The sequence below is a fragment of the Protomyctophum parallelum genome (genome assembly GCF_964188405.1).
Source record: "Protomyctophum parallelum genome assembly, chromosome: 1".
Lineage (NCBI taxonomy): Eukaryota > Metazoa > Chordata > Actinopteri > Myctophiformes > Myctophidae > Protomyctophum > Protomyctophum parallelum.
The window spans coordinates 5,592,405-5,653,352 of NC_139697.1; the positions used below are offsets into that span (position 1 = coordinate 5,592,405).

The 60,948-nt window shown below is 40.2% G+C and overlaps 1 protein-coding gene across 1 annotated transcript; it reads right to left on the reverse strand.

The window, feature by feature from the left end:
- Nucleotides 1-26,392: 26,392 nt before the first annotated feature.
- LOC310875081 (NACHT, LRR and PYD domains-containing protein 3-like) lies at nucleotides 26,393-49,511 on the reverse strand (the record flags this gene model as incomplete). The annotated part of the gene is made up of 11 exons (XM_083788134.1): nucleotides 26,393-27,097; nucleotides 28,499-28,548; nucleotides 28,856-29,014; nucleotides 30,605-30,778; nucleotides 42,715-44,587; nucleotides 44,741-44,797; nucleotides 44,918-45,016; nucleotides 45,621-45,944; nucleotides 48,058-48,246; nucleotides 48,525-48,632; nucleotides 49,265-49,511. 11 exons carry the CDS (start codon nucleotides 49,509-49,511, stop codon nucleotides 26,505-26,507), a joined length of 3,873 nt encoding a protein of 1,290 aa, XP_083644260.1. The 3' UTR covers nucleotides 26,393-26,504.
- Nucleotides 49,512-60,948: the final 11,437 nt, after the last annotated feature.

A 60,948-nucleotide genomic window follows, 5' to 3' on the forward strand; every position in this document is an offset into this window, starting at 1 on the left:
TCAATTCCTCAAAAACGATGAAAAACAGCGTGCTATAGTATGCCATACATTGTGGGCTATAGCCCATGGTCAAAAATGATGAAAAACGAGGATAAAAAATAAATTCAAAAATTCAAAAAACGATGGGCTATAACCCAACTTTTTGAAATTTAGATTTTTTTTCAATTCCTCAAAAATGATGAAAAACGGCGTGCTATAGTATGCCATACGATATGGGCTATAGCCCATGGTCAAAAATGATGAAAAACGAGGATAATTTTATTTTTCAAAAATTCAAAAAACGATGGGCTATAACCCAACTTTTTGAAATTTTGAATTTTTTCAAATCCTCAAAAATGATGAAAAACGGCGTGCTATAGTATGCCATACGATATGGGCTATAGCCCATGGTCAAAAATGATGAAAAACGAGGATAAAAAATAATTTAAATTTTTCAAAAAACGATGGGCTATAACCCAACTTTTTGAAATTTTGAATTTTTTTCAATTCCTCAAAAACGATGAAAAACAGCGTGCTATAGTATGCCATACGATATGGGCTATAGCCCATGGTCAAAAATGATGAAAAACAAGGATATTTTTTTTTTCAAAAATTCAAAAAACGATGGGCTATAACCCAACTTTTTGAAATTTTGAATTTTTTTTAAATCCTCAAAAATGATGAAAAACGGCGTGCTATAGTATGCCATACGATATGGGCTATAGCCCATGGTCAAAAATGATGAAAAACGAGGATAAAAAATAATTTAAATTTTTCAAAAAACGATGGGCTATAACCCATCTTTTTGAAATTTTGAATTTTTTTCAAATCCTCAAAAATGATGAAACACGGCGTGCTATAGTATGCCATACGATATGGGCTATAGCCCATGGTCAAAAATGATGAAAAACGAGGATAAAAAATAATTTAAATTTTTCAAAAAACGATGGGCTATAACCCAACTTTTTGAAATTTTGAATTTTTTTCAATTCCTCAAAAACGATGAAAAACAGCGTGCTATAGTATGCCATACGATATGGGCTATAGCCCATGGTCAAAAATGATGAAAAACGAGGATTTTTTTTTTTTCAAAAATTCAAAAAACGATGGGCTATAACCCAACTTTTTGAAATTTTGAATTTTTTTCAATTCCTCAAAAACGATGAAAAACAGCGTGCTATAGTATGCCATACGATATGGGCTATAGCCCATGGTCAAAAATGATGAAAAACGAGGATACTTTTTTTTTTTCAAAAATTCAAAAAACGATGGGCTATAACCCAACTTTTTGAATTTTTTTTTTTTTTTTCAATTCCTCAAAAACGATGAAAAACAGCGTGCTATAGTATGCCATACATTGTGGGCTATAGCCCATGGTCAAAAATGATGAAAAACGAGGATAAAAAATAAATTCAAAAATTCAAAAAACGATGGGCTATAACCCAACTTTTTGAAATTTAGATTTTTTTTCAATTCCTCAAAAATGATGAAAAACGGCGTGCTATAGTATGCCATACGATATGGGCTATAGCCCATGGTCAAAAATGATGAAAAACGAGGATAATTTTATTTTTCAAAAATTCAAAAAACGATGGGCTATAACCCAACTTTTTGAATTTTTGAATTTTTTCAAATCCTCAAAAATGATGAAAAACGGCGTGCTATAGTATGCCATACGATATGGGCTATAGCCCATGGTCAAAAATGATGAAAAACGAGGATAAAAAATAATTTAAATTTTTCAAAAAACGATGGGCTATAACCCAACTTTTTGAAATTTTGAATTTTTTTCAATTCCTCAAAAACGATGAAAAACAGCGTGCTATAGTATGCCATACGATATGGGCTATAGCCCATGGTCAAAAATGATGAAAAACAAGGATTTTTTTTTTTTCAAAAATTCAAAAAACGATGGGCTATAACCCAACTTTTTGAAATTTTGAATTTTTTTTAAATCCTCAAAAATGATGAAAAACGGCGTGCTATAGTATGCCATACGATATGGGCTATAGCCCATGGTAAAAATGATGAAAAACGAGGATAAAAAATAATTTCAAAATTTCAAAAAACGATGGGCTATAACCCATCTTTTTGAAATTTTGAATTTTTTTCAAATCCTCAAAAATGATGAAACACGGCGTGCTATAGTATGCCATACGATATGGGCTATAGCCCATGGTCAAAAATGATGAAAAACGAGGATAAAAAATAATTTAAATTTTTCAAAAAACGATGGGCTATAACCCAACTTTTTGAAATTTTGAATTTTTTTCAATTCCTCAAAAACGATGAAAAACAGCGTGCTATAGTATGCCATACGATATGGGCTATAGCCCATGGTCAAAAATGATGAAAAACGAGGATTTTTTTTTTTCCAAAAATTCAAAAAACGATGGGCTATAACCCAACTTTTTGAAATTTTGAATTTTTTTCAATTCCTCAAAAACGATGAAAAACAGCGTGCTATAGTATGCCATACGATATGGGCTATAGCCCATGGTCAAAAATGATGAAAAACGAGGATACTTTTTTTTTTTCAAAAATTCAAAAAACGATGGGCTATAACCCAACTTTTTGATTTTTTTTTTTTTTTTTCAAATCCTCAAAAATGATGAAAAACGGCGTGCTATAGTATGCCATACGATATGGGCTATAGCCCATGGTAAAAATGATGAAAAACGAGGATAAAAAATAATTTCAAAATTTCAAAAAACGATGGGCTATAACCCATCTTTTTGAAATTTTGAATTTTTTTCAAATCCTCAAAAATGATGAAACACGGCGTGCTATAGTATGCCATACGATATGGGCTATAGCCCATGGTCAAAAATGATGAAAAACAAGGATTTTTTTTTTTCAAAAATTCAAAAAACGATGGGCTATAACCCAACTTTTTGAAATTTTGAATTTTTTTTAAATCCTCAAAAATGATGAAAAACGGCGTGCTATAGTATGCCATACGATATGGGCTATAGCCCATGGTAAAAATGATGAAAAACGAGGATAAAAAATAATTTCAAAATTTCAAAAAACGATGGGCTATAACCCATCTTTTTGAAATTTTGAATTTTTTTCAAATCCTCAAAAATGATGAAACACGGCGTGCTATAGTATGCCATACGATATGGGCTATAGCCCATGGTCAAAAATGATGAAAAACGAGGATAAAAAATAATTTAAATTTTTCAAAAAACGATGGGCTATAACCCAACTTTTTGAAATTTTGAATTTTTTTCAATTCCTCAAAAACGATGAAAAACAGCGTGCTATAGTATGCCATACGATATGGGCTATAGCCCATGGTCAAAAATGATGAAAAACGAGGATTTTTTTTTCTTCAAAAATTCAAAAAACGATGGGCTATAACCCAACTTTTTGAAATTTTGAATTTTTTTCAATTCCTCAAAAACGATGAAAAACAGCGTGCTATAGTATGCCATACGATATGGGCTATAGCCCATGGTCAAAAATGATGAAAAACGAGGATTTTTTTTTTTCCAAAAATTCAAAAAACGATGGGCTATAACCCAACTTTTTTTTCAATTCCTCAAAAACGATGAAAAACAGCGTGCTATAGTATGCCATACGATATGGGCTATAGCCCATGGTCAAAAATGATGAAAAACGAGGATACTTTTTTTTTTTCAAAAATTCAAAAAACGATGGGCTATAACCCAACTTTTTGATTTTTTTTTTTTTTTTTCAAATCCTCAAAAATGATGAAAAACGGCGTGCTATAGTATGCCATACGATATGGGCTATAGCCCATGGTAAAAATGATGAAAAACGAGGATAAAAAATAATTTCAAAATTTCAAAAAACGATGGGCTATAACCCATCTTTTTGAAATTTTGAATTTTTTTCAAATCCTCAAAAATGATGAAACACGGCGTGCTATAGTATGCCATACGATATGGGCTATAGCCCATGGTCAAAAATGATGAAAAACAAGGATTTTTTTTTTTCAAAAATTCAAAAAACGATGGGCTATAACCCAACTTTTTGAAATTTTGAATTTTTTTTAAATCCTCAAAAATGATGAAAAACGGCGTGCTATAGTATGCCATACGATATGGGCTATAGCCCATGGTAAAAATGATGAAAAACGAGGATAAAAAATAATTTCAAAATTTCAAAAAACGATGGGCTATAACCCATCTTTTTGAAATTTTGAATTTTTTTCAAATCCTCAAAAATGATGAAACACGGCGTGCTATAGTATGCCATACGATATGGGCTATAGCCCATGGTCAAAAATGATGAAAAACGAGGATAAAAAATAATTTAAATTTTTCAAAAAACGATGGGCTATAACCCAACTTTTTGAAATTTTGAATTTTTTTCAATTCCTCAAAAACGATGAAAAACAGCGTGCTATAGTATGCCATACGATATGGGCTATAGCCCATGGTCAAAAATGATGAAAAACGAGGATTTTTTTTTTTTCAAAAATTCAAAAAACGATGGGCTATAACCCAACTTTTTGAAATTTTGAATTTTTTTCAATTCCTCAAAAACGATGAAAAACAGCGTGCTATAGTATGCCATACGATATGGGCTATAGCCCATGGTCAAAAATGATGAAAAACGAGGATACTTTTTTTTTTTCAAAAATTCAAAAAACGATGGGCTATAACCCAACTTTTTGAATTTTTTTTTTTTTTTCAAATCCTCAAAAATGATGAAAAACGGCGTGCTATAGTATGCCATACGATATGGGCTATAGCCCATGGTAAAAATGATGAAAAACGAGGATAAAAAATAATTTCAAAATTTCAAAAAACGATGGGCTATAACCCATCTTTTTGAATTTTTGAAATTTTTTCAAATCCTCAAAAATGATGAAACACGGCGTGCTATAGTATGCCATACGATATGGGCTATAGCCCATGGTCAAAAATGATGAAAAACGAGGATAAAAAATAAATTCAAAAATTCAAAAAACGATGGGCTATAACCCAACTTTTTGAAAATTTGAATTTTTTTCAATTCCTCAAAAACGATGAAAAACAGCGTGCTATAGTATGCCATACGATATGGGCTATAGCCCATGGTCAAAAAAGATGAAAAACGAGGATAATTCTTTTTTCAAAAATTCAAAAAACGATGGGCTATAACCCAACTTTTTTAAATTTTGATTTTTTTTCAAATCCTCAAAAATGATGAAAAACGGCGTGCTATAGTATGCCATACGATATGGGCTATAGCCCATGGTCAAAAATGATGAAAAACGAGGATAAAAAATAATTTCAAAATTTCAAAAAACGATGGGCTATAACCCAACTTTTTGATTTTTTTTTTTTTTTCAATTCCTCAAAAATGATGAAAAACTGCGTGCTATAGTATGCCATACGATATGGGCTATAGCCCATGGTCAAAAATGATGAAAAACGAGGATACTTTTTTTTTTTCAAAAATTAAAAAAACGATGGGCTATAACCCAACTTTTTGAAATTTTGATTTTTTTTTCAAATCCTCAAAAATGATGAAAAACGGCGTGCTATAGTATGCCATACGATATGGGCTATAGCCCATGGTCAAAAATGATGAAAAACGAGGATAAAAAATAAATTCAAAAATTCAAAAAACGATGGGCTATAACCCAACTTTTTGAAATTTTGAATTTTTTTCAATTCCTCAAAAACGATGAAAAACGGCGTGCTATAGTATGCCATACGATATGGGCTATAGCCTATGGTCAAAAAGTATGAAAAACGAGGATAAAAAATAAATTCAAAAATTCAAAAAACGATGGGCTATAACCCAACTTTTTGAAATTTTGAATTTTTTTCAAATCCTCAAAAATGATGAAAAACGGCGTGCTATAGTATGCCGTACGGTATGGGCCATAGCCCATGGTCAAAAATGATGAAAATCGAGGTTAAAAAAGAAATTCAAAAATTCAAAAAACGATGGGCTATAACACATTTTTTTCATTTTTTTTTCCTTTTTTTTCGAATCCTCAAAAATGATGAAAAATGGCGTGCTATTGTATGCCGTACGGTATGGGCTATAGCCCATGTTCAAAAATGATGAAAAACGAGGTTAATTTATTTTTTCAAAAATTCAAAAAACGATGGGCTATAACCCATGTTTTTTTTTTTTTTTAATCCTCAAAAATGATGAAAAACGGCGTGCTATAGTATGCCGTACGGTATGGGCCATAGCCCATGGTCAAAAATGATGAAAAACGAGGTTAATTTTTTTTCAAAAAATTCAAAAAACGATGGGCTATAAGCCATGTTTTTTTTTTCTTTTTTTCTTTTTTTTCAAATCCTCAAAAATGATGAAAAACGGCGTGCTATAGTATGCCGTACGGTATGGGCTATAGCCCATGTTCAAAAATGATGAAAATCGAGGTTAAAAAAAAAATCAAAAATTCAAAAAATTATGGGCTATAACCCATGTTTTTTTTTTGTTTGTTTTTTTTCAAATCCTCAGAAATGATGAAAAACGGCAGTCATTTATACTGGTCAAGGTCATTTATACTTGTCAAGGTCATTTATACTAGTCAAGGTCATTTACTAGTCTTATGAAGGTTATTTATACTGGTCAAGGTCATTTATACTGGTCAAGGTCATTTACTAGTCTTATGGTCATTTATACTGCTCAAGGTCATTGATATTGGTCAAGGTCATTGAGCGGTGCGCTATAGTGCGCAATTCTTCATCATTGTTGAGGATTTGAAAAAAGGTGGAAATCAAGGAAAAGCAAAAGTCTATAGTCCATGGTGTCGGAGGGCATACTGGTCAAGGTAATTTATATTGGTGAAGGGCATTTATACTCGTCAATGTCATTTATACTTGTCAAGGTCATTTATAGTGGTCAAGGTCATTGAGCGGCACGCTATAGTGTCCGATTCTTCATCATTGTGGAGTTGTTTTTTTTAAAGGTGAAAATCCCAGGAAAAGCAAAAGTATGTAATTTTTTATGATTTCGGAGGATTTGAAAAATACATGAAAACCATGGAAAAGCGAAAGGCTATATATAGTCCATGGTCTCGGAGTGAACATAAATCATAAGTAATAAATAGACTTGGTAACCAAACTGTAGGGAGTACAAACACAGTAGAGAACCTGGGGGTTATCATCTATGAAAAGGCAACACAATGAGCAGAACATTTAAATAAACAATGTAAATACAACAAATTGAGCAGAGCACTGCAGGGACTTGAACCCCGTTCTGGTAAACCAGGAGTACCACACCAGTGCCTTAGTTTGTTTTGTTGTAATTTTACAGGTCAATTCAATTCAATTTAAACTTTTTCCTCAAATCCTGCAAAATCATGAAAAACGGCATGCGGTCTGAAACCATGGGCTATCGTATGTGGTTTTTTCATGATTTTCATCTATTTTCAAAACCTCCAAAATCATTAGCTTGTGAGCTTGTAGATCTGATTTGTTTTGCTAATGTTCCTCAGAAAGTGATTCTAGGGTTGATGTTAATGTAATAAATAAATACATGAATGAAAATGGATGGATGGATTTATTTATTACATTAACGATATGAACGAATGAATACTAAATGAAAAAAGTTGCAATCACAAAGATTTGGAACTCCTCTGTAGTAACGCTGAGGAAACCCCACACTAGGGGTCCGAGAACCATGTGATCAGAACCATCACTGGCTCCTGGTTAAATACAGAACCATGTGATCAGAACCATCACTGGCTCCTGGTTAAATACAGAACCATGTGATCAGAACCATCACTGGCTCCTGGTTAAATACAGAACCATGTGATCAGAACCATCACTGGCTCCTGGTTAAATACAGAACCATGTGATCAGAAACATCACTGGCTCCTGGTTAAATACAGAACCATGTGATCAGAACCATCACTGGCTCCTGGTTAAATACAGAACCATGTGATCAGAACCATCACTGGCTCCTGGTTAAATAGAGTTCATAGTCCTCCTCACCTACAAAGCTAACAACGGCCAGGGCACCACAATATCTCAATATCTCTCATCTTCTGATGATGTTTGGAAGGAAGCACTGGATAGGATACACTCCTCTTCAATCTGTCTAAGGCATACCATTATTCAGTTTAAGGTTACACATCGCCTCCACTGGTCCAAAGTAAAACTATCTAAGTTCGTTCCTACCATGGATCCTATCAGTGTTGTTTTTTTCAGAATATTTTGATTTAGTCTTAGTCTTTTGAATAGACACATTTAGTCTTTAGTCCCATTTAGTCTTCTGAAATTCTTTTTTGTTTGATCTAGTCTTAGTCAACGAAATATCAAAATAATTTAGTCTTAGTCTAGTCTTAGTCTTTTAGTCTTAGTCTTGCTTTTTTAGTCTTTTACTAAGGGGGGGGGGCACTGTCTGGGGAGGCATTGGGGGGACACTATGGGGGCACTGTCTGGGGAGGCACTGGGGGACACTGGGGGGGAACTTAGGGGTGCACTGTCTGGGGAGGCACTGAGGGACTAACTTTTTTGTTAGTCTAGTCTTAGTCGACGAAGTGTCAAAAACCTTAGTCGACTTAGTCTTTAGTCTTAGTCGACAAAATCAACACTGGATCCTGGCTATATGTGATCGTTGCAATCAAGATCAAGCTACCCTTGCACATGCTTTTTGGTTTTGTCCAAAGCTAAATACATTTTGGCAATCAATATTTAAAACATTTTCAGATGTATTAGAAGTGCCCATAGAACCCTCTGCCACTATTGCAGTGTTTGGAGTTATTTCCCAAGATCTACATCTTAGCCGGCAAAACAAGAATATGACAGCCTTTGCATCTCTTTTGGCTTGGTGGCTAATACTATTTAAATGTTGTATGCCATTTATGTGAAAATTAATAAAGAAACTTTGATTTTAAAAAAAAACAACCTCTACGACAAAGCCTATAGCTAGCCATCAGTACTCTGTCACCCGACAAAGAAAAAGGGTGAGAACTGAGTAAGGGGACCCCTCCACCCAACCCCTCACCTTTGTTGTGTTTGTGTGGGTTTGTCTCCCAGTAGTGCTTGTAATTAACTGTATAGGCCCCGGCTGTAAGGCTGTAATTAACCCATATACTGCCACCTGCTGGACACACAGCAAAGCCATGTTTAATGCTACATATTGTCAATGCTAAAATGAAGCAATCCTTGCTCTAGAAAGCGCCAATGTTTCCATCTAAACCACCGGATAAATCAGCAAAGACCTCCGAACATTGCACAGTTATTCAGCTTTTTAGTCAGCCTGTATAATGGGAGGTGGACGGCAGCGCGGTTGCGCAACCCGGTCTGGGATCGCTAAAGGAGGAAAGGCCAAGCCAAAAATAAATAAAAACTAGAAAAAGTGCCCTTCTGGGCACAGGTCTCCACCAGGATAGGAATGTAGGACATTGCAGCTTGCCTTCATCTGGTGGTTGGATAAAAGGGCAACAAAAGTAAACTAGATAAAGTGCCAATCGGCACAGGTCTCCACCAGGATTCTTCCTCAGCCTAGTGGGAATATGTGTGCACAGTTTCATCGCAATCGGACGCTGCATTGAGGAGTTGTGGCCATTTGCTACTCCTGAAAACTGTAGGAGCCAATCGTGGCCAATCAGGATGGAATATGAGAAATCAAACAAACCTGTCTTGATCACATGACTATGGAGATCATGTGTACCGATTTGCGTGAAATTTGGATAAAATGTGAAGGAGTAATAATAGAAAATGTGTTTTACATATGTCGGCCTCCTGGTGGCGCTATAAAGAGCAGATGTGAAAAATTCCAGGCAAAGGTTTTTCCTTGGCCTCTAGGGAGTTGGCATACAAAGTTATCCACAGATCCGTGCAGTTAGAGGTAAAAACACTTTTGGGCCAGTTATAGGCTGAGTTGAAATTGTTCATGTGGCATTTCGTCCTCGGCCTAGTGGGAATGTGGGTGCCCAATTTCACGGAAATCACGCGATGTGTTCATGATTTGCAGCATTTTGTTTGAAACTGAGCACTCCTGTGAATTTTGGAAGCCAATCTTAACCAATCAGGATGGAGTCTGAGAAATCTGAAAGACCGGTTTGGTTGAATGGCTCTAGAGAGACTGTGTACCAATTTGCGTGATGTTTGGACACAATCTGTAGGTGTACTGTGCAAAAACTTGTTTTGCACAAAGCGGCCTCCTGGTGGCGCTATAACAGGCCGTTCTGGAAAGTTTGGGGCAGAGGTTCATGGTTGGCATCCAGGGAGTGTGTGTGCTAAATTTGGCATCGACCGGGTTAACGGTGGCCGAGATTAGCTGCTCACGGACGGACGGACGGACGGACACACGGACACACGGACGGACGGAGTGCAAAACATACTCTCCCCCATGCCTTCGGCTGGTGGAGACAACTAGTGGGAATGTGCGTGCACAATTTCACAGAAATCACGCGATGTGTTCATGATTTGCAGCATTTTGTTTGAAACTGAGCACTCCTGTGAACTTTGGAAGCCAATCTTAACCAATCAGGATGGAGTCTGAGAAATCTGAAAGACCCGTTTCGTTGAATGGCTCTAGAGAGACTGTGTACCAATTTGCACGATGTTTGGACAAAATCTGTAGGTGTATTGTGCAAAAACTTGTTTTGCACAAAGCGGCCTCCTGGTGGCGCTACAACAGGCCGTTCTGGAAATTTTGGGGCAGAGGTTCATCGTTGGCATCCAGGGAGTGTGTGCAAAATTTGGCATCGACCGGGTTAACAGTGCCGGAGATTAGCTGCTCACGGACACACACACACGGACGGACGGACACACGGACGGACGGAGTGCAAAACACTCTCCCCCCATGCCTTCGGCCTGGTGGAGACAATAAACACTGCAGGGGACACTCGGGGGGAGGGGGCACCCCCGGCAGCACTGGGGGAGACACTGGGGGGCAGACACCGGGCAGATTGTGAAAAAAAAGGCAGACTATAGTATGCGGTCCGAGACTATGGACTATAGCCTTTCGCTTTTCCGTGAATACAAAACCTTTTTGAAAGACATTTTCGAATGCAGTCCCATCAGTGTCCGAGTTTCCAGTGACTGTAGGTTGTGACCCCACTCTACCCTTAGAGCACTTTATGTACTTAGAGCATGTTACGTAGACAGCACTAGAATTGCATTTTATGTAGTCCTAGCACTTTATAGTTATATATATATATATATATATATATATATATATATATTAGTTTCATTATATAAATATTCCACCGTTCCGTTCTTAGCTTATGCATGTTTCATGAAGACTACTTTTTATGCATGTCATTTATTGCCATGCTTTCCTATTGCTTAAACCATTCTTTTTTTAAATATATTTTTTATCCCACGATTTTGTTACCCATTTTTCACCCCTGCGTCAATCATCTAATGTGATCCTGGGCTCTACACACCCTCCACCAACCTAGTCCCCATATATGGGGGACAAGGGGAGAGCAACGGACTTGAACTCATGCTTCCTTCATGCCTGAGTGTCCAAGTTGCTCCTTTACACCTGACAGGGGGGAGTTTCCCTGGTTGGACGTAGCGCGTGGAAGGAACACGTTATTCCAACCAGTTCCTTTCCCCTCCAACAGGCACCCATTAATGTAAATCACTGGATTAAGAGTCTGATAAATTCCTAAATTGTATCATTCACCAGCATAATAGTAAATAAAATAGCAGATCTACAAAAGGTAATTTTTGGGGCATCCAATGATAAGATAATCCTCATACTGATCCATTAGGTCAAGTTATGACATGAGCACAACCCACAGGCAACGCAACGGTAGTCGTCGCCTGACAACTATACAGCTGTCTCCATTATCCATTCTATAACGGTTACAATAATTAAATAAACCAATTATAGCAAAAATGAGGGAGGTGGTGGGTCAGTTCAGAATAGGAATCAGAATCACTACAGAAATCAGTAAATAAGCTTAACAGTGATTTATTAATTCAAAACAAAATAAAGTTCAACAATAGTCACTTAATTAAATCAAAATAAACTGCCTCAAAAGGGATGGGTGTGAAGCTCAAGTGTCCTGGCACTGTCCAAAGCTAAACTTAAATGTCCAAAAAGAAATCCAAAATGGAACCCAGTCAATGCTGTGTAGTGGTAAGTCTCCTCTTACCACCCTTCACACAGTTACGCAAAGTCGGTCCTCGATCGAAATCCAAACTCCAGAAATGGGTAGAAGGTCTCTTAATCCAAAGGTAGAATCCAAATTAAGGGAAAAATCCAAATGTTCCTCTTGCCTCCTCAGTAGACTGTCTGTCTCTCTGCACCTCCACTCCGGACTGACAGAGTCAATCTCTCCAGGTGGCTCAAACAATGTGATTGCCCCGCACCCCAGGGGGCAATCACATGAAATGTAATTAATTTGACAGTTTGTAAATGCCAAAACACAATGATTAGAGCGCAGCAGGGAATCGAACCCCATTCCAGTAAACCAGAAGCGCCATGCCTGTGCCTCGTTATGTGTTTTATTTATTATTATAATAAGTTCTTTATAAAAACTGGAAGACTCACTCCACAAATACCTTAACTCCTAGACTTAAACTAAGAAAATATATTAATTGTATTTGTTCATGCTCATAAAGTGCTGCAAAGTGCTAAAAGTGAAAAGTGCAGCAGAAAACGTTTGGGTCATAGGCCCATTGTCAGTGCCTCGCCTACTGACAGGCGTGAATGACGACGTTTTAACTGCAAATAGAAGCATAAATCACATCAATACACATCACATACCGGGCCTGTGTTCATATGGTATGTGTACAGACGCAACGACACTTCACTCGCACATTATAAAAGACATACATCAATCCACATCACATACCTAACCCTAACCTAACCCTGCGTTCATTATGTGATGTGGGGATGACATGATGAAGCTTTACTCACAAAGTGATCTGAAATCTGGTGATATAACAGACAATGGTCTTATGACCTAGATGTTTTCTGCTGCACTGTTGACTTTGAGCACTTAGAGCGCTTTATGAACATGAACAATAAAAATATATTTTCTTGGTCTCTGCCCAAGTAGCAGTATTTTTTCCAGCCAGTTGTCCCACGTTTCCTACATTTTTACAAATAAAAACATTCACAGAAATAAGTGAATGAGAAAAGGAGAGAAAGACTGTATAATTTATGCCATTTGTGGATGATTGACATAAATTATACAAGGTGAAAATTATGCAATGGCAGCAGCATTCTTATTTGCTCCATGTTCTTTGTGCCCCTGTATTTGTCAGCAATACAGCAACACTATGAACATTAGTACACAACATACAACAGCAATAAACTAAATTTGTATGGCGTGAACGATGCGCTTACATCACTTCCTGTTCCGAACGAAACTGTGTACCTCGCCTAAATAAAATGAGGCCGACCGACGTGAATGGCGAGCTATCCGCAATTGCTGTGAAATCACAAAAATAAATCACATAAATGCACATCACATACCGGGCTGTATTCATATGTGATGTGAACTGATGGGATAACGCTTTACCGGCAATTAAAATGACGAGACGTAAAACGATACAGTTCCAATCAATTGATGAGAAACTATGCGAAACACGACCCCGAATCACGCACCACATACACTAGTGAAGAACTAGTGTGATAGATAGGAAAGAAGAAATGAACAAAAAAAAATGCGATTAAAAACTCAGACCACAAAAACAAATAACTTTATTAAAGCAAAGAATAGAGAAGAGAAAAGATGAAGGTAGGGTAGAAACCTTGTACATCCAAAACAGTTACTATTGTCCAATGATATTATTTATTATTATTATAATAATCTGTTCAATGTAAATATTTAGTTACAAGCTCTTGTTGATACATCACCGGATCAATATTAAAAAATGCAACATACTGTATGTTATATTAAAAAAATCAATAATGTCCCAGGCCGTAGCGTAACGGTCTGGGCACCGGACTGGTAATCCAGTCGCAGTGTGCCGCGGGTTCGACTCCCGGACCCGACACGGCCTTTACTGCATGTCATCCCCCCCATCTCTCTCCCGTTTCCTGTCAGCCTACTGTCTGTCCCTTCAAAAATCAATAAAAGGCGTAAGCCGCAAAAAAAAAAATCAAAAAAAAAAAAAAATCAATAATGGATTATCTTTGCATCGTGAGCTTGTAGATCAGCTATTTTTGCTACTTTAGTGTGTGACACTGTAGCATGACCAAGTAAGGAAATTAATTTACAAAGGTTGAACTATGGATATACAAGGTTTCTTCCCAGCAGCCAAAGATAATAAACTACGCTCACTTACCTTCAATATAAGCCAGTAAACTCAACACACACTAACCAAGGAACAAAATGACACATCGGCTATCATTTTGTTCCTGTTAGTTTGCACAGATCTACAGCATAGAAGGCTGTAAACATGTTAATGTTTGTAATGTTCAGGGGTGTAACGATACGTATCAAGGTTAAATGGTTGATGATACAATGATTTGAAATTGATAAGTAACCATTTAAAATACATTGACATTTTAAATTTAAGTAAAGTAATTAAACCCCTTTCATTTTTCTTCAAAGAATTGCTAAATACCACACAAAAATGTAGTATTGATACAATCGATACATAGTCAATGTTACCGTTGTCATGTTTCGATTCTTGAAATTAAAATAGATTTTTTAATGCAGTTACTATATCGTTACACCCCTAGTAAACAGTGTTAAGCAGGCTACATGCTACCATAATGATACAGACATAAATCACATACCTCCAAATAACATTTGCACACACAAAGTCCACTAGTGAAGAACTAGGGCAATCGATAGGCAAGAAGAAAGAAATTACTAAAGAAAAAATAAATAAAGCGAAATGCGATAAAAACTCGAGACAAGAAAAATAAATAACTTTATTAAAAGCAAAGAATAGCAGAGAAAAGATGAAAGTGAAGACAAGAATCGGCCTGGCATTATACACACAGCGCGAATGACAACATACGGTATGGTAGCATGTAGCCCACTTACACATGCAGCAGGAATCAAAAGGTTAAATTACTAACCTTCACTGCTAACAGCAAGCAGCAGCAGCAGCAGATGAAGACATCGGTATTAGGTACAAACTCAGCTGTCAGCTTCACGTTCTGAAATGACAGGGGAAAAAATAAAAACTAATTTAGTTGTCGGGCTACAGGATGACATTTTGGAAGTCATAACAGTCACTGACAGGGCTGTGTCACCATTATTTTACTGTATAATAACAGTCACTGACAGGGCTGTGTCACCATTATTTGACTGTACAATAACAGTCACTGACAGGGCTGTGTCACTATTTTACTTTATTAAAATTGTCACAAATTGTGATTAACGATTCACCCCATTAAAGTTGCCTTTTGCAACCAGAGCTTATCTTAATGTTTAGGACACAAGGAACACTTTCCTGGGGGTTTTATGTGTGCAATAAGTTATTTATTTCTCTCCACAAGGAGAGGGGAGCAGCGTAGGAATTCAGCAATCAAGTCAAACACTGCGTGCAAATTTCAAATTGTGCTATGGTTATCTATTAAAAATACTAATCATTCACCGCTGGAAGAAACTGCAGTCTAACCCTTTGTACACCAAGTTACAATTTGGTTCAATTTGTATACTCCGAATTACAACCCTTTAAAAAAAATGGAAATAGCAGATCTACCAGCTCACGTTTTTAGCTTGTACATCCAAACATAAGTCCTATATCCAATTGTATTAAACAATGTCTAAAGACCCTCAAAATAAATTTATGTAACAATGTCAAACTCACCAACATTGCAGCTGTGCTGCAAAGTGTTAGTTTCATAAAAATCCACCATAGACATGGTACGAGCGTCTTCCTGTCAGAGAATAATCATCTGCAAGGAATTCCTTAAGTATCAGAGTTTGGAAGCACTCGTTATCAGTAAAGCAACCTCCTGCTGCCTCCTGTCATTATATGCCAAGTCAAAACAGGTGGTACACATAAGCCGTCAAGTGATAATCAACGAGCACTTCCAAACTCCAACACTTGGGAGAAAAATTCTCTTGACAGGAAAGTGGCTCATAACATGGCTCATAACATGTCTATGGTGGTGATTTTTATGAAACAAAGCACCCAGTTATCACCTTGCTGGTAAGATGGCTGCGGTCTGAATAAAGTAAATTGGGACACTTCACGCCTTTTGCAACAAGATCTTATTTTAATGGTGTTTGAGAGACAAGGAACGCTTTCCTGGGGGTTTTTATGTGGGTAATATATGTTTAGATATTTCAAAGTGTCCATGGAGTCATGGACACTGGGCTCACTTCCTTCCTGGACTATTAAAAGTGGACAGGGAGCAAAGACCGTGCAGTGGACTCCATGTTGCTCCCTGGAAGGGATGTCCATGACATCATGGACACTTAAAATATCTAAAAACACATAAAAACCCCAATAAAGTGTTTGTCTCCCAAACATAATTAAAATAAGATCTGGTTGTATTTTTGGCAAAGTATAAATGTAGGCTAATGAATGCATACTGCCTCATACAACTTTTCTTATGAAGCCTAAAATCCATAAAGAAATTTAAACTTTGTATTGATATGTTCAACGTCAACCACAAAATTGTTAATCCCAATCATATGTATGACAATGAAAGGGTCAATTTAACATGTAATGGTGACACAGCCCTAGTTTCTACTACAGCCACATGTAATCCAGGTACGTACCGTGGGGGGCCTTCCACCGCTCAGGGTGAAGATAGCTGGTATTAATAGAGCCGTGTAGGTTGTACTGCACAAGCGTCCCAAGCAACGTACACCTCGTAATCTCAGGAAGAGCATTCGTTGACACCGTTATTCGTTTCAGCTCAGCCGAGTAGACTCTATTACCAGCTATCTCCTGATGACTGCAGCCAAAGTCACCGCATGACACCATGAAGGTCACATGATTAACCTGTAAGACACATACATGAACCAACATTAGTCTTTTTCCCCAGATTTCACACATTGTAGAAGTCATATAATCTTAAAATGTTAAGATTTATACAACTTCAGTCAAATTAAAAAAGGTATTGGCATCAAAATGTACTTCAAAATGACCAAAAGTATGCAGAATGTCCCATTTGAAATGTTTAATGTTGACATGACCCTAAGATACTTTTTTTTATATCTTTGCATCTGCCACTTGAATTAAAATTATTTGATTGACATTAAAAAAGGGCCTTTCAGCTCAAACCCACAATGCAAACTTAGTTTCAATATTGTTGCTGTGCACTTAAACATGTTATGTAGCATTACAAATTAAATACAAAAAAACAGCAATGGTAGCCTACTCTGTGGGTAGAGCTTGCTGAGCTGGTTATTTTTAAAGTAGCTCTCAAAGTAAAAAAAAAAAGCGTGGGCACCCTTGGTTTAGAACAATGTTTAGTGTGTTTGCTTCATTCTCAAGAAGGACATAGTATTGTCCATTTCTCCCACTATAAACAACCAACAGTCCCATAAAACACACCTGTTTAAACAATAACAGTGTTAATAGTAGATAAAAGCGTGCTCAGCTCAAACAAACATACCTTGAACAGCAAGTTGCCCCAAACACAGACAGCAGCTGCGCGCGCACGCTACTTAAATCTAAAGCCCCGCCCACTAGATTTGGCCTGTTCAACCACGTCACATCCAAGTGATTGGTTATTTGGTTCGTCGCACACACACACACACACACACACACACACACACACACACACACATACACACACACACACACACACACACACACGGGGGGGGGTTTTATTGATTCAAGATTGATTGATTGATTGATTGAAATATTTATTAACAGTTTGTAGAATTTACAGTACATTTTAAGCACAAACTCAATACAAAGACTGTTAACTGTGAGTGGACGACCCAATTAAGCATTACACTTGTTTACAACAGGGTCCACATTGTTCAATTCATCAAAAAACCAAGAAACCAAGAAACCAAAAAGAACAGATACAGCCTATATTATACTAGACATGTGATTCTTCTTATAGCAATTTTATGTTTCATGCATTTTTGTAGGTTATAATTATTTGAATAAATATTATTACACTTAGTAAAAACAATGGACACATGATGGAGTCGCTATGAAGCAGCTAGGGGTCCTTGGGGAGGTTCCAGGGGTCCTTTAGAAATATAGTGCTTTAGTGGACATGTTTGCCTAAAAAGAAATCTTTGAAATGTTTCATAGTTTTAGAAATATAAGGCTTTCAAATTTGAGACATTTATAATGGGGCTCAATGGCAGCTCTATATGGCACAAAAAGTAACTTTCACCTATTAGCTCCATTCACACTTTTTATAATTCAGCTTACTACGTGGGCACACATGCTGGAACTTTTTACTTTGAAATGTTTTGTAGTTTCTCAGTTATTTAACTTAAACGCCCAATGCATTCTCAATGACAATAGCACAAACTTTGGCACGCTACTAGTCCTACATTCTTACACCTAGAAACCCCATTCAAAACTATTTAGATTCATCTTAAGGTGGACATGTTTGCCTAAAAAGGAATCTTTGAAATGTTTCATAATTTTAGAAATATAGTGATTTCAAATTTGAGACATTTATAATGGGGCTCAATGGCAGCTCTATATGGCACGTCAAAAAGTCACTTTCACATAGAAACTCCATTCACACTTTTTATAATTCAGCTTACTACGTGGGCACACATGCTGGAACTTTTTACTTTGAAATGTTTTGTAGTTTCTGAGTTATTTAACATAAACGCCCAATGCATTCTCAATGGCAATAGCACAAACTTTGGCATGCTACAAGTAAGACGCGAGAACGCGGGAAGCGAACGCAGTGTGTGTTACTGTGAAATTAGTGAAAACAGGGCCGCCACGAGAAGGCTCAGCACCGCTAACCCCATAATAAATATAAATATATATATATATATATATATATTTATATATATATATATATATATTTTTTTCTTTTTTTTTAAAGTTTCTTTTTATGTTTTTTTTTTTTTTTTTTTTATGTTTTTTTTTTGTCTTTTTTTATACAGGTTTTTTGTGATCCAGCTTGTGTGGTAGTGAGAGGGTCTATGGAAAACGTAGTTATACTTGTTCGTTGGCATGTTCCAGCTTGTTGTCCATTCGAAGCAGGGCCTTGTCCACGTTCCTGCGTTCATCATTTGTTGATTTTTTCCACGGCTCATACAATGTATAGCATAGTAGTATAGATATATAGTTTATATGTATAGTCTTAAAATATAGATATTCCACTGTTACTAGCCCTGGAACATGACTCTCGTATTCATACGAGAGTCATGACGTAACTTCACCCTGGTTTTTGCGAACGCTACATTTACAAATAATTAAAATATATAAACATTCGCATTTCAAATATAAAGTACTCACAAAGTGTCCCACGGGTGTTAGTTAGTAGCAGCGCCAGCGATTAGAATTTCTGCATCCCGCGTTGTTTAATAAAAAGCATTTTTATCCGAGCTGTTCTTTTGCCATTGGCTTTCAACTACGCGCCCCTATCGGTCGGGAGGAGGGTGGCACTCGGTGTGTTCGATATAGGTAGGCTGACCGCCCTGCCAATACAGACTAATAGGCGAGTGCGCTCCCGGTGTGCAACTGTGGATTTCCCAAACGAACCCCGTTTGAAAAAAGTAGCCGGAGAGCTCGGACAAAAATGCTTTTTATTAAACAACGCGGGACGTAGCAATTCTAATCGCTGGCGCTGCTACTAACTAACACCCGTGGGACACTTTGTGAGTACTTTATATTTGAAATCTGAATGTTTATATATACGGAAATCTTGTAAATGCAGCGAGCGCAAAAAACAGGGCAAAGTTACTGCATGACTGTCATGATAATCATCATGGCAGTCATGTTCCAGGGCTACACTGTTACTTTCTTAGTTTACGCATGTTTCATGATAAATGTTTTTATGTGATGTATTCCCATGCTTAATTTGTTCTTGCTTAATGTAAGTCGCTCTGGATTAAGAGCGTCTGATAAATGCCTACATTGTAAATTGTAAAATTATAATAGGTCAAATGTGGAGAACAAATTCCACTGCGATAAACGTGTGTAACTATAATCTCATTCTCAAGTGTCTACTCTTCTCTTCTCTTTGACTCTCAAAGGGCCCCTACGGACAGTAAACTGGCCCCCGTAAAATCTGAATCCCCCCCACCCACCCCACCCCTTTTCCCCCTCACTGTAGGCTATTATGTTTCTGTCCCGTTTTGCTATATAGAAGTGTATGTACGTCTCTAAATGTTTTGATGAATTGAACATGGTGGACCCTGTTGTAAACAAGTGTAATGCTGTATGGTGTCGTCCACTCACAGTTAACAGTCTTTGTATTGAGTTTGTGCTTGAAATGTACTGTAATTCTGCAAACTGTTAATAAATAGCCTACTTCAATCAATCAATCAATCAAAACTCAAATCACTTATCAGACCCTGCAGTGTTACATTTTTAATACATAAAGGTTTAATGTTTGTCCATTGGTTTGTTTTACATCATCATTAGATCACCTAATCATACCAAGATATACCGAATTCCCTCCTCGATGTTGTAAGATCATAAGAGCGCCCCTCACTTCACATGGGTGTGATTTCTTTCAGCAGATTTTTGTTCAGATTTAGTTTTCGTCTTTTTTAATAACAAACCATTGAGTCTTCTTAGGCGGGCCTATAGTCCTATATGTCGTCTTCTGAAAATGTTTAGTCTTAGTCTAGTCTAAGACGACTACATCGTCAAAAACCTTTATATCTTTAGTCTTGTAGTAGTCAACAAAAATAACGTTTAATTGATATTGTTGTAGTTCAGATGTTTGGTCTAAATGAAGCCTCCTGAACCACGGGACAATATTATAACTATGTTCCCAACTCACTGACACCATCTGCTGGACACAACGAGAAGTGCATCCAAATACTAGCACTGTACATTTGTATGGCAATGTAACCTGACGCTGCCAGATGAGGGCGGTATTGGGTAACCATGTTCCCCCTGTGAAACAAATTTGTGTAGCAAGCTTCTTGGATCTGGCAGCGTCAGGTTAATTAAAATGTTCTGTTGAATTGAATATTATGATGATGTACCACAATGGGAACAACAAGCCATAGTGCCTTATTTATAAATCCTCTTAACAGACCTTGTATTGAACTGGACTTTACTGTGCTTTTCTTTTCTCTGCAAAGTGTTAATAAAGTATTCCATCAATCTGATTAAATTACTGCTATTTTTCCGTTCCATATATGGTTACTAGGGCCGGGACTAATTGCGATTAATTTAGATTAATTAACTACAGAAAAATTAATCGCGATGAACTACAAATAAATTAATCGCACCTTTTTGTTTCCCCCATCATAAAGTTGTTTTTATTTGTTTTCTCATGCCCAGCCATGTAAAGCACATTTGAGTATTCATATACACACTGAAGGCACTTGCTGCCTATATATATCAGCTGCCTATATATCACTGTTGGGATAAAACACATTTTTCTATGGAGTTGTGTGCACTGGAAATAATAAAAAGTCCCCCCATTCTGTGTTGCCTATACAGAACTGGAGGTCTGAAAGAAACAGTAACATTATGAAGTACATTTTTGTGATGTCACTGAGATGTACTTCATAATGTTACTGATTTTACTGACAGTAAAATGTTGAAAATGAGTGGAATCCCGTAGTCACTATTCACTGGGATACCAAAAACATTTGAAAAAAAGGTTCTCACTGTTCTCGGGTTAAATATTGATATGCGATTAAAATGCGATTAATCGAGATAAATTAACTACAAAGCCTCTGATTAATTAGATTATTTTTTTTAATCGAGTCCCAGCTCTAATGGTTACACTTGGTCTATAAATACATATTCTCTCTGTGTGTTCATGTCAAGGTTTCTTCTATCATGTGTTCAAATATAATGTCTGTGTTTACCATGCAGAGAAACACCGTGTTTAGCCTGTAAATGAACCCAAATAGTGTCTGAAACACAGAATCAGCCTTCTATAAACAGTGGTTCACAAAGTGGGGTCCGGGGACCCCCAGGGGTCCTTGAGGCAGTTCCAGGGGGTCCCCAGCTAAATTGACTTTTTTACCGGGCCAGTTTTGAACTGCAGCCACCTGTAAGGGCTCTTTGAGAGCGGCTTTGAAGGAGTCTAGGGATTCACATTTCTTTAACAACTGTTGGTAGCGCCCCACCAACAGTCGTAAAGGAATGTGAATTTCCGTGGCATGGGAGAACGAACTCAACCCCTTGTTGTTTGAGCCAAATCTGGGCTGCGATATTTAATAATAATAATAATAACTTTATTTATATAGCACTTGTCTGGACAAAGTCACAAAGTGCTTAAATAGATGCGGCATAGGAAATCAACAACTTACAGCCAGCTGGCCAACAGTAGAAAGCATATTTAAGGATGCAATATAAAAATAACAACAATGTAATAGATAAAAAATACCGACAGAGTTCAGTGAACAAACATTCAACGGGGCTGAAGGGGGGGGGGGGGGGGGTGCTTTTCTGAACAAGTAGGTTTTGAGAAGAGATTTAAAGGATGCAACGGTGTCTGCTTGTCGGATGGTTTTGGGACAGAGAAGGCTCTTTCTCCCTTGTTTATGAAGGGTGTTCAGACAGAGAAGGCTCTTTCTCCCTTGTTTATGAAGGGTGTTCGGACAGAGAAGGCTCCTTCTCCCTTGTTTATGAAGGGTGTTCAGACAGAGAAGGCTCTTTCTCCCTTGTTTATGAAGGGTGTTCGGACAGAGAAGGCTCTTTCTCCCTTGTTTATGAAGGGTGTTCGGACAGAGAAGGCTCCTTCTCCCTTGTTTATGAAGGGTGTTCAGACAGAGAAGGCTCTTTCTCCCTTGTTTATGAAGGGTGTTCGGACAGAGAAGGCTCTTTCTCCCTTGTTTATGAAGGGTGTTCGGACAGAGAAGGCTCTTTCTCCCTTGTTTATGAAGGGTGTTCGGACAGAGAAGGCTCCTTCTCCCTTGTTTATGAAGGGTGTTCGGACAGAGAAGGCTCTTTCTCCCTTGTTTATGAAGGGTGTTCGGACAGAGAAGGCTCCTTCTCCCTTGTTTATGCGATGGAATTTCTCGCGAACCTTTAAGGTTGTTTCGTCATTTCATAGTTTCACATCTTAACCCTTTGACTGCTGCCATTTATTGAGAAATTAGGACCTAATTCATGCCAGCATTTTTTTAATTTGAGCTCTTATTTTGAAAAGCCACATTTTGCCTCAACCGGAAGTGAGCTTATCCCTGCCAGCTTTACGTTGCCAAGACAACCTTTGTTTACATGATCGAATCAATGCCGGTACATTTTAGCACTCTACAACGTCGGCTCGTGCCGTCAAAGAAACGCTGTTTTGACCAAAAATGCCATCTGGGACAAGGAATAGGAGATACAGGCGATTGAAAGAAACGGATAGAATGGATTCTTATGGCGACGGTGAATTAATATGAACGATCCAGTGCAGTGCTAACAACACTGCTAGCTAACCGGCTAACGTGAGTAGCATTATGGCTTGATCAATCATATGCACTATAAAAGCGCAATTGCCGAAGGGCTTCGGCAATGGCGGCAAGCGTTAATATCAAATGAATGCTTCAATTGCCGAAGGGCTTCGGCAATGGCAGGAAGACGGTTAATGTCAAACCCTGACCAATGAGCTGTGGCCAAACTGTCATGTGACAACACTATGAATAATTAATACACAACAACAGAACCACAACAGACTTTTCAACAATACGTTTATTAAATGAAAACAATTACAGTTTATCATTTAGGCACTTAGCAATGTATCCACAGAGCCATTTACAGTAACATGTTTTATCATTTAGGGCACTGAGCCATTTACAGTAACATGTTTTATCATTTAGGCACTTAGCAATGTATCCACAGAGCCATTTACAGTAACATGTTTTATCATTTAGGCACTGAGCCATTTACAGTAACATGTTTTATCATTTAGGCACTGAGCCATTTACAGTAACATGTTTTATCATTTAGGCACTGAGCCATTTACAGTAACATGTTTTATCATTTAGGCACCGAGCCATTTACACTAACATGTTTTATCATTTAGGCACTGAGCTATTTACAGTAACATGTTTTCAGAACACCACAAAGTTGGTACGGTGACTTTAAATTAAAATACACCATGAAATAAAATACGCCATAGAATAAAATCCACCATTGGGCCAGCCTGTAACCGGAACATCTGTTACACATGTCATCAAAAAGAGAACATGAAAAAAATCAAATACAAGAATCAAATATCAGTAAAACAAAACAAAAAACACCATCATCAGTCTTGAAGGAAAGTCATTCATGAAACGTAAATGTGTGGAGATCTGATCTACTCTAACCTAACCTAATCTAATCTGTAAAGCTCCCTGTGGTGATGACTGGTTCAAACACAGAGGGTCTAGTTAACTAGTGTTAACCCATTCTGACCTGAGATCAGATTCTAAAAATGTCAGTCGTTCTTCGATTTTTCAAAAATAGCAGACCTACAAGCTGCTATGAGCTTGTAGATCTGCTATTTTTCAATAGCTAAAGCATAACATGATGCTAACACCAAAATGGGTTCCCGTTCAAAATGGGTTAACTAGTGATAACTAGTGATAACTAGTGATAACTAGGAGCAGTAACCAGGCAGGCTGCATGCTACTAGATTGGTTGAGACGGTTGTGAGTTTGTTGATCTGCTATTTTGAAACACATTTGAAGGAGATGAAGAAAAACAAAGACCCAAAAAATCTTAAAATTCACAAATAAACCTGAGATGAGGTATAAATCTACATATTCATACGTCAATGAGGTATGAATCTACATATTCATACATTAACCTGAGATGAGGTATAAATCTCTATATTCGTACATTAATGAGGTATGAATCTACATATTCATACATTAACCTGAGATGAGGTAGAAATCTCCATATTCGTACATTAATGAGGTATACATCTACATATCCGTACATTAATGAGGTATATCTACATATTCATGAACCTGAGGTCAGACATGAAGTAGCAGCAGGTGTACGCTGTGCATTATATCAGTTAAAACTCTTTCACTGCCACCTGCTCTCTCCTTGCCACGGTCTTTGTTTTAACCCATTCTGAACGGGAACCCATTTTGGTGTTGGCATCATGTTATGCTTTAGCTATTGAAAAATAGCAGATCTACAAGCTCATAGCGCGCCACCGAGTGGCGCGCTATGAGCTTGTAGGTCTGCTATTTTGGAAAAATCGAAGAACGACTGACATTTTTAGAATCTGATCTCAGGTCAGAATGGGTTAATCAGACCAGTGTGTGTCCAGTGGAAACCTCATATGAATCTGATCTCAGGTCAGAACGGGTTAAAGGTGAAAATTACCCCGGGTCGTCACCAGGAAGTCAGCAAACGGCTAATGGATTCACCCGTGATGAAAGCCTGAGGCATTGTAACGCTGTCCAATGAGACGTGGGTAAAGCCTGAGGCATTGTAACGCTGTCCAATGAGACGTGGGTAAAGCCTGAGGCATTGTAACGCTGTCCAATGAGACGTGGGTAAAGCCTGAGGCATTGTAACGCTGTCCAATGAGACGTGGGTAAAGCCTGAGGCATTGTAACGCTGTCCAATGAGACGTGGGTAAAGCCTGAGACATTGTAACGGCGTCCAATGAGACGTGGGTAAAGCCTGAGACATTGTAACGGCGTCCAATGAGACGTGGGTAAAGCTTCCATTCTAAACGTGCCGTCGGCCACCGGCCGACTTGGGAACGATGCAAGTTGGGAACCTAGCATGGACACTGTGGAACGCCTGTGTCACCACTAGAAGTCAGTGGGGCGAAGAGTTCTCGAGTTACGTGGATGTGCGTACACACGTGCACACAGACACAGACGTAGACGTGCGTACACACGTGCACACACACAGAGACGTAGGCGTGTGTACACACGTGCACACACAGAGACGTAGGCGTGTGTACACACGTGCACACACACAGAGAGACGTAGGCGTGCGTACACACGTGCACACACACAGAGACGTAGGCGTGCGTACACACGTGCACACACACAGAGACGTAGGCGTGCGTACACACGTGCACACACACAGAGACGTAGGCGTGCGTACACACGTGCACACACACAGAGACGTAGGCGTGCGTACACATGTGCACACACACAGAGACGTAGGCGTGCGTACACATGTGCACACACACAGAGACGTAGGCGTGCGTACTGGAATTCTACTGGAAACACAATATGTTCAGCTGGAGGTCAGGGGTCAAACCCTATCAATGTGAGGTCAGGGGTCAAACCCTATCAACCTGGAGGTCGGAGGTCAAACCCTATCAATCTGGAGGTCAGGGGTCAAACCCTATCAATCTGGGGTCAGGGGTCAAACCCTATCAACCTGGAGGTCGGAGGTCAAACCCTATCTTGGGGTCTTTAGCACATCAAGGTTTGATTGACAGATTGTCACTGTGCTTCTTACTGTATATACATCGTCAGTGTGATGTCACCATGTCATGATGAGTCACTCATGACCAAATATGGAGTCCATGATGTCAGGCGTACTGGCGGCGGTGGTAACCATGACAACCTGGACTCATTCAGACATGTGGAGTAACCATGGCGACCTGATGTGACCCTCGCTCACATGGAGACTCTATCTCTGCTCACACAGAAACACTGAGGAGCCAGACCCCCACAACCCGAACCCAACGCAGAGGGGTTCAGTGGACGTGGTCTGGAAGGTGTGCAGGTGGGTCAGAGTGTCCTCTGAGGACACCTCATAGAAGGACAGAATCCCAGTGGGACGGTCCACATACACTGCTACTCTGTAGACCCCGTCCTCCCAGTCCTCACGGTCAGCATCCACTGCTGCTCTGATGGAGCGTCTAGAGGGACCGACAGGGAGGACAGTCAGCTCCCTATTGTGTGCGACATAGTAACTGACACGAGCACACTTCAGACTCCATGACATGCCATTCCATCCAAGCCCACAGTCAGGACCATCTCCTTTCCTGCCGATTGCTCTGTCAGTCCCTGCTATATGAACCCCTCCACTGCACTCTACCTCAGAGTAGCAGCGTTCGCTCACACTCTCTGCACTCAGAACCTGATGACATCCATCGAACCTCTCTGTATGGTCAGGATACCGATGACGTTGTCCCTCCACCAGTGTGACCTTCCTGTTGTCCTCAGACAGAGTGAGGTCACGGTGTGCTGTGTTTGTGTCCAGTGAGAGACGCTGGGAATCTGATGAGAAAACACACAGTAACCATTAAGTACATCATTCACTGACACACACACACACACGCACGCACGTGCGCACACACACACACACACATGTGCGCACAAGCACACACGCGCACACACACACACCCGCATGCACCCACACACACCCGCATGCGTGCGCACACACGCGCGTGAGCAAACACACAAACACATTTGCGTTTGCGTTTTTTAGACCCCAGTCTCTTACACGCACGCACACACACTGGTGCACACACTGGCGCACACACAGGCGCACACACACACACACACACACACACACACACACACACACACACACACACACACACACACACACACACACACACACACACACACACACACACACACACACACACACACACACACACACACACACACACACACACACACACACACACACACACACACACACACACACACACACACACACACACACACGTCATAAACAAATGTGATGAGGTCAGCACATTTTGGGCAAGTGGCTATTTGACATGTCACATGCTACTTCATGGCTCCACCCCCCCCCCCCCCCATCTGAAAATATGTTGTTCCAGTGAACCCCCCCCCTCAAAGATTTGAGGCACATTTTCACGATTTTTCTAAAATAGCAGATCTACAAGCTCATAGCGCTATGAGCTTGTAGATCTGCTATTTTTCAATAGCTAAAGTATAACAATGCTTTAAAACACCAAAAGGGGTTCCCGCCCAGAATGGGTTAAAACATAATGGAAGTTTGACATCTTTGACATCTTTGCCTGCCATAGGATGTTAACGGTCACAAGAAACCCCTATAAAAAAGCCCAATACTTTCAGCCGGTCAGCAAGTGGATTCATGAATGTATGAATATAGACAATATTTTAGGCCAATAAAAAAGACTATATTCCCACCCGTCAACCTCGACTGCCGGACTACTAGACAAGGAGGTTAAATGGGAGGCTATTGTGCAGTCAAAGTTACCAATACAAGCTAGTTAATTCAGCATTATTTTATTGAGCGGTCAGGCCGGTATGGTAGGCCTCAGGCCTAGCAATATAGGCCTCAGGCCTACCATATCTGGCCCACGTTCAAATATGTGAGTGAGAACATGTGAGTGAGTGTTTCTGTCATTCTGATCTCCAACATATTTCTATTGACTGGCTTTATCTCTCAGCCAAGGCTGTAGTTGTCTGCAACGTGTCACTAAGGAGTATGAAATCCTTGTTTGACCAACACGCACACGCCTGAAGATGCACTGTGTGCGCGCCAGACTGCGTGCTTGACAAACTACAATGTGAAAGCAAACCCAGCCAACAATGTTACAACTGCAGCCCTGAAGTCTACCAAACTATACAGTAGGTGTTAAAAAAACTCTGTATAAGATGTCAATAGTGAGAGATACTCACGTCCTTGAATGAGATGAGGATTGAACCGATCTTCTCCACCATGTTTCACTCTGTAGGAAGTAGAACAACAATGCATCAATGTCTGACTGTCTAACACAACGTCTCCACTAGCTGACAGACACTACAGTGTTTCACTCTGTAGGAAGTAGAACAACAATGCATCAATGTCTGACTGTCTAACACAACGTCTCCACTATAGCTGACACTACAGTGTTTCACTCTGTAGGAAGTAGAACAACAATGCATCAATCATCACATGTCTGAAACTAGTAAAATTGTGGTGATGCCCCACAAACATTACCCACACATAGTAAAGGGTTCTGCTGTAAACCGGGCCCCACAACAGGGTCTACTCACTTGAGATTCTCCAGCCCAGCAGAGAGCAGCATCTTCATTCCTGACTCATTCACCATGTTGAGACTCACGTCCAATTCTCTCAGATGGAGGGAGGGATTAGAAGTTAGAGCTGAGGCCAGAACTTCACAGCATCTCTCTGTCAAGAAGCAGTTCTCCAGTCTAAATGAAGAATACATGTTGAATTATTGCATGTGAATCATATTGAATGTGGATAACAATGGCATGTTGTAAGCGACCACTTGAATTTTTGGAAAAGGGGGGCATGAAGGAAAATAGGGGAGGGTGATGCCTTTCTAATTGTAGTCAGAGGGAGGGTGAGCTAATAGTATTTAGAGTCTAAGGGAGGGTGAGCTAATAGTATTTAGAGTCTAAGGGAGGGTGAGCTAATAGTATTTAGAGTCTAAGGGATGGTGAGCTAATAGTATTTAGAGTCTAAGGGAGGGTGAGCTAATAGTATTTAGAGTCTAAGGGAGGGTGAGCTAATAGTATTTAGAGTCTAAGGGAGGGTGAGCTAATAGTATTTAGAGTCCAAAGGACGGTGATCCAATTCTGATAATAAAATAGTCTGGGTTTTTATATATACATGTTTTACTGCAGCTTTTTAAAATTCAGTCGAACTTTGTCTAATAATACCCCTCTGTTGCTTTCACTTGCAGAACACACACACACACACACACACACACACACACACACACACACACACACACACACACACACACACACACACACACACACACACACACACACACACACACACACACACACACACACACACACACACACACACACACACACACAGTCGAGTCTACAAGTCCGTCCGTCTTTCTCTCTCTACTCTGCCGATGTGAACGTAAATAAAAGCCTGTCTACTGAAGGATAGTCTGTCTCAGTCCCTCATATCTCTGGACACTTTCTTCATACTGAGCAAGCACAGAAACGCTATTGGCCCATTTTGGACTGAGGTCGATTAAAAAAAGGCTTCTAAATCCTAACATTATTCTGAAAAACCCATGTTTCTATGTCAGTGGTGCTCAACCTTTTTCATGTCAAGGACCCCCAGAATTATCTCTATTGGGCCACGGACCCCCATCTGAAAATATGTAGTTCCAGGGACCCCCCCAGAAGCAAATATTTTAGTTAAAAATGTTTGCTCTGAAATATATATTCAATGATTTGCGCCACATTTTAACGATTTTTCAAAAATAGCAGACCTACAAGCTCATAACGCGCCACTCGGTGGCGCGCTATGAGCTTGTAGATCTGCTATTTTTCAATAGCTAAAGTATGACATAATGCTTAGTTAAAACACCAAAAGCGGTACCCGCCCAAAATGTGTTAATTATAAAGTAAGCTGTGCTACTACGCTTTCATATTTATGGAGTATACGGTTGTCTACGCACATACTGTATGTGTAGTTAGCACCATTAGGTACCGTTAGCCTCGCTACTTTTATAAACGTAGATAGCAGCGAAAAAGTTAATATAAATATTCAAAACTCGTGGATGACACTGACAACATAACACATTGAACCACTCAGAGGTGTTTAGGTTTTAAATGTGGTATCTCAGCATAAAGACTACATACATTAGTCACTGTATCTTATCAATATTATGGTCAGTGTGAGTTACCATGATATTAACCTCATCCACACTCTTCAAATACTACCACCATCATAACTACATCATAATCACTTACTATAACAGAACTTTACTTAACCAAATACAAATAAAAATGTTAAATTAATCTGACCTGAGAGTCTCCAGACAACAGTTTGGGCTCTTCAGTGCAGCACAGATGAGATCCAGTCCAGAATCCTTCAAGACGTTTCCACTCAGGTCCAGTTCTCTCAAATGGGACGGATTGGAGCTGAGAGCTGAAGCCACAACTTCAACGTCTTCCTCTCTGAGGTCACAGTCAACAAGTCTGTAATTACAGATTAAATGTAAAATCAGAGATGATCAAAACAGAACAGACCATGTTCACTGTCAAGGAGGTTCCCTGTGGTGCTGACTAAAATGTGTGTGTGTTTGGATACTTTTCCAACTAAGCAAATAGCGGCAGTGAGTAACACATATTTAATTTAAATGTGCTCACAACTTTCCACTGTTGTGCGAACGTAAATAAAAGCCTGTCTACTGAAGGATAGTCTGTCTCAGTCCCTCATATCTCTGGACACTTTCTTCATACTGAGCAAGCACAGAAACGCTATTTGCCCATTTTGGACTGAGGTCGATTAAAAAAGGCTTCTAAATCCTAACATTATTCTGAAAAACCCATGTTTCCATGTCAGTGGTGCTCAACCTTTTTCATGTCAAGGACCCCCAGAATTCTCTCTATTGGGCCACGGACCCCCATCTGAAAATATGTAGTTCCAGGGACCCCCCAGAAGCAAATATTTTAGTTAAAAATGTTTGCTCTGAAATATATATTCAATGATTTGCGCCACATTTTAACGATTTTTCAAAAATAGCAGACCTACAGTACAAGCTTGTAGCACGCCACTCGGTGGCGCGCTATGAGCTTGTAGATCTGCTATTTTTCAATAGCTAAATTATAACATAATGTTTAACCCATTTAGGCCTGACGTCGAAATAATAAAAAAGTATTCTGAAAAAATATATATTTAAAGATCTGTGTTGCATTTTCATGATTTTTCAAAAATAGCAGACCTACAAGCTCGTAGCGCTTGTAGTGTGAGTTACCATGATATTAACCTCATCCACACTCTTCAAATACTACCACCATCTCTACATTATAATCACTTACTATAACAGAACTTTACTTAACCAAATCAAAATAAAAATGTTAAATGAATCTGACCTGAGAGTCTCCAGACAACAGTTTGGGCTCTTCAGTGCAGCACAGATGAGATCCAGTCCAGAATCCTTCAAGACGTTTCCACTCAGGTCCAGTTCTCTCAAATGGGACGGATTGGAGCTGAGAGCTGAAGCCACAACTTCAACGTCTTCCTCTCTGAGGTCACAGTCAACAAGTCTGTAATTACAGATTAAATGTAAAATCAGAGATGATCAAAACAGAACAGACCATGTTCACTGTCAAGGAGGTTCAATGTGGTGCTGTCTGAAATGTGTGTGTGTTTGGATACTTTTCTAACTAAGCAAATAGCGGCAGTGAGTAACACATATTTAATTTAAATGTGCTCACAACTTTCCACTGTTGTCATTTGATTGTAAAACAAACATTAAATAATGAAAACGATCCCAACTCGCTGCTGTTGTTCCACTCTATGGCAGTGAAGTAAAGAAATGTTCTGTCAACAGATGAACAGTCTGTACGACCGCATGCCATGGCAAAATCACCCTGATGTCACTAAATCATACTATCATCATATCATACTATAATTCAGTCAATGTCTGAATGTGTGTCTATGTGTCACTGTGACTGCCGTATCTCCTCACCGCCTGCACCAATCGCTCCCACTTTTCACACAGGCATTGACCATAATATGTTTTTCCAATTTAACAAATTATGAATTAATAATTAATTTATTAGTGCACTCTGTCGAGTGCATACTTGCTTGTTGCACACTAGTAGGCCATAAATGGCCAACTAGTGCGCAAGCAGAGCGCGCAAGTACTTTCGACCACTGTAAACTGTCAAATCTCAGTATATATGTGAAGGAACGTTTGAAATGTATAATTATTAGGTGTAACTATTTGCTACCTACCTACTTTATGCATATACACACCTAGTATTATTAACTCTTTGAGGGTTTCAAGTCAAATCCCATTTGTTGTTAGACTTATCTATGGGAGAAATGCGTTTTTGAATGATTTATTGAAAATTCTCTGTTGTGACTGTGCGACAATAAAAGACCTTCAGAGAAAGCTTGACTTGTCTGCTTCCAGGAAAAAAATGAACTGAGTTGATACAATGTTTAGTTTTTGTGGAAGCCATTTAAAAGAGCCTGCATTTCCCCCCGTTTAGTGTTTCTAGCACAACAAAAAAAGATATGGCTGTTTTAAGTTTTATTTTCCTAACAACTTTTTTTCTACAGGGAGTACATACCTATGACATATCTCATTTTAAAGGGTGAGTTGTCTAGTTCAATAATAAAAAAATAAAAAGTTTCCCACATGTACCACTGTAGATATTTTGCCATCTATCTATCTAAATAGCATGGTCAGTCATGACCAAACTGGCCATTCCAGCTAAAACTGCCTACTGCCCCCTACTGGAACAAGATAGAAACTCAAAGTTCTCTTTTCATGAAACTAGACATTCTAACGAACATTTTGATATATACCATGTTTACATAGTCTTACCAGTACCCTAGTCTATTCATTCATGCATCTCAAAAACCTGTTATGAAGAAACACAGTTTTGATAAAAAACACATCCAATGACATTGTTTTGATGACTTGGTGCCTATGATATGTATAAAATATAGACTTGAATGTATACTGTATTATATTAAAAATATTAACCTCATCCACACTCTTCAAATACTACCACCATCATAACTACATTATAATCACTTACTATAACAGAACTTTACTTAACCAAATACAAATAAAAATGTTAAATGAATCTGACCTGAGAGTCTCCAGACAACAGTTTGGGCTCTTCAGTGCAGCACAGATGAGATCCAGTCCAGAATCCTTCAAGCCGTTTCCACTCAGGTCCAGTTCTCTCAAATGGGACGGATTGGAGCTGAGAGCTGAAGCCACAACTTTAGAGCGTCTCATTGACAAGGAGCAGTTCTCCAGTCTAAATGAAGAATACAACCAGATGGAGAGAGACAGAGAGAGAGAGAGAGAGAGAGAGAGAGAGAGAGAGAGAGAGAGAGAGAGAGAGAGAGAGAGAGAGAGAGAGAGAGAGAGAGACAGAGAGACAGAGAGACAGAGAGACAGAGACAGAGACAGAGAGAGAGAGAGAGACAGAGAGAGAGAGACAGAGAGAGACAGAGACAGAGACAGAGAGAGAGAGAGAGAGAGAGAGACAGAGAGACAGAGAGACAGAGAGACAGAGAGAGAGAAGGGGGGGGAGGGGGTGATTAAAACCAATAAAATACATATTACTCGATAGATAATAATACCCCTCTGTTGCTTTCACTTGTAGAACGAACACACACACACACACACACACACACACACACACACACAAGTCCGTCCGTCTTTCTCTCTCTACTCTGCCGATGCGAACGTAAATAAAAGTCGGTCTACTGAAGGATAGTCTGTCTCAGTCCCTCATATCTCTGGACACTTTCTTCATACTGAGCAAGCACAGAAACGCTATTGGCCCATTTTGGACTGAGGTCGATTAAAAAAGGCTTCTAAATCCTAACATTATTCTGAAAAACCCATGTTTCTATGTCAGTGGTGCTCAACCTTTTTCATGTCAAGGACCCCCAGAATTATCTCTATTGGGCCACGGACCTAGCCTGGTTAATAAACCAGACCGAATCAGCCGTTGGCAAAAATAAATTGCCTGCCGGCGGATTACGGTCTGGAGAGGCTCAATTGTACGCCCATTTCCTACACCAGAGAAATGGGGCGGCCAATCGGGACACGGTATGGAATATGGGCAGGCTTTGGTACAGTGACTTTCAATGCTTGAGACCTTTGACTGACAGTAGCTCTGACCAATTGCGTCAAAGAGAAAATGTTTCAACCCGCTCCCCTGGAAATGAAATCCAAACTGAGCCTCCCCAGACTAATATCCCGCGGTCCGTGCGATATTAGTCTGGTTTATTAACCAGGCTACCACGGACCCCCATCTGAAAATATGTAGTTCCAGGGACCCCCCAGAAGAAATATGTAGTTCCAGGGACCCCCCAGAAGCAAATATTTTAGTTAAAAATGTTCGCTCTGAAATATATATTCAATGATTTGCGCCACATTTTAACGATTTTTCAAAAATAGCAGACCTACAAGCTCGTAGCGCGCCACTCGGTGGCAAGCTATGAGCTTGTAGATCTGCTATTTTTCAATAGCTAAAGTATAACATAATGCTTAGTTAAAACACCAAAAGCAGTTCCCGCCCAAAATGGGTTAAAACACCAAAAGAGGTTCCTGCCCAAAATGGGTTAAAACACCAAAAGAGGTTCTCGCCCAAAATGTGTTAATTATAAAGTAAGCTGTGCTACTACGCTTTCATATTTATGGAGTATACGGTTGTCTACGCACATACTGTACGTGTAGTTAGCACCATTAGGCACCGTTAGCCTCGCTACTTTTATAAACGTAGATAGCAGCAGAATAGTTAATATAAATATAATTCAAATTAGGGGATGACACATTGAACCACTCAGAGGTGTTTATGTTTTAAATGTGGTATCTCAGCATAAAGACTACATACATTAGTCACTGTATCTTATCAATATTATGGTCAGTGTGAGTTACCATGATATTAACCTCATCCACACTCTTCAAATACTACCACCATCATAACTACATTATAATCACTTACTATAACAGAACTTTACTTAACCAAATCAAAATAAAAATGTTAAATGAATCTGACCTGAGAGTCTCCAGACAACAGTTTGGGCTCTTCAGTGCAGCACAGATGAGATCCAGTGCAGAATCCTTCAAGACGTTTCCACTCAGGTCCAGTTCTCTCAAATGGGACGGATTGGAGCTGAGAGCTGAAGCCACAACTTCAACGTCTTCCTCTCTGAGGTCACAGTCAACAAGTCTGTAATTACAGATTAAATGTAAAATCAGAGATGATCAAAACAGAACAGACCATGTTCACTGTCAAGGAGGTTCCCTGTGGTGCTGACTAAAATGTGTGTGTGTTTGGATACTTTTCTAACTAAGCAAATAGCGGCAGTGAGTAACACATATTTAATTTAAATGTGCTCACAACTTTCCACTGTTGTCATTTGATTGTAAAACAAACATTAAATAATGAAAACGATCCCAACTCGCTGCTGTTGTTCCACTCTATGGCAGTGAAGTAAAGAAATGTTCTGTCAACAGATGAACAGTCTGTACGACCGCATGCCATGGCAAAATCACCCTGATGTCACTAAATCATACTATCATCATATCATACTATAATTGTCAATGTCTGAATGTGTGTCTCTGTGTCACTGTGACTGCCGTATCTCCTCACCGCCTGCACCAATCGCTCCCACTTTTCACACAGGCATTGACCATAATATGTTTTTCCAATTTAACAAATTATGAATTAATAATGAATTTATTAGTGCACTCTGTCGAGTGCATACTTGCTTGTATACAGTGCATACACTAGTAGGCCATAAATGGCCAACTAGTGCGCAAGCAGAGCGCGCAAGTACTTTCGACCGCTGTAAACGGTCAAATCTCAGTATATCTGTGAAGGAACGTTTGAAATGTATAATTATTAGGGGTAACTATTTGCTACCTACCTACTTTATGCATATAAACACCTAGTATTATTAAGTATGGTTCAAGTTTCTATCTATATAAGAAATACAGTTTTATCGATGTAGATGTATTCTAGATCCCTTTTTAGTTTTTCAAAGAAAAATAAATCATTGATATGTGATGAAAAAAGGTATATAAACTGAATTTAAATATATTATACAGTATAATTATTTTATTATTTATTGTAAATTGTCAATTGTTTTAAATGTATTTCATCTTGGATTATAGTGATATTAATACTAAATCATGATCAGAGTAATATGTGTCTCTAACTTCAATTTCTGTAATAATACTTTCACATTTGTTAAAATGTACATGATCTACAATACTTCCGTAATCTGTAGTTGGATTTGCATTTAATTGTTTAAAGCCTAATCTTGACATGAAGGTCTTTATACTTCTATCTTTCTCAGTATAATGGTCTTCATTGAAATCTCTTATTATCATAATTGCAGACGTTGGTGATGATGGATACTTTACCATGTTTTCGAGAAATGTGTTTAACTTCAAAAGGTCTGTTTTAGGTGATCTGTACATAAGAATGATATATAGATCTTTACCTTTTACATGTATACATACGTGTTCTACTCTTTCTAATATCCTAATTTTATTTTGAATTATTTCAATGGAAATATCTTCTTTTATAGCAAACATAACTCCCCCACCTATATCATATTCTCTGTCATTCCTGATTGTATTGTAATTCGTGTTCATTGTAATGTAAAGTAATGTTATTATTTTTCTTTAAGTGTGTTTCAGTAAAAGCTATTAGATTCAACATTTCGAGTTGGGAATCTGAGTTTATATCTTCTAAATGTGTTAGATAAACTCTGACGTTCAACAATCCAATTTTTAATGAATGTTTTATTGGTAATTGAATTATCTTCCGTATATTTGGATTTTCTAGAGGTGATTGTCGTAATCGTATCATTTCTCTCTCTACATTTTTATCCACTTTGATCTTTTTAGGATTAAAGTCAAGTATATATAGATCTCTTATCCTTTTCACTCTACTGAATGCTACATAGGCTTGTCCCGGGTTAAAATGTGAGCCCTTCATAGATACGACAATCTCTTGTATAGTTAAACCTTGAACCTTATGAATAGTTAATCCCCAAGCTAATGTCAACGGGAATTGAAACCTATTTGTTGATCCTGTTCTTCTGCCTCCATGGAAAATGATAGCTTCATGTCTGTAGATTGGAACTGCTTCTGGGTAATCTTTATAGTTACTATTAGACTTTGCATTAAGACCAACATCTTTGTCTTGGAATCTAACGAGTATTACTGTAACATAGGTGCCGTTTTTCTTAAAGTCAATATACTCAACAAATCCTCTGATACCGTTGACTAATCCATCAGATACCATTACATTAGTAGTCAACATCACTTGTGAAACAATTGCTATACTGAGAGTAGTTGGTAAACCTCCTGTTTGTGATAGTTTCCTTTTTGTGCAATGCAGATCAAATAGTCGTGTATCTTTATCTTTTCTACTATCTTCTGCCTTTATATGACAAATAGTAATATTCAATTTATCAAGTTTGTACTTATTGTGTTCATCGACAGATGTATTCTCTGCAAAGACATGAAGTGCATCTTCTGGGTAATTATCATCATTAGGATTTATTTCTCTTGATTGTAACTGTTGGATATTCTCATTTGTTATTTCTCCTTCTCATTTGTTATTTCTCCTTCTCTGACTAGATTCAACATTACAGCAAAGTTCATATCATCTTTCTGTCGCATTACTTCATTAAGTTCCAACAATTTAAATGAATCCCATCCATTACCACATATATTAGCCATTGCATTACTTGTACCTTGAAAGATGTATTTTTGCATTACTGGTGGTAATTGGAATAGATCTCCAACGGCTAAAATAGATACATTGCCAAACGGTTCTTGTACCTTTGAGCCATTTTCAATAACATTTGTGCCTTTAATTTGACTCAATCGTTTGTGTACTTGGAGAAAAATGTCTGCACCAATCATAGAAATTTCATCTATAATTAATAATTGCAGATTTTGTAAGGAATTTTCTAGTAATGCTTCCTTTTCTTGATTCAGTGGTAAGAAAGTATTTCCAAATCTGGATGATTTTAAAGATAAAGCTGAATGGAGTGTCACACCTCTAATATTAAAAGCTGCTATTCCCGTCGATGCCGTAATCATAGAAATAGTTTCATCAGGTTTTATGTAGTTAACTGATTTGAATAATCTCATGCAGTCGTAATGGATCAGTTTAATAAGATGACTCTTTCCTACCCCACCTGATCCACTAAGGAAGATATGATATGGGACAGATTTCTTTCCTTCCTTTAAATCAAGAACTGTATTTTTACACCATTGACGATGGAAATCCATTAGTTGTTTTTGTTTCTGGTTCTGGTTCAATATTCTTGATGAGATAATATATCTCTCTTAACTTCTTGTTTGTAAAGATCCCCTGTGTAGTTTATTTGATTCTGTATTAGCATCCAGGTCCTCTTGACTTATTTCTCGTTCCGTCTCTTCATCCTCCTTTCGTATAAGTATTTCTTGATTTCTTCGTGTTCCATACAAGGAGCAATATTTTCCCAAGCATGTTCCGGTGGACCATTAGTTTCAAGGTTCCTTATAGCTGCATCTATTGCTTCTGGATTTATACTGTATTTCTTCTAATTTTTGAAAATGACATCAATCTTGGCATTATAATGGTTTTCATAATTAATGTATACACTTATTAGATCATCTTCTTCGTTTCGCCAGGGTAAATACAACATTAACTCAGCACGGAAGTGTTTTTCCTTCTCTGTTTCTTTATTGTATTTATGAAACCGAATGACAGCTTCTTTACATCGTTTGTACATAATACCGAGTCCATGTTTTAGAATTATGAAATAATTCCTTTGAGTTTCTTCCTTTTTTTCAATTTCTATTTTCTACATCTTCTATTATGTCATTGTTATTCGTTTTTCTATTGTAATTAGCAACACATTCGATGATAGAACTATATACTTATACTTAGATATATACTTAGTTTTTGCACACTGTCAATACTAACGTTAAGCTTTATGGTCAACTCTTTGACAGTATCGTTACTTTTATACACCCCAGAAACATAATGTTGTATTACTTACGTCATCATTGAGAGCAGTTATACATATACTATATAGAGTATGTAGTTGTAAGTTGATTAGCGGTATACTGTGGTTACTTTGCGCCAAAAACCGTGACAGCCAACCCGCCATTTGATGCGTATGCAAATAAAACAGCAGATTTGTGCCTGATTTGCTGGGACCAGATTACACAAATGACCATATTTCTTACATCATCATTGAGAGCTAGTCATACATATACACACCACGTACTCTGGTCCCAGCAGATCAGGCACAATTTGCTATTTTATTTTACTGATTATGTATATAGTATACGTATGACTGGCTCTAAATGATGACGTAAGACATACGTATACATATACATATACTATATAGAGTATGTAGTTGTAAGTTGATTAGCGGTATACTGTGGTTACTTTGTGCCAAAAACCGCGACAGCCACCCGCCATTTTATGCGTATGCCAATAAAACAGCAAATCTGTGCCTGGTGTTACGTGCCACGTAGGTAGGGTTCTCTGTAGGGTCTCTGTATTCCTCCCCTGTCCCTCCTTCCCTCTCCCCTCTGCCTCTCATTCTCTACAGATCCATAACCACCAATGTGAATCCAGCAGCCCTCATTGGCCAGCCGTTGATTCCCTGGCTCCGCCTTCGACCAATCACACACACCTGTGCCCTATTCACACTTTTCCCCGCCAACGCACTGGGGACAGAGTCGTGTGTGCGGCCCATCCGGTGGGATGCTACCACGGATGTAGCGTCACACTGTTTACACTTTACACGCTTGCATGGCCAGACTGTCGCCTCCCACTGTCCCACCCACATTCACAATAACAAATAGTAAACAACACTGACATTCATTGATTGATTGATTTAGGTACATTTCACATGAAACCTAGGGTGGCCAGACACTCAGCACATAACGATAAGACGTACAGGTCTGACCACCTCTTAAATGCAAAAAGCACTGTTTGATTTTACACTTGAGCGGCTCTGAGAGGCTGCTGTAGTGTTGCCATGTCTGTTTATTATAAGCGGCTTCTTTTTCTGTAAAGTTGCTTGTAAATATTGGTAGTTGTACTAGTTGCTTTTTTTGTTTCTAAAATGGTTATTTGGGCTTTTCTCCCAATGTTGTTTAAACCAGTGATCCTCACACAGCACATTCCCATGTCAAGGATCCCCAGATGAATGCATTTGCCCAACTAAGGACGGCTAATCCAAAAATGTAATTATTTTTTTCCAAGATTACTTTTGAAAATAGCAGATCTATACCAGCTCACAATGCATCACATTCATTCATTAAAACTATGAACTCTGACTGCAGGGGGATATATAATGATCATTATAACAATGTGCAAGAAAATATTTAAAAATAAGGAGGAACTTATAACCACTATATTTGTATTTGACAATCAAATTGACAATCAAAATATGTTTTTTATTTTATTGTGGTGTCATTAAAATTAATCTGGATATGGCAGACTCACTATCTAGAAAATAAAAACATGGCACTTTATTTAAAATAGGTTACAGACCCCTGTTATATGCGCTTCTTTTGGGATTATTTTTATATACCTATTTACTTGTTTCTATGAGACATGGCAACAGCGCTCTTCACTTTTGCTTTCTTAATAAAATGTTGAGATTAGAAACGGCCATAATTCTTTCATTTCTCAACCTTTCAAAAAAATAAAAACATCTCCATAATCCTTGGGAAGTTTGCTTTCATACGCTGTATCACACCAGATTCAAGTCTTCTTCAATAAAATGCTACGAGCGAAGACTATATACCATCGGGGCCACAGCATTACAGCACGCATTCAACTCATTGACTCATGACTCATGACTCATGACTCATGAATAAAATATAATAAACGTTATTTTCCCATGTGCTTGTGCAGAGATAGATTAAAAAAACAAATATGCCGAAAAGAAAGACTTCATTTAATGAGGAATGGATCAATGAACTAGAGTTCATAAAGAAAAGTCGGATTGACAGTTTCCATGCATTTTGCACTTTGTGTAGAACGGATATTGACATCAGCAGCAAAGGTAAAGGCTCCATTGAACGGCATGCACTGACAGATAAACACAAGGCAAATGTGAAGAGTGCAGGAGCATCAAGCCTTTCAGTATTTTACCACCCTAACACCTATTGAGAACAGACTAACAGCAGCCGGGAATGTGGGATGGGGTGGGAGGGAAGCCTCTCCCCCGTGGGGGCGAGGCTTCCCTCCTCGTCACCTCCCGCGACCCCTCCCCGTGTGCAACCGGAACTGCCGCACACACAATCGCAATGCATTATGGGCTGTATGAAAAGTGTGAATAAAAGGGCTGTGTTGGGCTCATTGCAGGAGCTCTCCCTTCAACAACAGCAGTCTTTGTTTGTAGACCACAGACCTGTTCTTATTGTTCTGCTACCAATGTCTAGCGCATATGCCCTGCCTTGGGATAGGTAAGATGGGGGCCTCTTTACATAGACCACACGTAGGCAGAACCTATGTTAAACCACACTAGGTAAGGGATGGTTGCCACTTTTGTATTTATCCTCATTGGACAGTGTAGTTAGGCAGGCTTTTGTTTTCTTGTCAGTCAGTTAGACAGCATTGTGTTCACCTTAGCTGCTTAGTTTATTATTTTGGCAACATCCGTGTCCCCTGGCAGTGGCATACTTTTGTTTTGAACTCTCTGAACTATTTGTAAAACTTGTACATATTCACTTGCTTTAACAACACTAAAATGCCATAAGGTAATTTTTGCCTCGAACCTTGTGTTTGTCTCCATTTATTTGCACCTTTTAAATGCTTGGTATCCCATACAAATTATGTTGTGTTACTCTAGCCTCTAGACTCCGCTAACATAAGGGTTTCGTAACACTGGTTTGCTGGGACCAGATTACACAAATGACCATATTTCTTACATCATCATTGAGAGCTAGTCATACATATACACACCACGTACTCTGGTCCCAGCAGATCAGGCACAATTTGCTATTTTATTTTACTGATTATGTATATAGTATACGTATGACTAGCTCTAAATGATGACGTAAGACATATGGTCATTTATGTGATCTGGTCCCAGCAAACCAAGCACAGATTTGCTGTTTTATTGGCATACGCATACAATGGCGGGTGGCTGTCGCGATGAACGACGACCGGGCGAAATTATTACTTGCGCGCTCTGCTTTTGCAAGTAATTAAAAATGCAAAAACGCACCCAGGGAGCAGTACCCCCCGCGGCCACAAGGGGGGGGGGATATCTCACAACGGGTAAGGGCTAGTATATATATAAAGGGGGGGGGGGTCTCTCTCTCTCTCTCTCTCTCTCTCTCTGAATGAAGTATATAGTGATCTAACATGTTAACATCCACACTACTAACCTGGCTGATTTGCAGTTATTCACAGCTGGGATCAGTCTCTGTCGCCCCTCCTTTGATGTGTTGTATTTCTGCAGGTCCAACTCCTCCAGAACCTCCTCTGACATCATCAGCATGGAGGACAGAGCTGAACACTGGGGCACAGAGAGTTCTTTCCCTGAGCTGTTCTCTGACTCCAGGTACTGTTGGATCCCCCGACTGACTGACGGGTCGTTCATCTCCATCAGACAGTGGAAGATGTTGATACATCTGTCAGGAGAGGCATGGCGATCATTCATCTCCTTCAGGTTGTCGATGACTCTCTGGATCTCCTCTGGACTGTTCTCTGTCTTACCCAGCAGACCTCCTAACAGACTCTGGTTGGACTGCAGTGAGAGACCATGAAGGAAGCGGACAAAGAGGTCCAGGCGACCACTCTCACTCTGCAGGGTTTTCTTCATAGCAGCCTTCAGGAAGTCAGACAGGGAACTGTCACTGTTGAAACGGCTGTCTATCAGGAATGCTTTCAGGACCTCAATGTTCTTGTTTCTCTTTGTGAACATTTGCCTCTTGTTCCTCTGTGTGAAACAGTGGGACAGGTAGACTGCAGCCAGAAACTCCTGGAAGCTCAGATGAATGAAGCAGTAGACCGTTTTGTGGAAGAACACATCGTCTTCTTTGAAGAAGGTTGTGCAAAAGCCCAGGTTTTTCAAGTCCTTGTTCACATCAAGACCACACGCCTTCAGGTCCTCCTTATAGAAAATGATGTTGCCTTTGACCAGTTGGTGAAACGCCAGCTTGCCCAGCTTCAGAAGAACTTTCCCTGCATACTTTATGAGCTTCTCTTGGTCTTCATCGTTTAGTGAAGGATCCTTCATCTTCTCCCGCAGTGTCTCACCCATCAGGAAGTGGCAGAACAGCTCAACCAGGGTTTTGGGCAGCCTGAATGTCGTCCCCATGTTCTTCACCATGTTCTTCACAACGGTAGCAAGGATCCAACAGAAGACTGGGATTTCACACATGGTGAGGAGCATCTTTGATTCTTTGATCTGTGAGAGGATTGAGCTGGCCTGGGTCTCATCACTGAACGTCTTCTCGAAGAAATCCTTCTTCTGGTCATCTCTGATGAACCCTCGTACTTCTGTCATCCTGTTTACAAACTTCTTAGGGATCTGATTGGCTGCTACAGGTCGCGAGGTTATCCAGATGCGAGCAGAGGGGAGGAGCTCTCCCTTGATGAGGTTTAGAAGGAGATCTTCCACTGGGTAAGAGTTGTTGACATTCATGAGGCCAATTTCTTTGCTGAAATCAAACTTGAAATTATTTTCATCATAACCATCCAGAACAAACATGACTTTGAAGGGGCTGTTGCTGTAGTCTCCTGACTTCTGCAATTTAGTGAAGATAAGATTAAGAACGTCTTCCTCAATAAATCTGGTTTCCTTGATGCAGCGGTGAATTAGCTGTGCCAAAGTAAAGTTCTGTCCCTTGAGCATATTTAACTGGCGGAACTTGAGCGGGAACACGAGGTGTGGGTCTTGGGGGAAACATTTCTTGGCCCAGTCGAACATAAATTTGTGTACGAGGATCGTTTTCCCAATTCCTGCACAGCCAACGGTCAGCACTGTTCTTATGATTCGTCCAGAAAGGTCTTTGAACATCTGAACCAGTTGGATTTCCTCTCTTGCCTTCTTCATCTCCATCTGTCTGGCCTCATGATGGCTGTGGATGTCTGTTCGTTCGATGTCTACATTGTAGAGCGGAGCGAAGACGTTTTCAAACACGACCTCAGTCTGTGTGCCCAAATCTACACTCAGATAGGTGCTGTTCATGTTGCGTTGAAGCTGCTCTTCATAGTCAGTGATGTGACGATATCCAGGTGTTCTCTTCAACAGACCTGTAGCGAACAAAGCAATTCTATGTTTAACAGCCTTGTCTCCACACACACACACACACACACACACACACACACACACACACACACACACACACACACACACACACACACACACACACACACACACGGTGGGTGAAGAGACCATTTCCTTACCTCTCAGTTTGGCGGCCCTCTTCCTCCCTCGTCTTTCCTTCTCTTCTCCTGTCAAAGCTGAGATGTGAGACAGTGATTGGTCAGTGAGATGTGAGGCAGTGATTGGTCAGTGAGATGTGAGACAGTGATTGGTCACTGTTGTAAATAAATCTAGTTAAAAATAAATTAAAGACTCACGAGGTTTCTTGTTCCAGATTAAAGTTGCCAGTGCTACTGCGTACATGGAGAGAGTAATAATAAGCCCACGTCTTAACCTGCCTGGTGGTCCTTTAGGAGCTGAAAGACAGAAATATAAAACATAAATAGAAAAGAAAATCTCTGAACATTTTTTAATTCCCCTGCGAATGCTTCCTAGTAAAACAGGAAGTGAACAGATCCACGTCCTGGTTCCACCATCTAGCTCCACCCCCCTCATAGAGTTGTGGGAGGAGTTTCAAGTCAATCAGACAAACCGGAAGTAGGAATTATAGTTTCATGAAAGTGGAAGTCCGTAAGGCTTTCCACTTTAAAAAACAATAATTCCTACTAACCCACCCACCAGGTTTGGGACCTTTAGCATGCTGCAAACTGGAGTTATGGCTGTTTGAAGCCCAGCCAATAGGATTCAATAATGATAGTCCCCCTAGCAACCCCTCAAGGACCCCTTGGGGGTCCCCGAACCGCACTTTGATAACCACTGGCATGGCTGGCAAATGGAAGGAGAGATGGACAGAACCCCTGGGCAATGGGATTACATACATCCAGGCTATGGGATATAAAGTAAAAGCCAAAAATCTGAACTAACGCTTGCACACACACACACACACACACACACACACACACACACACACACACACACACACACACACACACACACACACACACACTAAACTATACGTACCTCTGTAAAGCGGGTTGTCTACAGCGTCGCTCTGCTCCACACTGAACCGGTTCTTTATCGCACAGGATATTCTTTTAGCTTTTCTCCCTTCCTCGTCGTCGCTGATCGTCACCGTCCGGGAGTCAGGCCCGATCCATTCCTCATCGTTGTAGATCCTGGTCTCGTTGGGTTTAGGTCGAGTCCATTTCTTACCGTGGAACCTCCATCGATAGACGACCACGCCCCACTCTGTGACGTCTCCCAATACGCTGCACTGCAGCGTGCAGCTGCTGGAGTTGGAGTCACATGGTGCCACGATGGATAGCTCTGGATGTGGGACTCTCTCTGTTGAGGAGACAGAATGAAGACATGAAGAATTAACCCATTCTGGGCCCTTTTGGTGTTTTAAACATTATGTTATAATTTAGCAATTGATAAATAGCAGGTCTACGAGCTTGTAGATCTGCTATTTTTGAAAAATCGAAGAACGACCGACATAGAAACATAGCTTTTTCAGAAAACTGTCAGGATGTAGAAGACATTTTTAGAATCTGATCTCAGGTCAGAATGGGTTAATGCAACACACATCTATTATGAGCACAAGCACATGCACATGCGCACATGCACACATGCACACTCGCACACGCACACACAAGCCGGGGCAACTGACTGAAGACGAGATGTTAACATGCCTCCTGCTGACCCTGAACTGACCTCATGCTTCCTTCTATGCATGAGGAGTCCAAAGCCCCTTCTTTTCACCCGACAGGAGAGGGAGTTTCCCCAGTTGGAAACGCAGCGCGTGGAAGGAACGCAAACACGTTATTCCTTTTTTCTTTTACTTACATTTTTATCCCACGATTTTGTAACCCAGTTTTTTCTTTTCACCCAGTGCCAATTATCTAATGTAATCCTGGGCGCTACACTTCCTCTGCCAACCTGGGGGGGCAGCGGACTGACCTCATGCCTCCTTCTATGCATGAGGAGTCCAAGCTGCTTCTTTTCACCTGACAGAGGGGAATTTCCCCGGCCGGACGTAGCGCGTGGAAGGGACTCGAACCCAGGACCTTCTAGCTGTGAGGCGACAACACTACCAACTGTGCCACCGTGCCCCCTCGAACACGTTATTCCAAGCAGTTATTCCTTTCCCCTCCATCAGGCGCCCCGGCTGGCCAGAGGGAGGCGGTATAGAGACCAGTTCCTTTCCCCTCCATCAGGCGCCCCGGCTGGCCAGAGGGAGGCAGTATAGAGACCAGTTCCTTTCCCCTCCATCAGGCGCCCAGCTGGCCAGAGGGAGGCGGTATAGAGACCAGTTCCTTTCCCCTCCATCAGGCGCTCCGGCTGGCCAGGGGGAGGCAGTATAGAGACCAGTTACTTTCCCCTCCATCAGGCCCCCCGGCTGGCCAGAGGGAGGCAGTATAGAGACCAGTTACTTTCCCCTCCATCAGGCGCCCCGGCTGGCCAGAGGGAGGCGGTATGAGCCGGATCTCGATGACATCTTTAGCCCAGCCCGATACTGCACCACATCAACATATCTACAGTTTCCGTTACAATTGAAATAAAGTATCCCCTCGCACTACCCCCCTCCCCCCCTGGAGGGAATCGACGCCCCTTTATTTCGTTGTTGTAGTTGGTAGCGTTTTTGGGGGCTTCTTTCTAAAGTGTAGGCCCCTAGTTGCTTATTTGGGCTTGTTTCTAAAGTGTAGTTGTTTATTTGGTCTTGTTTCTAAAGTGTAGTTGTTTATTTGGGCTTGTTCAGGCCGAGTACTTTACTGTACTGAGTAAGACTGTCCCATTCAGACACAGAAGTAGGCCTACAGGCCTGTGTCTGCATAAAAAAGGAAAAAACAAATACCTCATGCCACACAGTTGTTTCAGTTCATTTTAAGCTCTGTATAGGGAATCTAAATGTTTCTGTTGTTGTAGTTGCAGTGTCTGTTGTTGTAGTTGTAGTGTCTGTTGTTGTAGTTGTAGTGTCTGTTGTTGTAGTTGTAGTGTCTGTTGTATCAACATGTATAGGGAATCTAAATGTTCTGTTGTTGTAGTTGTAGTGTCTGTTGTAGTTTGGTAAAGACGTTGGGAAGCGACCGCGTCATCAACTAATCCATGCCCAGCTGTGCGTATGGGACGTAAAATACTGCCGTAACGCTTGTTTTGCGACACGACGATATAAACGACAGAACATTTTTCACGACAGACATTTTCTATCGTCTATACGATATATATCGTCATATCGCCCAGCCCCAACTGAATCTGGAGGAGTGATCTCCAAAAATGTGTTTTTCCAGTCGGCCTCCTGGTAGCGCTATAACAGGCGGTTCTGGATTTGGCATGGACCGGGTTAACTGACGGAGATTAGCTGGTAACAGACGGACGGACACACGGACGGAGTGCAAAACATAGTCTGGTCTCTCCCCATGCCTTCGGCCTGGTGGAGACAATGACGAGTCATACTTACTCATCTCTTTAAGCACGTAGACCTTGTGGTGAGGTCTTTCGTTGATCTCCACAGAATACAGCCCCATGTCTTCTACGGTCATGTTGTCGATGACCAGCCGTCCAGTGTGTGTGTCCAGTGTTGTGCGGTTTTGAAACGTCCCGTACAAATCCACACCAAAACCCAGTTCCCAGTCTGCTGCTAGGTTGGCTGTTAAATGACCACAAATCAAAGGTTATTGATACCTGCCTACAGTTTCTATCTGGTCATCGTAGCTTAGTAAAACATATAAAGTAAAACACTCTATGGCTCCGAGACATGGACACTTTCAAAGAAACTAGAGAAACGGTTGGATGGCACCTTTACACCCGCCTTCTAATGAGAGCACAAAATCTGTCTTGGAAGAGAAGAGCCACCCATCGACTGATCTAATATACGGTAACCTTCCCTGTGTTTCTCCCTCCCTCCCTCTCTCTCTCTCTACCTACCTCCGTGCTTCCACAGGATGAAGGTGACGTTCGGAACAGAGCGGATGTCTGGTTGCATTTCCACTCGGATGCCTCTGCCTCGTGGTGGAAGGTACGTCACCTCTTGGTCTGTGGAGAGACACGTAGGTCAGCCAAGTTGAAAAGTTAGTTATATTCAGTGGTTCCACTTTCACATTCAAATATCACTTATTTCTTTGAGGTTTAATGTTTGTCTTTAGTTCCATGTTTGTTTAGTAAACGCCGTTGACAATGAAGGGAAAATGTACGTCATAATGTAACTCATTACGTCGTATTGTCTCTTTATTGTTAATGTTTGCACCGTTTGTTTTACATCACCATTACATCACCTAATCAACATGAGTTAGACTTTAATATATTAGCGCCCCCCCCCCCCCCCCAGAAGCAAAAATGAGAGTTAAAAACGTTCGCTCTGAAAGAATATATATATTCAAACATTTGGGCCAAATTTTCACGATTTTTTTAAAATACCAGACATACAAGATCTGCTATTTTTCAATAGCTAAAGCATAACATAATGCCTAAAACACCGAAAGGGGTTCCCGCCCCAAAATGGGTTAAAACAAGCCCAACACTGGTGATGATTATGAACATTCAATCTTACCAACAAGGAGCTGGATCATACTGTAGTCTTACTGTACTGTAGTCATACTGTAATCTTACCAACAAGGAGCTGGATCATACTGTAGTCTTACTGTACTGTAGTCATACTGTAATCTTACCAACACGGAGCTGGATCGTACTGTTGCCCATGTATGGAACGAAACAGCGGTAGGTCCCTTCGTCCGAGAAGCTCACCCTGGTCAGCCTCATTGAGACGTCACCACGAGACAGCTTGTCATGGAGCAGGGACGTCCTCTGTTTGTACCACGGGTGCAGGTATCCACTCCTGGTACGTCCGTCTTGGAGAGTGCAAACGTCTTTTGGATCCAGGTCAGCTCTGGTCCAAAACACTGACCGTGTCTCCATGTCGACCGGAGGGTGAACGTGACACGGAAGGATCGCCTCGCCTCCCAGTCTGGCCAGCACAGGTTGAGAGGACCCGTTGACCTGGTGTTGTCCTAAAAACACAACACAGGTTGAGAGGACCCGTTGACCTGGTGTTGTCCTAAAAACACAACACAGGTTGAGAGGACCCGTTGACCTGCTGGAGTCCTAAAAACACAACACAGGTTGAGAGGACCCGTTGACCTGGGGCCTATTTCACGAAACTTGGATTAACTAATCCAGGATTTAGGCCAAAGCCAGGCTTTTTAAATCCTGATCTTTACAGCCTGGTTTATTCCGTTCCACTAAAGCCAAGCGAGGCTCAGAATTGGTGGATTTGGCGAGCCGGGATCAGCAAGCCTGGCTTAATAGACAGTCTGGCTTTTTGTCTCTAGACCCCTTATGTGGATCATAGATTTACTGATCCTTCTTCTTCATGCGGTATTATGGCAGTTTGCATCCTTAATAGTTGCATTACAGCCCCCTTCTGTATATCTCATTATCTTTACTAATCTATTCAAGACTTACTGATACAAGGACTTAAGCTTCTAAAATAAATACTGCTGCTGTAATTAAAGAGAGAACATACTCTCAATAGTGGATAGACTGAATGATTAACTACCCCAAAAATATAGTTTACATTTTACCACTACTATTAACTTAAAACAGAATTCTTAATATTGTAAGCATAATGATATTGTCGCATTGTGATATTTGGCCATAACTCCCTCCTCTGAGGGAGCTACCTTTGGGGAAGGGGGTCCGGGTCATGGTCCGGGTCATGGGTTCATGTAGCATGCCAAAGTTTGTGCTATTGCCATTGAGAATGCATTGGGCGTTTAAGTTAAATAACTCAGAAACTACAAAACATTTCAAAGTAAAAAGTTCCAGCATGTGTCTCCACAGTAAGCTGAAATTTACAAAGTGTGAATGGAGTTTCTAGGTGAAAGTGATTTTTTGAAGTGCCACTATCTGCCTATAAATGTCTCAAATTTGAAAGCACTATATTTCTAAAACTATGAAACATTTCAAAGATTCCTTTTCAGGCACACATGTCCACCGTAGGATGAACCTAAATAGGTTTGAATGGGGTTTCTAGGTGTAAGTAGTGGGTGAAACGTTACAATGGTAATATGTTGTAAAACAATGAGTAATGGTAATATTTAGTGGTTTTCACTTTTACAAATAATATAATATATATATATAATATATAATTCTTCTTAACCGTGCACTTGCACGACAGCAAACCTATTCATGGGGAACATTCACCAAAAGCAGCTGATCTACAAGCTCACAAGCTGTCATGATGTTGTGCAGCCTATATATTTTGGTGATTTGATTTTATATAGTGCTTAAATTAGTCCTTTAATGCAGACCGATACAAATAAGGCAACATAAACCCATAATAATTGAATAAATCTGGAAAACATCATTGGTTTGTGATCAGTTTGACTGCGTAATGAACAGTAAAGACATCAGGATTAGGTTAAACCTGGCTGTTAGCCTGGTCCGGAGCAGGCTAAATCCAAAGCATTAGTTTCCATGGTAACTAATGTAGCATCACTTTCATGAAACCGAATCAAGACTCAACATATCCAGGTTAACTGGTTAAATTAATCTGGCAAGATCAACCAGCTTTCATGAAACCAGTTAATCACTGATCCAGGATATATTAACCCTTGGACTACCAATCCCAATTTTTTTGTTTGGGTAACAAATTGGCATATTTTTAATTAATCATTTTCACATTAATAGAAAGATCTGGTGGTTTGAACAGATGTTTTTTTTCATTGCTAGTGTATTCTCTCGAATTGCCACCAGATGGCGGGAACGCACCATTATGCTGATTTTGGCCAAAATAGACGAATCTTCCTAAGTCACTTCCGGTTCAACGATCGACAACATCCGGTAGTATTTTGACCCTAGTCACTAGCTTGGCTGGTCGGGATTGCTAAGCTAATACTATATTTTTCATAACTAAGTCAAATTAACCTCAAATCAACCCCAAAACATAGCAAAATATCACATTTTTTACAGCGACGCACATAGAGACGGCGCACGTGCACGATATAGCAACGATCACGCGGATTTCGGCCGTTTTTTGGTCAATTACATCCAACATTAGGCATATTAGCGAAAAATACAAATTTTTGCTCCGTTGAACCCTAGATAACTGACATTTATTGACATTCCGTTAATTCCGTGAACGGGAGGTTTGTATTTTGAGCAATAATCTGTTTTTTCCGTTAATTGTAGCCCAGGGGTTAAGCCAGGATACGTGTTAAAGCCCGGCTTAATCTCTAATCCAAGTTTCGTGGAACGGGCCCCTGGGTCCTAAAAATACAACACAGGTTGAGAGGACCCGTTGACCTGCTGGAGTCCTAAAAACACAACACAGGTTGAGAGGACCCGTTGACCTGCTGGAGTCCTAAAAACACAACAAAAAAAGGCCCAACACTGGTTATGGTTATGAATATGAACATTCAATCTTACCAACACGGAGCTGGATCGTACTGCTGCCCATGTGTGGAACGAGACAGCGGTAGGTCCCTTCGTCCGAGAACCTCACCTCGGTCAGCCTCAGGGAGATGTTACCGTGTTGCAGCTCTTCCGAAAACAGGAACGTCCTCCATTTGTACAAGAGGTTCACGGCGTTGGCAATGGGACGTCCATCTAGGAAAACGTAAACGTTTGGTTCGTCCAGGTCAGCTCTGGTCCAAAACACTGACCGTTTCTCCATGTTGAGCGGAGGGTCAACGAGACACGGAAGGATCGCCTCGCCTCCCAGTCTGGCCAGCACAGGTTGAGAGGACCCGTTGACCTGGTGTTGTCCTAAAAACACAACACATGTTGAGAGGACCCGTTGACCTGGGGCCTGTTTCACGAAACTTGGATTAACTAATCCAGGATTTAGGCCAAAGCCAGGCTTTTTAAATCCTGATCTTTACAGCCTGGTTTATTCCGTTCCACTAAAGCCAAGCGAGGCTCAGAATTGGTGGATTTGGCGAGCCGGGATCAGCAAGCCTGGCTTAATAGACAGTCTGGCTTTTTGTCTCTAGACCCCTTATGTGGATCACAGATTTACTGATCCTTCTTCTTCATGGGGTATTAAATAGTTGCATTACAGCCCCCTTCTGTATATCTCATTATCTTTACTAATCTATTCAAGACTTACTGATACAAGGACTTAAGCTTCTAAAATAAATACTGCTGCTGTAATTAAAGAGAGAACATACTCTCAATAGTGGATAGACTGAATGATTAACTACCCCAAAAATATAGTTTACATTTTACCACTACTATTAACTTAAAACAGAATTCTTAATATTGTAAGCATAATGATATTTGGCCATAACTCCCTCCTCTGAGGGAGCTACCTTTGGGGAAGGGGGTTGTTGTCCAGACAGGGCCGGGTCATGGGTTCATGTAGCATGCCAAAGTTTGTGCTATTGCCATTGAGAATGCATTGGGCGTTTAAGTTAAATAACTCAGAAACTATAAAACATTTCAAAGTAAAAAGTTCCAGCATGTGTCTCCACAGTAAGCTGAATTTTACAAAAGTAAAAAGTTCCAGCATGTGTCTCCACAGTAAGCTGAATTTTACAAAGTGTGAATGGAGTTTCTAGGTGAAAGTGATTTTTTTAAGTGCCACTATCTGCCTATAAATGTCTCAAATTTGAAAGCACTATATTTCTAAAACTATGAAACATTTCAAAGATTCCTTTTCAGGCACACATGTCCACCGTAGGATGAACCTAAATAGGTTTGAATGGGGTTTCTAGGTGTAAGTATGTATAGGACTAGTAGTGGGTGAAACGTTACAATGGTAATATGTTGTAAAACAATGAGTAATGGTAATATTTAGTGGTTTTCACTTTTACAAAAATATATATATATATATATAATATAATATAATAATTCTTCTTAACCGTGCACTTGTACGACAGCAAACCTATTCATGGGGAACATTCACCAAAAGCAGCTGATCTACAAGCTCACAAGCTGTCATGATGTTGTGCAGCCTATATATTTTGGTTATTTGATTTTATATAGTGCTTAAATTAGTCCTTTAATGCAGACCGATACAAATAAGGCAACATAAACCCATAATAATTGAATAAATCTGGAAAACATCATTGGTTTGTGATCAGTTTGACTGCTTAATGAACAGTAAAGACATCAGGATTAGGTTAAACCTGGCTGTTAGCCTGGTCCGGAGCAGGCTAAGTCCAAAGCATTAGTTTCCATGGTAACTTATGTAGCATCACTTTCATGAAACCGAATCAAGCCTCAACATATCCAGGTTAACTGGTTAAATTAATCTGGCAAGATCAACCAGCTTTCATGAAACCGGTTAAGCACTGATCCAGGATATATTAAGCCAGGATATGTGTTAAAGCCCGGCTTAATCTCTAATCCAAGTTTCGTGAAATAGGCCCCTGGTGTTGTCCTAAAAACACAACACAGGTTGAGAGGACCCGTTGACCTGGTGTTGTCCTAAAAACACAACACAGGTTGAGAGGACCCGTTGACCTGGTGTTGTCCTAAAAACACAACACAGGTTGAGAGGACCCGTTGACCTGGTGTTGTCCTAAAAACACAACACAGGTTGAGAGGACCCGTTGACCTGCTGGAGTCCTAAAAACACAACACAGGTTGAGAGGGCCCGTTGACCTGGTGGAGTCCTAAAAACACAACACAGGTTGAGAGGACCCGTTGACCTGCTGGAGTCCTAAAAACACAACACAGGTTGAGAGGGCCCGTTGACCTGGTGGAGTCCTAAAAACACAACACAGGTTGAGAGGACCCGTTGACCTTTGACCTGGTGGAGTCCTAAAAACACAATGCTGTCACGTGAGCTAGAGCAGTGGTTCCCAAAGTGGGGTCCGGGGACCCCCTGGGGTCCTTGAGGGAGTTCCAGGGGGTCCCCATCAGCTAAATGATAGTTTGGAACCAAATGGACCCTTATGGGTCTGTAACTCTGAGTGTACAAATGGAACCAAATGGACCCTTATGGTTCTGTAACTCAGAGTGTACAAATGGACCCTTATGGGTCTGTAACTCAGAGAGTGTACAAATGGAACCAAATGGACCCTCATGGGTCTGTAACTCTGAGTGTACAAATGGACCCTTATGGGTCTGTAACTCAGAGAGTGTACAAATGGAACCAAATGGACCCTTATGGGTCTGTAACTCAGAGTGTACAAATGGAACCAAATGGACCCTTATGGGTCTGTAACTCAGAGTGTACAAATGGAACCAAATGGACCCTTATGGGTCTGTAACTCAGAGAGTGTACAAATGGAACCAAATGGACCCTTATGGGTCTGTAACTCAGAGAGTGTACAAATGGAACCAAATGGACCCTTATGGGTCTGTAACTCAGAGAGTGTACAAATGGAACCAAATGGACCCTCATGGGTCTAACTCAGAGAGTGTACAAATGGAACCAAATGGACCCTTATGGGTCTGTAACTCAGAGAGTGTACAAATGGAACCAAATGGACCCTTATGGGTCTGTAACTCAGAGAGTGTAAAAATGGAACCAAATGGACCCTTATGGGTCTGTAACTCAGAGTGTACAAATGGAACCAAATGGACCCTTATGGGTCTGTAACTCAGAGTGTACAAATGGAACCAAATGGACCCTTATGGGGTCTGTAACTCAGAGAGTGTACAAATGGAACCAAATGGACCCTTATGGGTCTGTAACTCAGAGAGTGTACAAATGGACCCTTATGGGTCTGTAACTCTGAGAGTGTACAAATGGACCCTAATGGGTCTGTAACTCAGAGAGTGTACAAATGGAACCAAATGGACCCTTATGGGTCTGTAACTCAGAGAGTGTACAAATGGAACCAAATGGACCCTTATGGGTCTGTGACCATGATAGTGTACAAATGGAACCAAATGGACCCTTATGGGTCTGTAACTCTGAGAGTGTACAAATGGACCCTAACGGGTCAGTTAAATTAACATTGATTTTACAATATAAATTGGGGGTCCCAGAGATAGAAATGCCATTCAATGGGGGTCCGTAGACTAATGCATGTCAAACTGGGGGTCCTTGACAACCAAATGGACCCTTAAGGATCTGTAACTCTGAGAGTTGGAACCATCCATTTGTACACTCTCAGTTAAATTAACATTGATTTGACAATATAAATTGGGGGTCCCAGAGATAGAAATGTGTTTAAAGGAGAATTCCATACTTAAAAGGCTTTATACCTTTCTTTGTAGTCGTTACGTCCCCACCAAAGAGGTCCAGGTGTTATTTTATGCAAAAGCTCCTTATTGGCCATTTCCCCTACCATAAGCCCTAAATGAATTGCATTGAATTGAATGGGATGTATGGGGTGTTGTGCTAATTCGCTTATTTCCATCGAAATAAGTAGTAAAGTGTGCCGCTTGGGATATTATTTACATTATGAAGAGAGGATATATACAAACAAATATATAATTTTGAGCGATGGAAATAAGCGAATTAGCACAACACCCCATAGCCCCATTCAATTCAATACAATTCATTGAGGGCTTATGGTAGGGGAAATAGCCAATAAGGAGCTTTTGCACAAAATAACACCTGGACCTCTTTGGTGGGGATAGCTTTAATCTTCTCTTATGGGGGTCCCTGGCATAGCTTTAATCTTCTCTTATGGGGGTCCCTGGCATAGCTTTAATCTTCTCTTATGGGGGTCCCTGGCATAGCTTTAGTCTTCTCTTATGGGGGTCCCTGGCATAGCTTTAATCTTCTCTTATGGGGGTCCCTGGCATAGCTTTAATCTTCTCTTATGGGGGTCCCTGGCATAGCTTTAATCTTCTCTTATGGGGGTCCCTGGCATAGCTTTAATCTTCTCTTATGGGGGTCCCTGGCATAGCTTTAATCTTCTCTTATGGGGGTCCCTGGCATAGCTTTAATCTTCTCTTATGGGGGTCCCTGGCATAGCTTTAATCTTCTCTTATGGGGGTCCCTGGCATAGCTTTAATCTTCTCTTATGGGGGTCCCTGGCATAGCTTTAATCTTCTCTTATGGGGGTCCCTGGCATAGCTTTAATCTTCTCTTATGGGGGTCCCTGGCATAGCTTTAATCTTCTCTTATGGGGGTCCCTGGCATAGCTTTAATCTTCTCTTATGGGGGTCCCTGGCATAGCTTTAATCTTCTCTTATGGGGGTCCCTGGCATAGCTTTAGTCTTCTCTTATGGGGGTCCCTGGCATAGCTTTAGTCTTCTCTTATGGGGGTCCCTGGCATAGCTTTAAACTTCTCTTATGGGGGTCCCTGGCATAGCTTTTCAATTGGTGCTCAATTAGTGTCACTTTTGGGGGCTATACAAGTGATGTGGGGGAGAGTAATTTAACCCATTCTGACCTGAGATCAGATTCATAACGAGGTTTCCACTGGACACACACTGGTCTGATTAACCCATTCTGACCTGAGATCAGATTCTAGAAATGTCAGTCGCTCTTCGATTTTTCAAAAATAGCAGACCTACAAGCTCGTAGCGCGCCACTCGGTGGCGCGATATGAGCTTGTAGGTCTGCTATTTTTCAATAGCTAAAGCACGACATGATGCTGACACCAAAATGGGTGCCCGTTCAGAATGGGTTAAAACGGATAAACAAAGAGTATGTATTAAATGTAGTATAGCATATAATAAAATAAATTTTATAGTAACGATTCACCGATCCAGGATGACTTGATTCTAAGCTTAAAATAATTTATATACGGTAAATATTTTTTGAAAATCTCACGGGGGAAAAATGAATGGCCTATTTTTAAGTGGAACCACCACAAAATGGCCTATTTAACTTTGTGTTTTAGGAACTGAGGGACAGGGCGGAGGGGATCGGCCAATAGGAAAGGTGTAGTCTAGCAGTTTGTCAATAATCTGACCTTTTCAGCATTTTGACCTTTTTACCTCCTCTATGATGATTTCCTGTTTTGACTTTATAGTCGTGTATATATTCGTACGTCTCTAAATGTTTTGATGAATTGAAAATGTTCAAAACTCACGTCTGGTCGGGAGCTGTCATACGCTTAATTGTCCTCACCAGTTTTTCTGTCGTAGAACAGCGGAGCAGCATTGTTTGACCAGCTGAGAGGCTGTCACAGGCATCTAAACATATGTTTTCACTCCTAAAATGTATAAAACTAATAATAGCCTACATGTGATTTTTTTTTTTTTTGTAAAGGCATGTCATATGCCCCCCCACGGACCTCCACCACTACAGCCTACCACCAGTACCACATAAGGTTTAGGCTGCGAGGCACGCAGCCTAATATACAGTAATGTCATAAACGTGCATGCAGGTCACGACAGTGACAGACAGAACAGGAGCGGAGGAGGAGATGCAGAGTTGCAAAACAGCATTTGTCACGTGCGTGCATGCATGCGGGGGGGGGGGGGGGGGGGGAGCAAGGGTTCATGCAGGTTTATTTATTTAAGATACAACAAGTTGCAAGTTGCGTTTTTTTTCTTCCTGTAACCATGGTTTCAAAATCGTAATGCCGTTCATCCTGTCGCATGAAATGCAATGCATTTCTCCCATATGATTTTATTTAAAGTATTTATTTAAAGACGGTTACGCCACGGACAAAGCCAACTCGGATCGTGACAAATCATGACAATGAACACACTATTTTGGGGCCGATCAAATCATTAGAAAGAAGAAAATACAGGCAGGAGACAACACTATTTGTTTCGTTTTTCTCCTTATAAATGATTTGATCGGCCCAAAACATTGTGTTCATTGTCGCGATTTGTCACGATCCGAGTTGGCTTTGTCCGCGGCGTAACCGTCTTTAAATAAATACTTAAAGAAAAGCCTATGGGAGAAATACATTGCATTTCATTTCCTGGGCCACTCCAAGGACTGTATAAAGAGGACAGGAAGCGAAGACCGTACGGGTGCCGCCATGTTGCTACATGGTGCTCCATGGAAGGAAATAAACATGCACAGTTGAGACCAGGAAGTTGGACATGCATATGGCACAAATGGCCCAGCAGATGGCGTGAGGTGACTAAAGACCTTGCTGAATGTAGGGACGCTTGTAAAGTTGTATCTCACTCTTCTGCCAGCCTATATGCTGAAGCCAGCTTGGCTCAGTGCTCACCATGAACGGACTGAGACAGCCGTGTCATGATCAGTGCAACTATAATATCTATATAATTTTATGTAATACAGTGGTTTTCAACCTGGTCTGGGGACCACCAGCACCCTTGAGGGGGTTTCAGCTAGGTAGTCCCCAGCTTGGTAACCAAATGGACTCTTATAGATCTTTAACTCTTGAGAGCGTAACCCGTCCATTTGGTTTCATTTTAAACTCTCAAGAGTTCAATTATTGTTAAAGATCTGCATAATAAGTCTACACAAGATAATGTAGAATAATTGTTATTTTGATCAACTATGGCCAGCACTAAAGTGTTATTTATTTATATACACATACATTTATTATACCATTTGTCAATGGTAGGCTACCTTTCCAAGTGTCTCCCGTTATGGCACTATTTCCTATTATGGCCAGCATGATTTTCGTTTAAAAGAATGTTATTTATTTTGACTGTTTTTCCGACCATCCTTGGGATTGTGGGTGGGGGGGGGGTGGGTGGGATAGGGGATTGAGTTTTATTTTTTATTTTCATATTTGATATGTCTACTCTGTTTAATACTTGCCCCTGGGTTTGTCACAAAAACTTTAATAAAAGATTTTGAAAAGAAAAGAAAGAAAAATGTTATTTATTGCATGCTCACGTCAGCCTACTTTTATTTATCTGTTTGGAAATGTGTCTGCATTTATCAAATAAATGACTGGATGTGCCACAAGTCCCTTTTTTGTACTTTTATGTCTACGCAATATAGGCCTACATGTTGTATGGTCTACTCTAAACTCTAAAGGTTTCTCCTAAAGTCCACGAAGTGCAGTAGGCTAGCCGAATGATATTATAAAGGCAATTATTAGGGTTATGTGCTCTCAAACTATTATAGGCTTCAACTCTATTCCTTACAATGTGATGGTAGGCGTAGACCTATAGGGCTTCTTCTATTTTCTACTGAATGTCATGCAAATGATACCATGCCAAGCCTGCAATGAATGATCACACCGTGGTACCCTCCGGGGAATCCAGGCACATGCTACAGGAGGCTTCAATTATTTTGTACAATACAATGGGCAAAATCAATTTTACATGTTGATTTATTCATCGGGCATTCAGTTCGGTTTGAATAGTGTGTCCGGGACTGGCCTACTGAACATATTATATTCCTAAACATACGTTTTGATTCACTCTTGTCCCCTTAATTGATTATTCTATTATATAAATATTATAGTTGCACTGATCATGACACGGCTGTCTCAGTCAGTCCGTTCATGGTGAGCACTGAGCCAAGCTGGCTTCAGCATAATAGCTGGCAGAAGAGTAAAATACAACTTTACAAGCGTCCCTACATTCAGCAAGGTCTTTAGTCACCTCACGCCATCTGCTGGGCCATTTGTGCCATATGCATGTCCAACTTCCTGGTCTCAACTGCGCATGTTTCTTTCCTTCCATGGAGCACCATGTAGCAACATGGCGGCACCCGTACGGTCTTCGCTTCCTGTCCTCTTTATACAGTCCTTGGGCCACTCGTCGTTCTGAAAGGGGGAGGGACTGCGACGCTCTAGAGTCTAGTCTATACACATTTCAAACAGACAGTCATTCGACACCCATGAGACCAAATGGTCAAAATTCTCTCCATATTGGGTGTGGTCAGGTCATGGACATACAGGACATACAAATGTATGTCTTTAAATGTTTTGATGAATTGAACAATGTGGACCCTGTTGTAAACAAGTGTAATGCTTAATTGGGTCGTCCACTCACAGTTGACAGTCTTTGTATTGAGTTTGTGCTTAAAATGTACTGTAAATTCTACAAACTGTTAATAAATATTTCAATCAATCAATCAAGAGTTCAAGCTGTGAATATGGTGACTGTGCGTCTGTCCTGTTGGCTCTCTCACCCATGCATGAGGCAATGAGACCAGGGTAACACTTTTAGTTTAAAACAATTATCTAGACTATATTAATGGAATGTGGTTCCATCAGATACGACACAAGTGTAGGCCTAATGCTTTATGGTGTCGTCCACTCACAGTTGACAGTTTTTGTATTGAGTTGTACATGAAATGTACTGTAATTCTGCAAACTAACTTAATAAAGCCCACTTCCAACATATATGAATAATAACTATAAAAATGCTTTAGACTGATGGTCCGATTGTGCAATGTTTTAGTCCGTAGTTTTCAATACAGAAGTGGTTTATAATGTCAGAGAGGCATACGGGGTGCTTGTGCAATGTTTTAGTCCGTAGTTTTCAATAAAGAAGTGGTTTAATCCAGTTTGTGGCCAAACGCCATTTCCCTCCCCTCGTTTACTTCCCG